At 39.8% G+C, this 72,089-nt stretch overlaps 2 protein-coding genes across 4 annotated transcripts; one reads left to right on the plus strand and one right to left on the minus strand.

Moving 5' to 3' along the window:
- Positions 1–19,311: 19,311 nt before the first annotated feature.
- ATP23 (ATP23 metallopeptidase and ATP synthase assembly factor homolog) lies at positions 19,312–29,563 on the minus strand. 2 transcript variants are annotated; one of them, XM_074827373.1, is made up of 6 exons: positions 29,333–29,563; positions 28,606–28,651; positions 28,417–28,498; positions 27,991–28,128; positions 20,847–20,930; positions 19,312–19,861 (listed from the first exon to the last, which is right to left on the minus strand). In XM_074827373.1, the coding sequence occupies exons 1-6, from the start codon at positions 29,502–29,504 to the stop codon at positions 19,658–19,660; spliced, it is 726 nt and encodes a 241-aa protein (XP_074683474.1). In that variant the 5' UTR covers positions 29,505–29,563; the 3' UTR covers positions 19,312–19,657. The 2 variants fall into 2 exon arrangements, with proteins under 2 accessions (XP_074683474.1, XP_074683473.1); XM_074827372.1 differs by having other exon boundaries at positions 28,606–28,680; positions 29,333–29,411.
- Positions 29,564–29,645: 82 nt separating this feature from the next.
- RPAP3 (RNA polymerase II associated protein 3) lies at positions 29,646–49,559 on the plus strand. Of its 2 annotated transcripts, none has more exons than XM_074827370.1 (17): positions 29,646–29,859; positions 32,251–32,409; positions 33,001–33,141; positions 33,621–33,743; positions 35,869–35,996; positions 36,611–36,732; positions 37,092–37,162; positions 38,089–38,217; positions 39,448–39,575; positions 41,206–41,327; positions 41,729–41,799; positions 41,948–42,064; positions 44,126–44,337; positions 45,538–45,733; positions 46,378–46,475; positions 47,904–48,004; positions 49,094–49,559. In XM_074827370.1, exons 1-17 carry the CDS (start codon positions 29,683–29,685, stop codon positions 49,186–49,188), a joined length of 2,190 nt encoding a protein of 729 aa, XP_074683471.1. In that variant the 5' UTR covers positions 29,646–29,682; the 3' UTR covers positions 49,189–49,559. The 2 variants fall into 2 exon arrangements, with proteins under 2 accessions (XP_074683471.1, XP_074683472.1); XM_074827371.1 differs by lacking the exon at positions 29,646–29,859 and adding an exon at positions 29,991–30,090.
- Positions 49,560–72,089: the final 22,530 nt, after the last annotated feature.

The following is a 72,089-nucleotide window of genomic DNA, read 5'->3' on the forward strand; positions in this document are numbered from 1 at the left end:
CTATTTTTAATTTTTTTTTATTAGGGAAAATATTTGAAGGTAGTAGTAGGAACACAGTTTGCAAATGATATTTTAGAAGAGTTTTTCACAGCAAGAGTGAAAGATATTAAAGACATTAATTATCCTCAGATTAAGATATGGATTTATAGAGGATATAAAAATCAATTTGGTGAGAAAATGTGAAGTATGACTGTTGGATATGTATCTTAAATTACTTTTTATGCTATCTTATGTATTACTCTAACATATGAGAACTGTGGTTATTTTCTAATATGAAATCCATATGATGTTATTCCTAGTTAAAGTGAATTCTTTGGCTTCACTAAAGTCTTGGAGAATTTTTGTTTCTAACTTGAATAAGGTCATCTCTTCACCTCTGACTTTTCTAACTAAGGTACATCTGATCTACATTTATTGCAAGTAGTACATTTTCAATTAGCGTATATGTTAATATGTCAATAACGAATTGAATATAAGACAGTAGTATTGTTCTCTTTCCCTAACCTCCTCTATGACATTAAAAAAAATTTAGTTCATCATTCTACACTTAATGAACCACGAGTAACTTTTTTCTGTCTTACCATGCTCTACTGACATCCTTGAGTTTTGTATATTACTTCTTGGACCCAAGAGGGGATAAGATGACAATAAATCTTGACATACCATCACAACAATGAATCTTGAGATTCACTAGTTACCCAATGTTTGCATGAAGTACAAATATTAGCACATATCTAATAGTAACAGTAAAAGTTTTTGAAAATGGTAAGCATGTCTTTATCATTTCCTTTTTATCCCTAAAGAGACTTCATCTTGAAGCATTTTGCAGCCATGGCATTGTTCAAATCTCACAGTGAAGTTGTTTTCGCAAAGGTTCCACATCTCATATAAATGACTGAGCCTAAGAGCTCCAAAATGCTTGTCTTGCTGCAGAAAAGGATCAGCTTGCTCTTTGATTATGTTGCAAGTTACAACATACATACATAAGTGTATTTATACACACATATATACAGATATATTCATTTGTCTATAAACAAATTTCTCTTGTAAAATAAATAAAAACACTTCCTTTCTCCAAGTCCACATAACTAATTATCACACAATAACTGAGAAGTGTTGTTAAATGAATTATTCATGCCAAGAGTGGGTTTTAAAATATCTTGTGATGTATTTTCCTCATAACAAGTTTTTATAAACTGGAATTTACAGATTCTTTAACTGAATATTAGGAATGTTTTGCCATATTACATCAATTATATAAAATCTGTCTATTCCTTCAAAAATTTTCCAAATGAAGTAATATGCCCATAACCACTCTCCAAGAAATCATAGACAAAGGTAAAAATCATGCTTTTTTCTTTCACTAATTAAACTTCAGGTTTAGGAAAGAGGACACACTTTTAAAGGTATAACTTTTTACTAATAATGAACACTTTCACAGCATGTTTCATCTACAGTTTGAAAGGTAGTTAAGCATCATTATGCTCTCCCTTTGCTGGGGAAATAGAAGCGCAGAGCAGATGTCACCACCTTCCCCCCAGCTGCAAATCTGGGCCACGGTAGCAGCACAGCTGGAGCCCACATCCTCACCCCTTGGTTACTAAAGCATTCTACCTCCCAAGAATCAATTTTTGAAGGGTGAAATATATACTGTGCCTATCAGTAGATGAGAAGATTGTTTTTATTGATCTTTCTTGAGACACAATTTTGCCTTAAGAAAAAAAAAGAGGAAACAATTACAATCAGTGAGTGCCCAGTGGATCATCTTCGAGTAGCACAAGGTAAGGAAGATCTCAGAAACACTTCCTAATTTACCTAATAAATTCAGTGAAGTAGCACTTACAATCCACTTTTATTAAGGGTAATAAAACATATGTACATTTTGTGTCAGAAATGCACTAAGTACAGGTTAAAACAACACAAGCTATGCTGTTATGTGCCCTATACGTATGTGAGTTTGGGATTAAGTAACATGGTTTATATCTAAATTACTCATACTCCATCTTAATGTGTCTTAAACCCCTGTACATGGCAGGTAATACTGCATTATTAACAATCTTCTTCATTTGTGCTTTTTATCTCAATAGTAAATTACTAGCAAATCTTTCAGATAGTCTGAAAAAGATACTCTCAAAAGAAGATATTTAATATGCATGAACAAATAAAAATTGCAAGTGTTTGGCCTTGAGAATATTTCTTTTATGCATAACTTTCTTGACACTCTGAAGAAAGAGAAATTGGTGAGAGTATTTAACTCATCAGTGACAAGATATTTACTGGTTCAGTTATTAAATGAACAAAGCATGATCAGAAGATACTACTGACAAGGACTGAAGTCCTAGCCACTCTGTATATCCACATGACACTAAGCATTCATTTAATTAAGACACCATGTGCGTAAACAGTGAAGGTGGAAGGTCTGTAAAGCAAGAAAATAACTAATGCAAAGCACACAGTGGCTGAAGCCTGGTTTCCAAACAATTTCTCATGTCCTTTACAATACACAACAACAGATCTACATCTCCCCATATTTTCCATTAACATTTCACTCTCTTCTCCCTTCATCACAATACTCTCAGCTTCTTCATCTTCTACCATCAGCAATGCTACAGCACCCTCAGGCCTTCAGTGTAATACTTCCACTGTTCTGTCACCCATCCAAAATTTATTCTCAGCCACTTCTGTTGTTCTCAGTTCTCTCTCTCTCCTGCAATTTTTGGGAACATGGGAAATGGATAGGATGAATGGATGGTCACATTAGCAGCATGGACCTGCAAGCCATATTTCCTTAGTGAATCAGGCTCGATGGTGCTGCCCACTCAATATTTTAGAAGCATCCACTACCACAGAACAGAGGTTGCCAGCTGTACCTCAGAGTCCACTCACAGATCCAGTTCCTCCAGCAGCCTCCTTAACACACCCAGCTCCCAGTTCAATCACACCAGACAATGCACCCCCTGAAAATTCAGGGTTCAAAGTTCAGTGTGTGCATCTTGCAGACCTGATGGCACAAACCTCCTTTTGTCCATATAGACCCATAAGTATCTTTCAAATAAGTGTATCACAATAAAATCTGATGTTACCTGCAATATCCCATTATTCAACACTTTGTCAAAGAAAAGGCTGAAGTAGAAAAGGGGACTAAGTTGCACCATATTGTTCTGGCATGAATTTGACCACTTCCTCTCTGATTTGTTACACAAGTTAAAGTATGGATATGCTGGGACATCCTGAGTGCTGTGAGGGGGCTCTGCAGCTAATCAACACATGCCTAACAAATCTAGTTAAGGACAGTTTTAGCAGATCCACAATGTGTGAGCAGACGGGCTCTGTAACACCTACACAGTGGTCAACACATTCTCAATGCAAGTGCATACCCAAGGGCAGTCGATTGGACTAACCAAGCATGCAAAATATAGATGACCTGAACATAGACAGCTGTCATTTGTCCTGCTACTGTTTTGAGTGGACTGATAGGCACCCAGAAACCCCAGATAAAATGACTAAAGCTGGTAGGAGAGCAAGAGGTGAGACATAAAAGCAATCAGCTACTGCCAAAAGCCGTAACATTAGCAGGTGTGTATTCCCTCATCTGCTCCTGAGGCAACCTGGATAGAATCATTGTAAAGTTACAGGCAGGACACACTGTGAAGCTGCAGCACAGTAATTACTGTACAATACAAAATCTTGTATTAAATCATTGTGTCAAGCTACTGTGGATCTCACTACAGAGTAAAAAAGTAGTTAAAAGTTAAAGTAGGTACTAGAAATGTCATCAATTCTGGTCTGTGGCAAAATTACTACATAGCATCTAGCTAAAGCTCTTCATGGCTCTCTAAGAGAAGAATTTGGCCTATTATGTCTCACACAAATATTTGTCTTACACTGTCCATGCTTATTGTTTCACCTTTTCAGATTGATTTTATTATTTTATGTAATGTTTGTTCATAGACAGATCTTAGTAACAATGACCTGGCCCAGTATGGCCATAAAATATTTCTCAGGATTTGTTTTGTTAGGTTAAACATTAAGATCATTATGATGCTTCCTATTTTCTTTATCAGAAGCAGAACTGGGATGGCAGACCCCATAACACACTGGTATACACGACTTAGATATCTATGTGCATATCAATATATTCTCCAAATAGATTACACATACTGAAAAGTATGTGTACACACAAAATACAGTAAAATACTAAAAGATATAGTATCTATTTTTTAAAGCATGCGAATTGCATATTTGTCTCAATAGGTTACAAACAGATGGAGTGTTGTGTTCAGCACATTTCTTCAGAGTTTCTAAATCTGCCTGATGGGAATTCCATTACCTGCACCAGATGTACAGGTGACCTCTTTGACTTCCACTTGCCAGGCTCTGAATATATGAGGCAGTGCTGGCATGTTTTTAAAATAAAGTATATGCAAATATGGACATATTTGACATGTTGCTGTAGCACCTATTTAAAATGTATGCTATCTGGTTTAACCCTTGCACACATAATTATAAAGTGTTTCAAAATGTCTATTCAATAAAATGTTTTTATGTCTTTCACATGATTAATCTACTTTACTCTTTTTTCCTTAATCAGAAGCAATTAAGATTTCTTTTCGTCTATAATTAGGAGTCTTTTTTGTTTCATTTCACTCTGAAAAGTCACTACTGTACCCCTAAGGCTGAATCTTCCAGGCACTGAATGTCTACTTCCCACCCTAGGTACAAATGTTCAAGATCTTGAAAGCCTTCCATATTAGGAGCCTTATTACACAAGATATAGGATACATTTCTTGTTTTCATATAAACATAGCACGTAAAATATTCCTTCTTTTGTTTTTGTCTCATTTATTTCAAAATACCAAAGTGAACGCATTCATTATATAGCTTTTCAAGGATATACTAGGGCCCATACTGAAAAATGACCAGTAGTTGTGTTGGTCTATAATAATTTTCTGGCTGAGAGTGACCACACAGTTGAGACAACCACCCTATTACACAAAAGACAAAATGCTTGTTTCCTAGGAATATGAATAACCTGCATAAAACAATAGGCCCAATTTTAAGAAAACATATGTCTGAATCCAGGTGATTTCCTTGGGTTTCAGGTGCTTACATGAGTATGGCTTTAAATGAGGACATATATGCCCCCAGTGAGGTTATGGTTGATCAATACAGTACAGGTTAATGAAAATGTAGTGTGACCCAGCAAATGGACCAGCACATGGAAAAAGGCTCTTGTCCCTCTACTTGAAGCTGGTCTGTAGAAGGGCTTCTGAAAGTTTAACAAGCTACAGGAATAAGGGGACAAAGTCTCTTTAGTTCCTTGATTTCAGCCTATGATCATTTTCTATTTCCAGTAAACAATGTTGTTATGCTCAAAATTTTGTCTACAAGAAAAAGGAAAACATATCTTATATGTAAAGCCAAGAATTTTCTCAAAACCATAACAGTGTAATCCAAGAAACATTATTGGGCTTAAATCTAATTATTGCAGAAACAGAAAGACTACTTTTATATTGGGAAAATATAATAATATAATAATTTATATTATTCATACTGTGGTTTAATAAATATTAATACAAAAATTATATTATTATCATTAATAATAATAAATAGTCAACATTTTAATATACTTGGTTTCTACCCCTTTTCCTAGTGTTATACACACCTTCTGCAGGTCCTGAGGTCAGTGGTTTCAGCCTGGTGGCAGTGGTGGGTGTTGTGATGGGTGTCAGTACCTGGAGTCCTTCACTAGGAGGAATATGATATTCACATTGGTGGTGTTTTCTTCGTAGCTCTATGACATACCAGGGTACATTTTTATACGTTTGCTAACACATTTTTATGCTTTGTTCTTTCTCCACCAATCTGAAGCTCCACATTACAGCCAAATTTACTATATACAGTGTCTTTTACCTATGTTAGATACTATTTATTTGTTCTCCTTGTTACCCCTAAAAGCAGTTTTGTCCAGCTCCAGGCCTTCCTTTCTTTAGCTGACCACAGGTGAGTTGCTTATAGCTGAGGGATCTCCAGTGCCAGCCTGTGCCCATCTCTTACCATCCCATGTCTGCCCTCCTCTGTGCCACACCCTGTGTCTCCATTTCTCGATGTCATTGCTATCTTACCAGGCTGGTATTTCTGTATACTACGTCTTTATGGCAGTCATAAACACCTCATTCTACATAGAACAACTGCTTATTATTTTTACCTCAGTAAAACTATGATCATACTCTGCAAAGATAAAGTAGAACAAATTAGCAACAACCACCCAGTCGTTAGGAAAATTGCTGTTAAAGCTAACCCAAGTAAAACAAAAACAGTTCAGACATGGCAAGCCTGACACAGCTCTGTCCTCGGCCTTGCAAACTCAGTTCAAAGCCTGTGGCCAGATACTAGCAATGTCAATACTGTACTGCAGGTCTACAAGGTCACAGAATTAAGTGCATGTTTTGTTACTATAACTATATCTCTTGAAAAATACCAGATCTTTCCATTTTGCATCATGGCAATTGCCTCAGATCTCTCTGCATTGTATCAAATTCCCTTGTTGAATTATCACCTGGCAAACTTTCATGCTCTGGATTTTAACAGAGCTTTCTGATTAGTGTGCAAAACCCATCCTGACCTAACACACCCCGTTGCTGCCTAGAGTCCTCTTCTATCTCCAATATGCAGTCTGTGAGAGACCTGCCTCCCTGCTGCCGCATCAACTGGGACTAGAAATTTACACAGTAAAGTGAAGACAGATACTCCAAGCAACCTTAGGAAAGAATTAAAAGGGAACTGATGTGGGGCAGAAATAGGACAGAAAAAGGGATTAAGCAGGTTTTAGGAATGGGATAGCAGAAAGAACAGGAGGTGGCAAAGAGTCTGAGCTCTCAGGAGAGGAAGAGACATGATCAGCAAGAAAGCAGCTCAGTGTCTGTTACATACAAGGGCAAGAACTCATAAATGTAGAATTAGCAACATGTTCACCAACTTCACAAACCACATTACTGTGAGAAATATAGGGTTAATTTAAACACAACGTGCCTAATAATCTTCATGAAATTGCTATATGAAATGTCAGATTTATAATCTAAACTAACTGCAACAAGCTCTATAGATCCACCTAAGACCTGAAACATAATAGATTTCCTCTGGCTAGCACTAACCCTCTCTTTATATAACTCAGCACCGGTGAATTTAAAAAATGTATTTACTTTCAATCTTAAAACTGTCGGGCAGTAATAATTCTAATCTAAATTTACAAGGATCAAGTAACTACTTATGGAAAGTGTTCTATAAGTATTGCAGAAACCGTTCATCGTTTACAACGGTCCAACAAATGCAACAAGAGGCTATGCTTGCAGACTGTAAAATCTTAAGATTGCTACTATGAATTTGAATTACTGGTACCAATTCAATCTTTAGCCTAGCATCATCTAGAAAAGCGATTGCAACATTTTTATTATAAAGTCTAAATATAGCAAAAGTTTTGCAGTTTGATACCTAAAAGCGAAAACTATAATTCTTTAATTTACTTTGAAATTATTTTTATTTTCCATCAAAAAACAGATGCAATTTGCAAGGATTTATCTGCCTTTGAAAGTAGCTTTCAGCAACAGCAATAATCCCTTCTTAGATGGAGAACACTGAAGCTACCTGTAAACCAAATTGCATTTTCCACACATGACAAGGCAACTCAGTATAATGGAACCCAGGTGTTAGACTAATTTCTAATTTAACCATAAATGAAGAAAAGAGAAATATTAATCCTCAATGCAAGTTGTTGAGGTATTACAGAATCTATCATAATGAAGAAATGACCCCACTTTGCACAAAGGTTAACTGTACAAATGGTATTGCATCGACCAAAATGTTAATGAGTTTGTGTGGCAGCAGGTAAGCAAAAGCTGGCAGAAGGAAGCTATTGTGATAGGCAGATGATTACAATGGAAGTCATGTCTTTGGTAATGACTAGGATTCACATCACATATCTTTTCAGTCACTGTACAATTTCGCTAGCTCTGTTTATGGTAATCTATGGGATTATTTGACAGCAAGGTGACACTTTGACTTTGGAACAAATTTCTTTCATAGACAGAACAATTACTGATATTGTGACATTCAATTAGATACATCACTGCTGTAGAATTTTTATTTTAGAAAATATATAAACATAAAGTATATTTTTCATTAGTACATTAAGTTCTTTAGTTCTCAATTTGGGTTTCATCATGCTAAATGCTTTTATTTTACTAATGTGTAGGAGTTGGGAGAAATTTGATAGCTGTGAGTTTTTAACCATTCAGCTGCAGGATTAATAAAAAAAAAAGAAAAAGTATGTATTTCAAATATGTAATTGTCTTAAAGAGAAGGAATATAGATTATCAGGCAAAGTTCATCTGTGTTATAAACTCTACTGCGTAACAACAGGTATGTAAAATGCTTTTCAAAAGGGAATTCCCTGACAGAAGTTACACATGTTATATCATATTCCAGGCCAAATCCACAGCTAATCTATTTACTCAATCTCACAAAACAGTTACAAATAGGAAAATATTTGGGTGAAGAATCAAGTCTATATCACCCATTCTTCCCTTTGTGGAAGGAATGCGAAATAACAGGGAAAGGACAAGACTGGCAGCAAACATGGTATAACTCCTGAAGTTCCACCATATCCTTGGTCTTACTGTGAGCATTTCATTGCAAGACCAGAGACTGCAGCACCCCATCATTACTTTCATGTAAGTAAAAAGTGTTCTACACTCACAAGTGATAAAAGATGTACTTTGGCAAACAGACAGCAGCTTTTTAAAAAAATGTTCCTGTTTGAAATTCTTCAAGAAATGCTTTGTGCAAAACTTTGGCTTCTGGGATGCTCATCAACGTTTTCTCCATGTGTTTCATGTGCACGTTTCAGTGCCTGAACTTGTGTGACCGGACACCTAAAGCACATTTTGTTTCTTCAGTTCTTTCAGTGGCTGACCTATTTTTCCACAACCATCTGACCTAAAATCTCTCTTGCTTCATAAAGTTATGTCTTCACAATTATAGCATTGTAAATATTAATTTTATGGAAAAAAAAAAAAAGAAAGGAGACTATGAGAAGGGGTATGAATATATCAGAAGCAAAAACCTGTTTAGAAGACAAAAGAATTTCTACAAATACATTGCCTATTAACATGGCTCTTGTCCTACTTGTGATATTTTTCCCACATTGATATAGGTTTTACAATCTAAAGTTTATGTATCCACTTTCTTTGTAACTCTGAATCTGTGTGAAATGTTCATTATTTTAAGATATAGGATCTAAGTATTAATCAAAAAACAGCATTAAGGAACAATATCCACTCTTACTCTGCATGATGTCTGCATCACTGTCTTCCACTGGACTTAGGTGTAAACTTTTATACTGAAATTGGATTAGAAAAGTTGGCTTAGGTAACTTATTTATAGTCATGATGTGGAAAAAACCAATTTGCTATCAGCATCCTATTATTTCCACTTCTGCTCAGAAATTTGTGACTTGAATGAAAAAAACCTAAGGCTTTAATGGGATGAGGATGCTGTTAAGATTTGTTAGAGCAGTCACGTTTTCTCTCTCCAAGGAGACAAGTTGCAATCGTAATGATCTTACATTTGTAGAGTGGTTTTCATGCCAAAGGACCTCCAAATGCTTTAAAAACTTGACAAATTACGTACAGGAATCTTACCATTCACCACGGAATTTCAGCAGCCTCTGTTGTGAAAGGTTTTTAATAACACACAGTAAAGTCTAGTTCACTTTAGGACAAGATATGACTACTACAAGGCAGGAAGAGTCTCAGCAGGCAGACAATAACACTTCAAATGGAAATGCAAAGAGACCACTGAAGTTAACATACTACTTAGGAAGTGTGGCACATCGATTTAACGACCTTTCTTTTGTGTTTTGAGAGGACCATACATCCAATAACTCATTAAGCAAGTCCAAGTGCACTTGATGCACTTAAAGTACAGTTCTTCAACGTGCTGAATACTGTGGTTCTCAAGGCAACAAATGGTAAGTCTGTAAAAATAACACAATTAAATGTAAGTAAGTCCTTAAGTGCTTTACTGATCAGAACTTCCAGAGATGTATAAAAGAGTCTGCCTCCCTGAGAGTCTGACATCCGGATCTTGAAAGCGAGATTCCTGAAGGAGAGAAACAGAGGGGCTGGTATTTTTCACTGGCACAGTTTGTAAGGACAGAAGTAGGTAGTTCGCCTCAAAACCCTTTCTCTCACCCATTCCTTGAGAATTTGCTTTATGAGGCTACAGCTGAAAAGGACAAGGGTTCTGTTCAAAAAAAAGAAATTACTAAAAAATATCAGAAGAAATATAGGCAAAACTTAGGTCTCTGAAAAGCTTCTACACAGTTGTTAACCTAACTGTAGAGATGCCTATTTCTATAGACACCTGCAGTGAAGATCATATAAGAGGGAGGTCTACCATAAGCACTAGTTTAAAAGGTATCTCAGGTGGAAGTAAATGTGCCTGAGGACTGATAGCTGCTGCAGCCACAGCTGCTGAAAGCATGTGGTGATGGAGAGAGCAGGTAAGAGTCTGATGAGACTCTCAGGAGGTAAGGAGCATGTCCGAGGGTCTCAAAGAAGCAAGAGGGAGGGTTATCACAGGGAAGAGTGATTTTGAATAGGAAAGTCTGTTATCCTCGTGTTTACCCAGAGGTCTCAGCCACCCTCAGACAACCTCAGACCATCTGTCCTCAGACACCCTGCCTCTGGGACCACATCTGTGGCCTTTTATGTCAGCATTTGGATTAGACTTCAGTTCCTTATGTTAAAAATGTCATGAAAGGTAACAGTTACGTGTCTCAAAAAGCATCTACAAAGGCCAGCATGGCAAGACAAAAGCATACTAAACTCATAATATTGACTTGCTACTTCCTAAAGTCAAATCTAAAAGAAACTTTAAAGGAAGTGTTGACATTTACTTTTTTTCCCAGATTAAGACATGCTCTTTAAGACTGTAGCACTGCACATGCAGTAGATGCCTTACCTCATGGTGATATCTGCAGTGTGCAAGTTACAGACCCAGCCTCTCTGGGAGGTTGTTAGTGGGTTACCAGAAAATGTCTTCAGATAAGCCCATTTTCTACCCAAAATAGGAAATCAAAAAGGACTGTGAACAGTATGATTTCTAAAAAAACTACTTTCATCAAGGACTCAGCTCCCAGGATTCATTGACTGAACACAGTAAGGCTTCTTGAGCCCCTGAGTCTGAAATACAGAGCATTTCTTCCTTTCTAAGCAAAAGTCTGAGCTGATTTGAACACAGATTTCCCACCTCTCAGGAAATGTCCTGTCAGACTATTGGTACTGTAAAAGAGAAGGAAGGAAACACCCTTGGTATCTTTTTTTGCATGGAGTAAGTAAAACTGTATGGGAACTAGAAAGAGTTGAAAGAATAGCCAGTACCCTTCAGTTAGTGTCTGGCAGACAAATTTACTCTCTTGGAAACATCCAAAAAGTGGAAGCAGAGAGCTGTTACGTTAGAGCTGGACTTTTACCTCTGTTCTTACCCAGCAGTCAGAAAAATGAATCGAGATGGAAAAGTGTACCTGTGACTTTCTTTTCTTCTACTCCTGGTCCTACAGGTAATTAGTCTCCTACTCTTTGTAGCAGCAGATGTGAAACATGAGGGTAATATATATTCTGTGATACCCAGGAATGCTTCTCATGTCCCATGAATTCAGCCCTGCCAGGAGTTCAGCTCGGTATCAGCACGAGGTCTGACTGGTCATCTCCATTCCCTGCCACAGTTCCTGTACTAAAGAAACAGACTCCAGCAGTGTGGCAAGCCAACAGACTAAAGCCTGGCAGGCCATTAGCTGGCACCAACAACAGTTCACTGTGGATGCATGAAGCATGAGGGCAGCTGAGGAACGGAGAGGACACTTGCAGGAGCTGGGGTGTGGGAGGAGTGAGGGAGATGCAGTCAAGACACATGCACATGTCTAGGTTTATTCATTGGCATTTGACCAGAGGTGAGAAGGAAGCTCTGTAAAAATAGCACCAGGGGGTAAGGGGATTCACCTCCTCATTTACAGTCTGCTCCTGGGAGCACACAGTTTGCTCCTACCAGATCAGACTGAAGCAATCAGAGTAAAATCCACTGTTGTGGGATTAGGAGGAGGAAATTGAAAGAGGACACTGAGATGAAATACCTCTCATTCTCACAGGTGTAACATTACAGATCGGTTCCCCAGATATAATTTCATTTCCTTTCTCCCTTTTGTACATTGGAGATGAACAGTGGGAGGAGAAGGAGGTAACTAGTAACAAAACGAAAGAAGGGCATCCTACAGCTCCTAAAACCTCTCTACAACTACTTGAAAGGAGGTTGTAGCTAGATGGGTGTCTGTCTTTTTCCCAAGTAAAAAGTGATAGGAAGATAGGAAATAGGCTCAAGTTGCACCAGGGAAGGTTTAGATTGGGTATTAGGAAAAATTTATTCACTGAAAGGGTTGTCAAGCACTGGACCAGGCTGCCCAAGGAAATGGCTGAGTCACCATCCCTGAAGGTGTTATTTAAAAGAAGTATAGATGTGGCATTTAGGGACATGGTTTAGTGGTGGACTTGGCAGTGTTAGGCTTACAGTTGGACTTGATGATCTTAAGAGTCTTTTCCAACATAAATGATGCTATCATTCTATGACCCCTTATTCATACACACACACACAAGAAATTTGAGGAAGGAAGGATGAGTGTAATATGTTCATTGAGAAGAAACTCTCTCAAACAAGGAGGAAACAGCAGGATGAAAATGGAAATGAAGGAAGACCATTTAACTGTGAAACATTTTGGGGAGAGGCAGTCTGCTCCACTTTGCACTGGGAAGGAGAGACAGGAACTAACCGAAGTTACTGGGTACCAAAGGTTTCCTGCTACCTCTGCAGCCCAGCTTGTCGCCCAGTCCTGCCATGTTTACAGCCTTTTCCCCAGCTGATGCCTGTGAGTGGGGAGCATGGGTATAAATCCAGCAAGTGCTTCAATACTTTTTACTTAGCATTCAGTAGAGCAAGAGCTGAAACGAAGATCTCTCTTCGTATATTGGTTCCTTACCCACCAGCATGTAGAGTCCTTTGCTCATGCCCTTCTTCTCCTCCTTTTTCTTCTTTCCATCTTCTTTTCAAGAAAAGTGAGAGTAATGGTTTCATTCTCTCCCAAGCTCTGAATGAATTTCTCATGTCCAGTTAAAGAACTACAACAAAAAAATGCTACTGAATAAAGAGATTATGTAAATCTTTGTTTTCTAGTTTTCTTTTTGATCAGGCGTACTGGCAAGCTAGAGGAGGAATGTTTGTTAGTGAATTTGGGTGGAGTTCTAGCAAGAGGTAAGACTTCCTGCACATGCCCTGAAAACTTCTGAACTTTTCATTATATCAGAACTGGATTTTTCTGCTTACTGATGTGGGGGGTTTTTTTCACTTATAATTGCTACTGTTCTCTAAAACTGAAAAACTACAATCAACACATGAAGGCTCCTGTTGTAACTGGTACACATCCATGCAACTGAGAGCTAGAGAGCTACAAACTTTAAAAATACTTCTGCTGAGGAACTATTCAGTGAGGCATATCATGGCTAGGGCTTCTTCCCTAGGGAAAAAAGAAGTAACCTAAAAAGTCTTTCTTAATTTACTCTCCTTTGTAAAATGATCTCTCTTTACTATTTGGACAATGATGCTTTTTTTCCCCCTTTTTTTTGGTTTTGCCAAAACTTTGAAATCTTTCAGGTATTAAGAGACATAATAAAAATGTAGTGGAAATTCAGGCATGAGGAATAAGGAATTGAGCTAATGCAATTTGCATGATTCTAATTACTGTTGATGGCTCGTTGTAGCTTGACGTTTTGGTCTGCCACGTACACCCCAGCATTTATCTAACTGTCCTTGCAAACACAGTCACACTTCAAAGCAGCACAGATGGCAAAAGTATTTCCATATATGGTTTGAGGTGATCTTATAAAGGAAGCAAATATTCTGCAGAAACAGAATAATACAACTGAAATATGTTAAATTTTTAACTTATTTTAACATCAGTTATGCAAATTTGATTAAAACAGAGATTTAAACCAAAACTGAACTACACACAGAGCAGCAGCTGTGTGTGGTCTGCAGGGGACTTTCCACAGCAGCAGGCTGTTCCACGGTCCTTCGGCTCCCTCTGCTGCTTAATTGATTCCCGTGTTTTTCATATTTGCAATGACCTTTTACTCATTTTCTTTAACCTCTGTTTTGATGAGAAAAAATGATGCAGATTAAAATTGCACCTAAAGCAATGAAATGATTGCTTGAATTGATAAAGAGTGTGTGCAAAGTTTCATGTAATTATTGTCCTTCCTTTTCTCAGGGAATGTCAAGAAGCCCATCAGACTTTTCTGATTTCTTTCTGGTGACTTGTAGTACATATATTCTGCCATTACAATTTGACTTCGTATAACTGAAATGTATCTGTTGCTTAAGCTGACATTTCCTAGTTATGTACTTTCATTTCATGCTGATTTTTTTAAAATAATTATGTTTTTATATAGCTCAGTGTACTCTTTATTACCAAGGTCTCTTGCACATATCTCTGGAATACCTTCTTTCCTATATTTTGGTAGTGTTCATCTATCAAAAATGCTAAAGAAAGGAAGAAGCAGCTTGTATACTTGCATATGCTTCTCTTTATTGTTGTGTTTTCCGTTTCTAAGTAGACCTGACAAAGCTTATCCCAGATAGCTGACAACTGTATATATTCAAACAACATGTTGATCAAAATGCAATATACATGCAAACCACACAAATGCACACACATATTCATTAATGTAGAACTTTGGTTAATAAGGTATAATGAAGGTAAGGAATTATCTGCCAGAATATGTGAGAAGTAGTATAAAAAGCTCAGCATCAAACATCATACTGACTAAAATGGGAATTTGAGAAGCAGTAAAGGTTAAGGGAATATTAACACATAAGATTATGCTGTTCCAAGGCATCTCTGATCCTCAGGGGATTTAAAAAAACCCAGAAGGTCTACCTAGATTACATCAAAGATGGAAAGCTCAGAATTCAACGTGTAATTTTCTCCACAGGTATGCAGGGTATTATATCCATTTTTTTTCTGTTCAGATATTCAGCCATGCGATTATGTCAGTCACTGATGGAATTACCCCAAGAAAATAAGATTATGAAATCTCCATTTGAAATTCTGCTAAACTTTTGAAAGCACAGGTTTGGGGAATCTTGGCTAAGACGTTACTTCCTCCAAGAAAACTAGGATGACTTTCTGAGGGATCTGCATTAATGCTTAGCCCCGGAAGAAATGGTACCTGTGGGTATGAATTATGCTACCCCTGGGAATAAATGCAACCCACCCATAGCCCAACATGAACTAAACAACTCAGACAAGTCAGGCTTGATCAGATCTCTCAGGCACTGCTTGGATGTGTTGCTTTGTCCTTTGTGAGGACAGTGCTTACGTTTGAATCTTTCCAAAGTGTTTGCTGCTGTTCGGGAAATGGTGACACACTGCTGGCTCAGCTCAGGGGACAGGGGAAGGGGCTGTCTTTGCTATTGCCTTCTTCATGCAGCTTGTTCTTGAGTGACACCTTAGGAGCAAGCCCATTGGGCTGGAGACTAATTACATGACTGAATTCTTCTCAGGAGGAAATTACAGAATGACTGTCAGATCCAAAAGGTTGTAGGCATGTGAAATTTTAAATAGGTGGATTGCAGGATCCCAAAGTTGCAATCAAAAAAGAGCCCCCTCAGAGGCTGCCTAATTCTGGAGGTACTTGGGAGGACCTTCCCCTTCCAGACTTAGTGCCTGTCAGGCACTTGAAATTAGTGCATGTCCTGACCTTCCCATACCTGAGCAGTTCAGTGCCTCACTCCTGCTCAAGTCTCACCAGGGAGTCTGCTGCCATACCACAGCCAAAATTGCAGAGACAACCAGAACATGAACAGCAATTCAGGGCATAAAGGACTCAAATCATAAAAGCTTTCCCATTGCTGACAAACATTAAACCTACAGTAAAAAGGCCAACATCCCCGCGGGGATCTGCCACAGCCTGGAAAGAGAAAGCATTCGAGGTCATGGCAATGCTCCATCCCTGCAACAAGGGCCATCACTTCACATGAAGTTCTCAGGTAATTCAGATGGCTGCTCCTTCCAGGTCTGCCTTTCTCACTGGTCACTATGGGCTCAGGAAGCATAACTCCTACTAACACCTCAGTGTGCAGGGTAGCTCGTACTGCACAGGCATAACTGCCAGATTCAGATCTCATTTCCGAGGACCACACTCACCCAGCCTTGCTGCTGTCACAGCTCAGCTCAGCACTGGACTTGTCACACAGGACTCTGTTCAGGAGCTGCAAACATAAAGCTGTGCACTAGTGCCTGAACAGCACAAAATAGTGTCCAGGTTCTCAACAGAAATACCAGTCATCCCTATCAAATTAAACAAGGAAAATTTCCTTTCTGATCCCAAATTTGGTGATTAACCTTGAGCATGTGAGTAAAACACATCAAGGTGGTATTATATAAGATTTCAAATCCATCAGCTTGTCATAACTCAACCTTATTCAACTTATCACTGCGGCCTCCCCAGTGCTGCAGGGGAGGGCAGTGAAGAACTGGAAACCGAAGTTATAGATCTTTGGGGGTAGAGAGGATAAAAGGGGCAGAACTGCCCTTTCCTTTACAAACTTTGCCAATGACCAAGAAAAATCCTGAAATACAGGATTACTACAACAGAAATAAAATGCAGATAAACGTGAACACACAACAATCTAATTTCACTTCATCATTTTTGGATGCCTAAAGGACTTAACATTTCTCATTCTGGGAACAACCTTTCCTTAAACTTTACATCCTCAGTATAAACAATGCATATTCCTCATTTTCTATCTTATTTACTCTTCAGATGTTTATATACCATCTTCTAATCTCCTATTTAAATTAACTATGACCTTTTTATAACTGTTCAACATTGTATCATGACTTAAATTCCCTCTCCCAATATATTTATGGAGTCATCACTTCCATTCTCATCCAGTTTTTCTTGCTTTCTTTCCAAACCTTGTTGAGAAAGAGAACTGAAGATAGCAAAACACACAGAGCCAAGGAAAGCAAGAGCAGAACAAGGAAATTGTGGTCCTGTGATCGGGACATTGTTTTGGGAGTTGGGTCAGTGAGAACCTGAGCTGCAGGACCTGGGCGTCCAGGTCTCCCAGGACTGCTTTTGCATTTTACAGTAAACAGAGAACCAATAAAATTCCTGTACATATGCAGCTATTCTTCCAAGCGATTAAGCCTGAACTCTGGGTTCAAACTGCAAATTTGCCTGGTGACCTTACACGCTGTCTAGGCCCATCCAGGTAGCAGGTGGCATTCTACTGCTATTTCCAGATAGCTTTAACTCAACAGGTAGCAGAGCAGAGAGGTTTTTTGCCTGACTGAATTCAATGTGAACAAAACATGTTGATTGGCAGATTCTTGTGTTTAGGATGCAAGTTCCAGGTACTTGATCTATCGTTGCACATACAGCAGTAAATTAACATGCCTGGAATGGCTTTCTGACACTTGAGGTAAGCGAACAGAACAATTTATATTGATATTTTCAAACTTGTCACATCTCCGGAGTGTATGTATGCAAACTATCTAGCTGAGATGTTCCCAAGTCCATGCTGATTCTTTAACCATGTCATACGTGCATAAGCGTAAGGCCAGACACAAGTGGTGTGCCCCAGATATTGGTATCAGGGCCAATGCTGGTTAACCTCTTCATTAACAGCGTGAAAGATAGGAGTAGCGCAACTTCTGAAAGTTTACAGAGATTACAATGCTGAGGGGAGTGGTTGATAAACCAGAGGTTTGTGCTGCCATTCAGAGAGACCCTGACAGGGCAGAAAAGGCTCTGACAGGGCTGGCAGACATCAACTTATATGCAAGCAACACAGCTTTGCAGCAAACAAGGCCAACAGCCTCCTGAGCTGCATTAGGAAGTGTTGCTAGCAGGTTGAGGGAGATGATTTTCCACTCTGCTCAGCACTGGTGAGACATCTGGAGTGATGGGTTCACTCCTGGGCTTCCCAGTACAAGAGAGACATGGACACAGCAGAGTGAGTCCAGCAAACTGCCATGAGGATTATAAGTGGATTGGAACATCTGCCCTACATAGGGAGACCAAGAGCTGGGACTCTTCAGCCCAGAAAAGAGAAAGTTCAGGGATATTTTATCAATGTGCATAAATACCTCAAGGGGCAGTCTTCTCATTGGTGCCCAAGGAAAGGACAAAATTGGCACAAAGTGAAATACAGGAAACCCCATTTACACATGAGGGAAAATCCCAATCAAATCTGCAAGGGTGATCAAACACTGGGACAGGTTACCCTGAGAGGGGGTAGAGTCTCCATCCTTGGAGATACTCAAAACCCATCTAGACATCCTCTTCAGCAACATGCTCTAGTTGACGCTGCTCTGTGCCATGTGACTGAAACAGCAGTGTCTCCAGAGGTCCCTTCCAACCTCAGCAATTCTATGCTGCTGCAGTTGTGAACAACTTTACACAGGAAAACTGACACTACCAACCATACTCAGACCTTGACATCCTATGAAGTTGAAAGCCTGTCTAAAGTGTTTTGCAGTATGAAACAGTAACAATCAGCACCATTTCATCTTCTGTGGAATCGAATTTCCCACTTGAGTGGGAAATACAGTAACTGTTAGAGCAGTTATGCCTACAAGCCTTTGACTGGGAAACCACATTTCCAGTAAGTCAGTGAACCATAGCTGTGGTTGAATCACACCTTTAATTTCAAGTAGAAAAGGTGGTTCTCTTGCATCCATGACTATAATACCTTATATTTGGAAATAACAGAGGAGTGAGAAAGTTTCTCTCAGACATAGGGATGTAGGATAAAGCTAGCAGCCTCCTGCGTTCCTAAGATATCCACCTAACAGGAAGAAGACCATAAGCTACACCAACATTTTGAGCAAAGCTCAACCTAGTGGACAGACTCTCACCAACGCTTATCCACCCTGTAGGTTTGAGCCGGTAAGCAGATTTGTCAGTCAAATCCCCAAAAAGCCAAAGGGTTTTATGTACCTGTAAAGTTAACATTAGATGAGCTGGAATTCCAAGAATTTCAGGAGGTGCTCAAAAGCAAATGTGGATTTTTAATTAAATTCTGGGTTTAGCCATAGTTATTAAATCTAGACCCAAGAGCTGTAGTTCAGGCACCCATCTTTTAAAATAGATTGAAGAAAGCTTATGATTGTGTATCAAGGATGGTGGAAATGTAAAGATTTTATGAAAAGATTTATTCAGTAACAACAAAACTTTTAGAAACCAAGTCCTAGTCCAACTGAGCAGAATTAAATGTGCATTGAAATGTGCAGATCATTACTTGACAAGTCATTTGGTGTACTAAATTATCCTGCTGGAACAACAGCTGAGGAAACACGGTTTTTAGTCTTGTTCATTTACTTTGTTTAATTCTATGGAATTTGGCTCCTGGAAAAAGTTTACAAAATTAATTGATACATTTGATAGAATTGCCCTTTCCACCAGCACTGTGTGCATAGACTGTGACTCCAGATGTTACCAAACAATCAGATATTAACATAATTTCTTACAGTTTTTTCTCTTTACAGATTAGCATTATAGCGATCTCTGTTCTGAAAGTCTCTATAAGCCCGTTTTGCATCTGTTTTACTGTGCGGGATTCTTCCAAAAGGTTCCAGATCATTGAAGCAGGCATCAAAAACTTCATCCACAGCTTTCTCTGCCGTTTCTTTGCTAACTTTTCTAACAGCCAGAATGGAACGAATTGCTCTGTCTCGTACACAAGTCTAAAGTGGAAATAAGATAAAGAAAAATTTGTCATTATTAGTATAAATCATTTTTTTCCAGATTTTGTCAAGTATGAACTCCTACTAGATATGCAATAATTCTGTATCACAGAAGAGTCAAACAATGCCTGTAATAGGCACTAAAGTCCATTTTTGTTTCATCCTGTGTTAACTATGTGTTTTAGTTTTCTATGTGCAAATAAACCATCAGATAAGTAAAAGACATTCCTTAGAACAGGAATTAAAATGCAGTTTGGCATCTGCTGTAGGTATCAAGTATTTGTACAACTTGACTTGGACACAAGAGAAAATATGTCAGAAAGAAACAGACATAAATAAGTTTGTACTTTTCCAACTGAAATGCTATAAAACATTAAAGAATGCTATAAAATGTTAAAGAATGACCCCTCTACTGGCCTTCATTTTGATACCTCTCTTTATGGCAACTTTTGCTTACACAGTTTGTCTATTAAAAGATAAAAAAAGATGTAAACATCCCCAACTACAAGTTAAATGCCACTCTAACATGAGCAACTACTTGGGACTCAACCTGTAGTCTTCATTACTATTAACAAAAATTAATTCCTGTAAGGCTTAACACACATGGTTATTTAGAACCCCTGCCATTCCCCTCCCTCTAGTTTTCAAAGACTTTTTAGAGTTTTACCCGATTACAACGGGTGAGGTATTCCCACTATACTTCCTGCAAACCCTGTTTTTTGTTTGGTTCTTATTAACCATACATTGTCAGTGGTAATGCTCTACAATATGACTAAGTATTCAGGAATTTCACACCAACAAAAATAACAAGGTGGAAAAAAAACTTTATCATGGAGCATTAAAGATTAATTAAGAGAAAGCAGCAAGTCCACGATATCTACTTATTTCTCTGATGTTTTCAGCTATGAAAGTGTAGAAGGCTGAGATCACGTAGGTAAGGATGGCTCACAACAAATCAGTAGACTTTAACATCTACAGTCTTTACCTGATGGTGTCCTTTTAATCCAAATTTAAACCTGGCTATTTCATTCATCAGTGTACAGTCTCCACTGAGATTAGCAGCTCGAATCTGTTGAGAAAAAAAAGCCACAGAATCAGAGAAACACATGTAAATGTAAAATCATAAAAACTGTAACAATTTTTTGTCTTCAATATCTTTCTGGTGCGTGTTGGTAGAGACTATTCCCAGGGCTGCTTCTACTTATTAAGTACATATTACCCTTTATATTCACCCTCTCAGCATCAATGAACTGCAAAGTATTACTATAGAACTTGTAAATTTCTCCAGGGACCAAGTCTCACATATTCCCAAAGCTTAAATGAATGAGCAGAAGTTCATATATATATATATATATATATATGAACATATATATATGAACTGCTAAAAGAACATGGAAAGTAACATTCTCCCCAATCTATATCAGAAGCTAATACAAGAGTCCAGAAGAAAGGCAGATACCTTTCAAAGACTACAGCTACCCAGAAGAGCAGTAACTCACCTGCTTTAGGAAAAGCCACATTTAAATGAGTATGTGTGTTTTAGCTTGTTAACTGTCTTGTCCCATGCATTGTAATTTCTTTTGTCTGCCAACTGTTCCACACCCTACCCCCTCAGTTAGGAAATAAAACTAAAACTGTATTTCCTATAATTAAGTACCAGAGTGAGAATAAACACATGGAAAATATGAAATGCAAGAATTAAAAAGCTGACAATATTGTAAACACCATATAACAAAATATCAAAAGACCCAAACCAAACAAATAATCTTCACAAGAGCAAGAACAAGCACAATCTTGTTTTATGTACATTCTCTAATTTTATGTTTGAGGCTCACATGCTTTATTCTGCACTGCGTAAATGCTTAGACAAAATAAAAGGTAGATGATACTTAATAATTCCGAATTAGTGTATTCAGTTTACGAGGCAAGATATTTGTAGTGGGACACCTGCTGGGATGGCTTATGTGAGATGAGACACGGGGCTGCCCCCATGCTGGACAGAGCCAATTTCGGCTGGCTCTAAATTGGACCGCTGCTGGTCAAAGCCGAGCTCATCAGCGGTGCCGGTGGTACCTCTGCGATGACACATTCGAGAAAGTATAAAAAACACTACATGGCAGCTGTGAGAAAGAGGAGTTAGAAAATGTGAGAGAAACAGTCCCAGATCAGTGAAGAAGGAGGGGGAGGGTGAGCTCCAGGCACCAGAGCACCCTGCCACCTGTGGAGAAGACCATGGTGACACAGGTTGTCTCTCTGCAGCCCATGAAGGAACAAAGTGGAGCACATATCCACACTGCAGTGGAAGAAGGACCCCACACCAGAGCAGAAGGACATGCCCTGAAGGAAGCTTCAGCCCATGGAGAGCCCACGGAGGAGCAGGTTCTCTGGCAGGAACTGTGGCCTCTGGGGGACCAACACTGCAGCAGTCCGTTCCTGGACTGTATGCTGTGGAAAGGACCCAAGCAGGAGCAGGTCTTGAAGTACAGCAGCCCATGGGAAAGACCCACGATGGTGCAGTTTATGAAGGACTGTATCCTGTGAGAAACCTTTAAACTAGATTTGAAGGGGGAAGGGGACAAAACTGGAACTCCCAGACATAAACCCCAGGGTAGATTACCAGAGTTTATGGGCTGTTGTGCCAGGGATGATCCTCACCCTGCCATCTCAGTGGAGGCAAGAGATGGACACATGCAGCACAACAAAGATGCAAGGGCTACTGATGGATCAGTAACCGTGGTAACACCTGTGAAAGCTCAGGCTGGACTTAGGACCTCTAAATGCAAAAAGGTGCTGGGAACATCAGCCCAGCTGAAGTGCATCTATACCAATGCACACAGCATGGGTAACAAACAGGAGGAGCTTGAAGCCATGATGCAGCAGGAAAATTATGATGTAGTGGCTATTACAGAAACATGGTGGGATGTCTGCCATGGCTGGAGTGCACCAAGTGATGGCTACAAGCGCTTTAGGAGGGACAGACAAGGAAGGAGAGGTGGTGGGGTGGCGCTGTATGTCAGGGACTGTTATGATTGCTTTGAGTACAAGTGTAGTGAAGACAGGGTGGAGTGTCTTTGCATTAGAATCAGGGGGAAGGCCAACAGGGCAGATGTCATAGTGGGAGTCTATCATAGGCTGCCCAACCAGGACAGAAAGGTGGATGAAATATTCTATAGGCACTTAGGAGAAATCTCATGATCGCTTGCCCTTGTTCTTGTGGGAGACTTTAACTTTCCAGACATCTGCTGGAAATACAACACAGCAGAGTGGGACCCATCCCGGAGATTCCTGGAATGTGTGGCAGATAACTTCCTGATGCAGCTGGTGAGTGAACCGACCAGAGAAGGTGCTCTGCTGGATCTCCTCTTTGTGAACAGAGAAGGACTGGTGGATGATGTGGCAGTCGGAGGCCGACTAGGGCACAATGATCATGAAATAATAGAGTCCTCTATTCTTAATAGAGGCCAGGAGAGGGGGCAGCAGAACTGACATCCTGGACTTCCAAAGGGCTGACTTTGTCTTGTTTAGGCACCTGCTTGACAGAATCCCTTGGGAGACGGTCCTGAAGGGTATAGGGGTCTAGAAAGGCTGGACACTCTTTAAGAAGGGAGTTTTAATGGCACAGGAGCAGGCTGTCCCCAGGTGATGTAAGAGAAGCCAGTGGCAGAGAAGACCACCCTGGCTAAACAGGGAGCTTTGGCTGCAACTCAGGGAGAAAAGGAGAGTTTACGGCCTTTGGAAGAAGGGGCTAGCGACTCACAATGATTACAAAGATGCTGTGAGGCTATGCAGGGTGGTAATCAGGAGGTCTAAGCCCATCTAGAAATTAATCTGGCTTCAGCAGTCAAGGGTAACAACAAATGTTTCTGTAAGTACATCAACAGCAAAAGAAAGACCAGGGAGAGCCTCCATCCCCTGCTAGACGCAGCAGGAAACATGGTAACAAGTGATGAGGAAAAGGCTGAGGTGCTTAATGCCTTCTTTGCCTCAGTCTTTAATAACAAGACTAGTTACTGAGGGAATCCAGCCTCCTCAGCCAGAAGACAGAGGCTGAGAGATCGACACCCCCACAATCCAGGAGGAGACAGTGACCTACTGCATCACATAGACATACACAAGTCTATGGGACTGGATGGGATACACCTGAGGGTGCTGAAGGAGCTGGCTGGGGTGCTCACCAAGCCACTTTCCATCATTTACCAGCAGTCCTGGCTGACAGGGGAGGTCCTGACAGACTGGAAATTGGCCAGTGTGACGCCCATATATAAGAAGGGTCGGAAGGATGACCCGGGAAATTACAGGCTTGTCAGCTTGACTTCAGTGCCCAGGAAGCTGATGGAGCAGCTCATCCTGAGTACCATCATACAACACATGCGGGACAACCAGATGATCAGGCCCAGTCAGCATGGGTTTATGAAAGGCACGTCCTGCTTGACAAACCTGATCTCCTTCTACGACAGGGCGACCCGCTTACTGGATGAGGGAAAGGCTGTGGATGTTGTTTACCTTGACTTCAGTAAGGCCTTTGACACCATTTCCCACAGCATTCTCCTGGCGAAACTGGCTGCTCACGGCTTGGATGGGCACACGCTTTGCTGGGTAAAAAACTGGCTGGATGGCCGGGCCCAAAGAGTTGTGGTGAATGGAGTTAAATCCAGTTGGCGGCCAGACATGAGTGGTGTCCCCCAGGGCTTGGTTTTGGGGCCACTCCTGTTTAACATCTTTATTGATGATCTGGATGAGGGGATCGAGTGCACCCTCAGTAAGTTTGCAGATGACACCAAGTTGGGTGGGAATGTTGATCTGCTCAAGGATAGGGAGGGTCTGCAGAGAGATCTGGACAGGCTGGAGCGATGGGCTCAGGCTAACTGCATGAGCTTCAATAAGGCCAAATGCCGGGTGCTGCACTTCAGCCACAAGAACCCCCAGCAGCGCTACAGGCTTGGGGAGGAGTGGCTGGAGAGCTGCCAGTCAGAGAGGGACCTGCGGGTGTTGACTGACAGCTGGCTGAACATGAGCCAGCAGTGTGCCCAGGTGGCCAAGAAGGCCAATGGCATCCTGGCCTGTATCTGAAATAGTGTGGCCAGCAGGGACAGGGAAGGGATCTTGCCCCTGTACTCGGCACTGGTGAGGCCGCACCTCGATTACTGTGTTCAGTTTTGGGCCCCTCACTACAAAAAGGACATTGAATTACTCGTGCGTGTCCAAAGAAGGGCAACAAAGCTGGTGAAGGGTCTGGAGGACACTTCTGACAAGTAGCGGCTGAGGGAATAGGGGCTGTTTAGTCTGGAGAAGAGGAGGCTGAGGGGAGACCTCATCGCCCTCTACAACTACCTGAAAGGAAGCTGCAGAGAGATGGGGATGAGCCTCTTTAATGAACTAAAAAGAGATAGGACAAGAGGTAATGGCCTCAAGTGGTGCCAGGGAAGGTTCAGACTAGATATTAGGAAGCATTTCTTTACAGAACGGGTTGTTAGGCATTGGAATGGGCTGCCCAGGGCAGTGGTGGTCCCCTGGAGGTGTTTAAGAATCAGGTTGACATAGCACTTAGGGATATGGCATAGTTGAAAACAGTCAGTCTTAGTTAATGGTTGGACTGGATGATCCTCAAGGTCTTTCCCAACCTTGATGATTCTGTGATGCTGTGGGAGGGACCCCATGCTGGAGCAGGGTAACAGCATCAGGAAGAAGGATCATCAGAAGCAGCAGCGGAGAAGAATTGTTATGAACTGACCACAGCCCCCATTCCCCTGTGACACTTGGAGGGGAAGAAGATAGAAGAGTCAGGAATGAAGCAGTGAAGTTTAACCTGGAAAGAAGGGGAGGCAGGTGGAAGGTATTTCTGGTTTAATTTCTCAGTATCCTACTTTGTCATTAATTGGCAATAAATTAAATTAATCTTCCCCAAGTTGACTGTATTTTACCCATGACGGTAACTGGTGAGTGACATCCAATGTCCTTATCTTTATCCACGAGCTTTTGAATCTTGTTTTTCTCCCCTGTCCTACTGAGGAAGGGGAGTTGGAGAATGGCTTGATGAGTGCCTGGCATCCAGTCAAAGTCAGCCCCCCACAATTATACAGAATGGCTTTACTGATACCACATAAAGTTACTTCATAAAGTTTTATCTATAAAGAGATAAAGATAATCATAGAATTGTTTGGATTGGAAGGGACCTTAAAGATCATCTAGTTCCAACCCCCCCTGCCATGGGCAGGGACACCTTCCACTACATCAGGTTGCTCAAAGCCCTGTCCAACCTGGCCTTGAACACTGCCAGGGAGGGGGTATCCACAACCTCTCTGGGCAACTTGTTCCAGTGTCTCACCACCCTCACAATAAAGAATTTCTTCCTTATATCTAATCTAAATCTACCTTCTTTCAGTTTAAAACTGTTACCCCTCACCCTATCACTGCACTCCCTGATAAAGAGTCCCTCCACATCTTTCATGTAGGCCCCCTTTAAGTACTGGAAAGCTGCTATAAGGTCTCCCTGGAGCCTTCTCTTCTCCAGGCTGAACAACCCCAACTCTCTCAGCCTGTCCTCATAAGGGAGGTGCTCCAGCCCACTGATCATCTTCATGGCCCTCCTCCGAACCCACTCAAGGAAGTCCACGTCCTTCTTATGTTGGGGGCCCCAGAGCTGGACACAGTACTCCAGGTGGGGTCTCACAAGAGTGGAGTAGAGGGAGAGAATCACCTCCCTTGACCTGCTGGCCAGTTTTTTTGATGCAGTCCAGGATATGTTTGGCTTTCTGGGCTGCAAACAGACATTGCTGGCTCATACTCAATTTTCCACCCACTAATATCCCCAAGCCCTTCTCCACAGGGCTGCTCTCAATCCAGTCATCTCTCAGCCTGTATTTGTGCTTGGGATTGCCCCAACCCATGTACAGGACCTTGCACTTGGCCTTGTTGAACTTCATGAGGTTTGCACAGTCCCACCTCTCAAGCCTGTCAAGGTCCCTGTGGATGGCATCCCTTCCCTCCAGTGTGTAGACCACACCACACAGCTTGGTGTCGTTGGCAAACTTGCTGAGGGTGCACTCAATCCCACTGTCTGTGTCTCCAACAGAGAAGTTAAACAGCACTGGTCCCAACATCAGCCCCTGAGGAATGCCGCTCATCAGTGCTGCACTTGAAGAGCAGAGACTGTGACTCTCTTCCACAGCAAATATGAACTCAATTAATGAATTAAAATTAATTTTTATGAAATCTGATTTGTTCTGTACCAAACTCACCCTTTTGTTTCTCTCACATACTGTTTATAGGTGAAACCTGTGCACATCTTAAGTCCGGAATCAAATATGTTCTTATTTAAAAAATCCAAACAAACAAACAAACAAAACCCAAAACAAAGCCACTATAACATTTTTGCATCACTTTATATATTTTTTAAAAAGTTAAAAAGCCACCCAATTCACACAGTCACAAGAATGTACTTTTATAATATTAATCATATGGGTGAGTTTTTTGTGTCATCAAATCATATGGATTACATCAGAAATCAACTAAAAGCATGTGAATACACACAAGTCGTGTACACAAGATGAATCCTTACTACCCTGCGCTCAGTTTAATTTCACCTCCTAATGCAGCAATTTTTAAGGCCTTTCAAGCAGCAAATTCCTACGTCCTTTGAAATAGTCATGGAGTCATAACTAAAATGTACTATTAAGCAACGCAATAATAAATCAAAAAATATGTTACAGGAAAAGGCAAGTTTGCTGTTAGCCAAAAAAATCTGAACAAAAATAAGGTTACCATACTACTGTGACAACTAACCAACATATCAAGATTTTCAAGGGAGAAGAACCCTATAAACATTTGATTAATGTGTGAATGCATTTTCATCTCTAACTACTCTCATTTGTTTATAACCACTTCTTGTTATAGAAACATTCACAGTGATCATATTCTACTTAATATGACACTGACTTAGGAAAATTTGTGAAAACTAAATATTTCTTTTCTGAGTGAAACTGTTTCGGTTGAGCTGACAGAAAAGACAAAACGTATTAACAAGATTAAACTAAATGAAGTCTGTGTAACAGCATGCCTATTTAAACATGAAGCATCCCTAATAACTAGCAGTAATTAATAATGACAACATCAGAAGCATTTTAACTTACCTCTGAACATGCTAAGTGTTTGACATTTTTAAACCAGTCAACATGTGCACGGCAGTGATCAAACGCATGAATCAATTCATGTGTGACCACCCGGTTCATATGGGATTGTTGTCGAATGTTGTTCTGACACAGAACAATCTGTAGAAGAAAAGATACAGACAGTGTTTTCGCCAAGTTTCAACATCTCCCTTACTTGCTAGAGACCCAGCACACATCACCTACAGCGTTTAGACTCTTCAGATCAGAGTCTTTCAACATTAACAACCTGATCATTCTGCACTGTATGAGCTTCAATACCATGGAACATCTTTCATTTATCTTGTTTTCATGACTAACTTGGGTATCAGCATTAGTCGATTTAATCCTAGTAACAAAGCACTAAAAGAAATTGTAGTCCTTTGAAAGAGGACAATGTCCAGTGCCTACCTGAGATGTGGCAGAATCAAAACCTCCACTGACACAGCCATCACAGTTTTCACAAGAAAAGTGCCGGTCATTGAAGACAGTGCTGCAAGGCCCAAACACACAAAGTTACAGGGAAGAATTTGAAAAAGACCAGTAACTCCATATAACAGTGATGTTACCACACAGAACAAGATGAATTAGTTTACATACCAACCAGATTGCTTCATAGCCTCAAGAAGAAGTTGAGCATATGGATCTAGAAAAACATTGCTGCAATCAATTTCTCTAGACAAAAATTTTGAAAGTCATCTATAATCAAAATATAAAGACAGTCAAGGAAAAAAAAAAGAAACACTACACATGTAAATTCATACTTTGCAGTGTTTAACCCTAATGCAATGCATCTGTTTGCATTGCATCTGTTACAGCTCAGGCTATGTAAAGTGATACAGAAACATGATATATACAAAGCTATTCAGGAATCAAGTTGTTTCTGACATTACCTTATTAGTAGTAAACATACACAGAGTGGCCTATAGTGACCATTGTTTTCAGTAACATTCACAGCCAACATTACATAGTGAAAAGGGCACAAATGAACCAGAAATCGATGAACCCTCTCAAGTTTTCAAGAGAAAAAAAGTAGAGAAGGATCTCCTGACAGGGAAAAAAGCACGCAGTCACTGTTGAAATTGTATTTTCTTTGTCTTAACCAAAGTCAGCGTGTTCATCCAAGCAGCAGCTCCACCCCACCCACCGCTCGGGCCCCGTCCACCGCCCCAGGGGGAACAGCGGCAGCGGCAGGAGAGCAGCTCCCGCCCCGAGACCCTGCGGCCCAAGGTGGCCACCGCCGGCTGGGCAGGCCGTTCCCACCCGAGGCGCCCTTTGCTGCGCCAGGGCCGGGCCTGGGCCCGCCGGGGGCCGGGGAAGCGCTTACTGGTGTCCAGGGTCATCCTCAGCATCAGCTGGCACCTGTTGTGGAAGGTGAAGAGGCTGCGGACCAGGAAGCTCTGCTGCTTCTTGTTCCGGTCCGGGAAGAGCCGGTAGCCCAAGTCATCCTCCTCCTCCTCCCTCCCCCCCGGCGGCGAGGCAGCCTCCCCCTGCTCCATAGCCGATGCCCACCCCGCACCGGCCAACCGGCCACCGTCCCCGGCGGAGGGGCAAAGGGGAAGAGGCGCGACGGCGCCAATCGCCGGGCCAGCCCCCGCCACGTGAGGCGGAGAGGGCGTGGCCAGTCAGCGCGGAAGGCCGCGGACCGTGAGGCGAAGCGCGGCGGGGTGCGGGCGCATGCGCTGTCTGTTCCCGCCGCTCCCTCAGCCCCGGCCCCTGCCGCCGCCGCGGTGCTGCCGGGCCGTGGGGCCCGTCCCACTGCGGGGCTGTGGGGCCGCGCTGCATTCTGGGAGAAGGCTCGGCCGCGCGGGGAGGGCGTCCGGCAGCGGCAGAAAGAGGCGGGACCCGGTGCAGGTGGGGCTGCGGCGGGACGGGACGGGACGGGACGGGACGGGACGGGACGGGACGGGACGGGTGGGATGTGCGGGGCCCGGCCCGGCCCGGCCCGGCCCGGCCCGGTCCGGCCCGACCCGACCCGACCTGCCGCCGCCGCTTCCCCGTGGCCTCCAGGCGGCCTGGCCGCGCAGGGTGGGGAGGCGAGTGGCTGCCCATCCTAAAGGAGTCAGGGCCTCGTTTGTAACTCCGGTGCGGCGGGGACACGGGCGTTGAAACTTAAACGGGCCGGCTTTGCCTCGGTGGGGGGTCTCTCCGGCGTGAGCCGCGGCCTCGGGGCCGGCGCGGCGCTCGCTGCCGGGCGGGCCCGCGGTGCTGCTGGGTGCTCGCCTGCTTTGCTGGCACTCGGCCAGGCCCCTGGGCAATGCGGCTGCTCCCCTGGGGAGTCGCTGGGGCAAGGCAGCCCTCGGGTGTTGGGCAGGGCAAAGGAAGGCCCTGGTGTTGAGGCTCAAATAAAACTGCCTTAAAGGGTTTGAATGCAGTACTGCAAAGGAGTCTGCTGTCAACGCGTGGATTAAGGTCGTTGCGAAGCTGTGTGTGGCCAGCAGTGTTAGGCTGGTGGCTAACAGGAGCAGGCATACATTATATGCTTGTGCAAGACGCTTTAAAAAGGCAGAAAGCAAACAGCTAGATTTAGTATTAGATTTTCACTTGTATAAGAGTATTATTTACTTACTGATAGCAAAAAAGAAAAGTTGAAGAGATTGCAGTGTAGTTTATTGTATCTTTTGAAGAATTGTTCTAGGTGCCATTGGCCAGGGTGTACTGGGCTGTATGGAATATTTGGTGTGCCCATGCCCAGGTTTCATAAAATCAACTGACTGAATATTGCAGAGACGGTTTGGTATGGGACAACAGTTGTAAGTGGAAAAAAAATGTAATAAACACCTAAATTGGAAGTATGATGAAAAATATGATTGTTTGGCTTTACTTAAAGCTTTTTTTTACTTTGTTTCAAATTGACCAACTATTTAGAAGACTTTTAGAAAAATATGTTGCTAAGGTTAAGCATGTTACCACTTGCGTACAGGAGGTAACTCGGGAGAAGCACAACTGGTCCATCAGGGTATCTTACACAGCTGCTTACTCCTGAGGATGAGAAAACCCTTCTGCTTTGGTAGCATTACTTCACTAGTAATCATGCAGTGTGTTTTTCCATCTTTATGAGATTCTTGTCCATAATTATGGACAGCACGTTGTATTGCAGAAGTCATTAGCTTTGTTTGTCCCATAAATCTTTATGTTTCTATGCTTTTAGGTCATTGTCTTAATGGATGTTAAAAATAAATAAAAAAATCTAGTCCTTTTTCTCTCTTAAAAAATTTTGTGTGTAGTATCTCTAAATAGCTTATTTATCCTTATGTGAGGGTTGTAACTGATCATGAAGCTCTTTCAGTCAGGAGGTTATAGTTCTTGAGCATTCATAGCTTTCTTTATCTAAGTTTGTATTTGGTTCATCATAAATTACTTAATCATTATTGTTCAAAATATGTTTGCTTCATTCTTTAAACATTTTGTGCACAAATGTGGGGTTTTTTTCTGAACTGTAGCCAAGAATTTTTTTAAGGTTACTTTTTACTTCTGACTTGATATTTCTGTGATAATAAAATGCCTTTCACTTAAGACACTAAAATTGAGAGCAAAATTTATGAAGGCTATTCAGTATTAATAATTATTAATTCTTTTTTATTATTCTTTATTAATAATTATTAAACAGTATTTTAGGGACTTGGGAGGGCTACAGGTGTGTACAAAGAGCACATTCAAAGAATATTCTGGACTTGTAATTCAGTAGACTTCGTAATAAAACACCTCATGGGTTTACTCGTTCCTGTCTTAAAAATTGTACATATTTAAGCATACTTACTTGTAGGAGCCAAAAGTGCTTCTGGGAGTTGGTTTGTTAGATGTATTGTTTCTGTTCAGATACAAGGCAGCATGTATATCTTAATTGGTTTTGTTTAGTTAAAACTTAAATGTTAATGTGTTAAATTTTTCTTCATTCTGTTGTCTGGGAAACACTGCAGAAGTTGCTTTAGACTATGATCACCTTGTTACCACTTTCATGGTTTTCATTGGCTTGTTGGGCCCTTTACCTTTCACTTAGTTAGGAAAGGGTGACTTACTGTTTGTTCTGGTATACTTTGTTTTATCTAAATAACATGACTTCTTGTAATTTTTTCAAAGACATTTAAATTGTGTTTCTTAGCCTCTTACTATTTAACATTCCTACTATGCTACTAGGCAGCCTGTCTTGCATGTAAGTTAGACTTCTTCATTTTGAAGTAGCTAGCTTCCTTCAGTACATACTTTCAAGTTCTCTTTAGAAAGTTTTTCCTTGAAATTTGGCAGATTACAATGAGCGCACCAAATAAAGCTCTGGAACTACAGCTGCAAATGAAGCAAAATGCTGAAGAGCTGCAGGATTTTATGAGAGAATTGGAGAGCTGGGAAAAAGATATTAAAGAAGTGGATTCTGAACTAAGGAAACAGAGTGGTGTCCCAGAAGAGGTAAAAATCACAAGTCCAGTGTCAATATTAATTCAGCGATCCATAATGCAATAGTTTATAGTAATTACTTTTAGCTTCAGCAAAAGTGCACGTGTTGACTTAAAATATCTGGATAGAAGGTACGAGATAACCCAGCTGACTCGTTCCTCATCTGAAGCAGACCAAAGATTCCTCTGTAAACTGTTCCAGCAACAGCTGTGGGGCAGAGGCCTCTGGAGGTGATGGGCCAGTAAATTTTTAATCACTTCCAGGTAAAGCTAGGAGAATATTTCTGTTTGCAACATCAGTATCACTTATTTATTAGTGACTTTTAATGTATTGGTGGGATACTTCAGTGATACTCTGCAGCGAGTTGTCTTCTAAAACTTAGCAATTATTACATGTATGACATAAAGTTGTTATTATTGAAAGATTTATACTTGCTGTCCGTAGTGGTTTTGTAGAGTTCCTGAGAACAGCTTGCTGGATGGATTTCTAAAATAAAACTAGCCAGTGATACAGATACCATATCTAAATATAGGTGCTATAGATTCTTCAATACAAGTGACTTTCACACATCTGTTTTATAATATATTACTTATTTCAATTTAGAATTTGCCACCAATTCGAAACAAGACTTTTAAGAAAAAGAAGAAAAGCAAAAGTAAAGTCCCTTCAAAGATAACCACTGAGGAAAACAAGAAAAACAAGATCAAGTCTTACGATTATGAAGCATGGGGAAAACTTGATGTGGTGAGTCAGAATATTTGCTTGTTAACTGAGTCTTGTCCCCGGTTGATTCTGTCTTAAATAAGATTTTCTTACAGTGCTGAGAGTTCAGTCCACAGGTCAGTATCTTGCTGTGCTGAGTACTGTATGAACATAGAAAGTAGCTTTCTTCCAAAAAGGTAGTGTTTAAAATTTGGCATATTGAGAAATACTAGTTTTCTATTGACTCTGCTCTCATTCAGCAGATTGAATTTGACTTTAAGGGGGGAAAAAATGGTTTAATGATAGATCTGTTAAAGTCATAACTTAATAGAATATAAGACTAAACACAGCTGGCACTATTAGAGAATAGATCTTTTACTTTTGAAGTGTGGAATACTCCTCGGAAAAGAGGACTTAAGCAGAGATTTTTCAGAATGCACTGCTAGTTCTGCTAAAGTTTTGCTTGATTTATTTTGTATTGTTAAATTATAATGAAGATAATCTTTTTTATCTGATTTCAGGATAAAATACTTGAAGAACTTGATAAAGAAGATAGTACTCATGATTCTGTATCTCCAGAATCAGACTCTGAGGAAGATGGAATCCGTATAGATGCAGAAAAAGCTCTTGCGGAGAAGGAAAAGGTTATAGCGTTGTAACTGTTTGTTATACTCAGTATTGGAGCCAGTTCTGTTTAATATCTTTATCAGTGATCTGGATGAGCAAATGGAGTGCACCCTCAGTAAGTTTGCAGACGACACCAAGTTGGGCAGGAGTGTTGATCTGCTTGAGGGTAGGAGGATTCTTACAGAGGGATCTGGACAGGCTGGAGCAGTGGGCTGAGGCCAGTTTTGTGAGGTTCAACAAGGCCAAGTGCCGGGTCCTGCACTTGAGACACAACAGCCCCATGCAATGCTACAGGCTTGAGGAAGAGTGACTGAAAGCAGCCCAGTGGAAAAGGACCTGGGGTTGTTGGTTGACAGCCGGCTGAATATGAGCTAGCAGTGTGCCCAGGGTGGCCAGAAAGGCCAGCAGCATCCTGGCTTGTATTAGAAATAGCGTGGCCAGCAGGACTAGGGAAGTGATCTTACCTCTGTACTTGGCACTGGCGAGGCTGCACCAAATTTGAGTACTGTGTTCAGTTTTGGGCCCCTCACTTCAAGAAAGACATTGAGGTGCTAGAGTGTGTCCAAAGAAGGGCAACAAAGCTGGTGAAGGGTCTAGAGCACAAGTCTTGTGAGGAACAGCTGAGGGAACTGGGGTTATTTAGCCTGGAGAAAAGGAGGCTCAGGGGAGACCTTATTGAGGAGGTTGTAGTGAGGTGGGTGTCAGTCTCTTCTCCCAAGTAATACGCAATAGGATGAGAGGAAATGGCCTCAAGTTGTGCCAGGGAGGTTTAGATTGGATATTAGGAAAAATTTCTTCACCAAAAGGGTTGTCAAGCATTGGAACAGGCTGCCTAGGGAAGTGGTGGAGTCACCATCCCTGGGAGGTATTTAGAAGATGTGTAGATGTGAGATGTGGTGCTTAGGGACATGGTTTAGTGGTGGACTTGGCAGTGTTAGGTTAACAGTTGGACTTGATCTTAAAGGTCTTTTGCACATAAATGATTCCGTGATTTGCAAAGTAGCAAGTTAGATATAGGAACTTCTGTAGTTTCTTTTAAAAGGTTGTGGACTGAAACTACACTTCTGGTGGAAGAATTGCCTGTTAGGAATGTTCTGTGTTTGTTTTCCTACCCATTATTCCAACATGCAAAATTCTCACTGCGTTTCTCTTTCTTCCCATCACCAGTTGCAGCAAACCTTGTCAGACTCTGCTTAATGTGCATTTATGATGATTAACGTATTAGTGGTTTTTTGGTTTGAGAAGTTGGATTGCTGTATAGAATTGCCATGGGGATCAAACTGGTGTTTACCTCAACGCAAGGTCTGAATGCCCCAGACTAAATCACTCATAATTTAAGATTAGTTCCTTTGCAAGGCCACTACATCTGGGAATGATGGGCGAACTTGTATGTCTTCCCTGCCTTGCAAGTTCAGTTTTACCTTATTTTGCAAGTAGAATACAGCAAGACCTATCTCATCCTTCGTTGTCATGTGAGATAGGCAAAGCTGGTTGTGTGACAGCTTCTGTAGTTCTGAGGAATTTCTTTGTTTACAAGCAATCACCTAACACCATCTGTCAGTCCATACTTTTCTGTAGTAGAGTTTCTTAGGGTTTTTTTGTCTGCATGGGTGACATCTGCTGCCTTTCCCTGCTGCAGTAGAAATTCCCTGAGGTATAATCTGCAGTCTACACTGAGGAATTGAAATGTCTTTGACCATTATTATCTTGGCTGCAGTGAAGCAGGTAAGGGCACACAAGATAAAAGTTTTGTCCCAAAGAAGGCAGAAATGAGTATATTTACCTTGGAAAGCAAAGATGCCCAATCTAGTTGCTAAAAAACCCCCCAAAATAATTCGGTAATTCTCTATGGCAATTTACGCAGCTGTGTATGTGCTTGTTCCTGGAAATGACCTACAGATATTGAAAATGAGTATATAATAAAACTCTCTTATTGCATAAATCATGAGAAATATTTAATATAAGATACTTAGAATAAAAAAATAAATAATAGAATAAATGTTTTGCAGTAAAGCAGTACTTTAGAGATGTTAAAAATGTTTGAGCATTCTAAAATACAAGCTTTGAATTTTTTCCCCAAAAATTAATAATGTGTCTATCAATGTACAGTAATTTGCTAATAAGACTTTCTTCTATTCACAGGGTAATAACTACTTTAAACAAGGGAACTTTGATGAAGCTATAAAATGCTACACTAGAGGGATGCATTCTGATCCGTACAATCCAGTATTGCCCACAAACAGAGCATCAGCTTTTTATAGAATGAAAAAGTAAGGCTTGTATTGTTAAATCCTTAATCTTTTCTTTTGAATGCTACCTTCAGATTTTTTGTCTGGTTTTAAGTCTTGATTATATTATTTACCATGCTGTAATACAACCTGTGTAAGACTGCTGTTGTAACCTGCTTTGCAGTTTCAAAGTAAAATAGGAATTGCTAAGATAAGGAATCTGGTAGTCTCTCTCATCTTTTTTTCCTCTGCTTTCATGTTGGAAGTTCACGGTCTTCTGTGTTACAGTGTAAGACTTTTAAAAAAAAAAAAAAAAAAAAAAAAAAAAAAAAGAAAAGTTCAGTCTCTACTTTGCCTTTCAGATTCAGTGAGCTCTATTTCTAAAGCTTTAATTGTTTGGGGGAAAGAAAGGGTATAGGAGATCTCGTTGGTTATTCTTTCTATTGCAGTAGAGATTGTTGACCTCTGTTTTCCTTTCCTGTTTTTATGTATTCTGAATTGAGAGATATTTAAATACTTGTTCTGTGCCCCTTCTGAAGCATGTAAAATTTCCCCTTTAGAGAGAGCCGGTTAAGCTTCAGAGTAAGCTAACTTGATGATTTTTTGGGTTTTGTTACCTAGATGTTTCCAGACTAACTCATTCATATTTTTGATAGGTTTTCTGTTGCAGAATCTGACTGCAATTTAGCACTTGCTTTAGATAAAAATTACATAAAGGCTTATGCCAGAAGAGGGGCTGCTCGCTTTGCTTTGAAAAATCTTCAAGGTGCTAAAGAAGGTGGGTCTTTTTAAAATTTTTTCCTTAAAATACATACAAACTGTTCATTTATCTGCTTGATTAAAGTTGGTGTGATTTGCTTATTTGGTGTAGGAATTTAATTTTCTTTTCCTGTAAACAAAGAAATAGAATGCCATATTCTTCTGTCAAGGTAAAATTCAAGCAGCCAGTCTTAATGATGATTAGAAGTTCTAGAATAATTCAGCTTTAAATGTTTTAGAATAATGTGTTCTTTGTAGTATCTCTAGCCTTTCAGGTAACTACAAAAAAGGGTTATCTCAAAAGAACGCTCTTATTTTATACTCTGGTTGCTAGTCTGTAATTCCTACCTGAAACATTGTTTTCTGATCTTCTAATAGATTATGAAAAAGTTTTAGAGCTGGATGCAAACAACTTTGAAGCAAAAAATGAGCTGAAGAAAATTGATCAGGTAAGAAGACTAATAGGCCCTAACATAAATTAATACGCCCTGTTCAGTTTATATCTGTATCAACTTATAACAAGAATTGAATTCAACAAAGTCTCATGTGCTTTTACTGGTATTTGTAGTTCACTGTGGTCAAAATCTGTAATTGAGTTTCTTCTGGATTAGCCAACACGTATGCAAACACCAGTGTAATGGTAGATTAGCAGACTAAGACTGGATGTGTGAACTAACATTAATTTTTTTTTTTTAATCTTCCTTCATATGTTTTTTCTACCTCCCGTGTTAATGTTTTTTTTCAGTCGTGCTTAATATTTTGGTGCAAGATAGCTCTACATATAAGAAAATCTATGTGTAAAGCTGACCTGTTAGACTGCTTGTAGTCCCACTGATTGCTGTGGTCTGCTAAACCACAAAGTGGGTTTAAGCCTAGCAGAACATAATACTCTACTGCAAGTATGAACCCTTTCATGACAGGGAGGGAATGTTAGTAAATATAAGCTCACCTGTCATTACTGTGTGAATATGCTTATACCTCTTCAACTGTACTTTTGAAAGTGCTTGAAAAATTTATTTTCAGAATGAAGAACCAAAGACTCCAGTAATTGAAGATATTAATGATCTCTAAATTGGAATATATACAGACAGGTTCCATGGGTTATTTTACATTGTTTCATTTACATTGCTTCAGAAATTACATACTTTTTATTTACCAAGTAAGATTCTGACTCACAGATCCTCATAGAAATACATTGTCAAGAACAGTTTAGAATGATCTCTTCAGTTTACATTCAGCTTAGAACATGGGCACTTCTGTTAAAATGCTTGACAGATTTTTGCATCTTAAAAGTTTTAGAATTTATCGTAATTTATGTTCTGAAAATGCGTAAATGGAGGAATTACTTATTGTGGAAAAAAATACATCTTTGCAGGCTCTGTCATCAAGAAGTTCTGAACAAAAAGAGTTTGAAGATGTGGTCAGGCCAGAATTAACAGATGAAGAGAAGCAGCGCATTGAATACCAGCAGCAAAAGCAGAAGGCTATTACAGAGAAAGATCTGGTAAGTCACAGATTCCGGTGGAACAGGAGAGATAGCAAAGAAAAGTGTTGTGCTCTTAGCTATGCAAATGTTTAAATTAAACTTGATATTGTGTTGAACTTCATAAATACAGTATCATTGATATATCCTTAATTGTTACCCATTTTGGGCTCTGTAGGGAGGGGAGGGGGAGAGTGAAGTTCTGTCTGGACTTTTCTGGAGGAATAATTATACAAGGTAGCTTTTACAGCCCAAATTGTATATGATAGATTTCAAATACGTAGTAAGATAAGTAGAACTTGAACTTTAGAGATCCTATTTCTCCAGTACTGTATACATCTTGATCCCTGCTTGTTCAGGTGGAGTTGTGGGCTATTTCTTGTATTTCAAACCTCTGATTATGTGGTGAAAAGTAGGTATGAAATGGACTTCAGGGAGTGCAGGCAACAATGACAATAAAAATGTATTTCTGGATACATGGTCTCGGCTCGCAGTTGGCTTATTGATTTCTCCCTCTCCCCACTGTTGCAATAAGGAAATAACATTATCGACTAAAATATAATTTCTTTCTGTTCTCTTACCTACCTATTTAACTTCTGGATTTAATCAATATTCAGATTTCCTATACTGGTTGTAAGAGGTAATTAGTAGGAAAAGAATGAAAGCAGAGATTAAGTAGGTAAAAGGAACAAAAGTTTGAAGAGACCACAGAAAAGAAATCTCAGTCTAGTGCAATGCTTTGTCGGTAGCAGAGTTGACTCACTGTGGGCCTGCTCCTGGCAACATGGATCCTGTCAAGTCTGAACTCTGGCCTTCGCTTTTCTGCCAGTGAGTAGAGTAGTGGCAGTGAAGATAATACATGGCTTTATATTAGTATTGAGAAGCAAAAGGTAGTTTTAGTCTCTTGGAAACAAAAATAATTAATGTAATTTTGTTGTATGGAGCATTAATGAGAAAATAACAGGAGGTACAGGGTGGCTTATCCTGCACATCAAGAGTAAAGATAAATGACAAGTTATAGACTTAAAAGTAGCAAAAATTTTTTCATACTGGAAAAAATGTAAGATTTTTTTTTGTGTCTGCCTCCAAGCTTAGATATGAAGAAATATGCCATAAATATCTGCCCTGATGTGGGAGTCCTTTGTGATCCATCTTCTTGGCATTGTGATCCTGTCTAACTCAAAATGATAAGATAAACTTATTGCACAAGATCTTTCTCAACGCTATTCTTTTCTAACCTAAATATTACAGGGTAATGGTTATTTCAAAGAAGGGAAGTATGAGACTGCAATAGAATGTTATACCCGTGGTATAGCAGCAGATGGCACCAATGCACTTCTGCCAGCTAACAGAGCCATGGCCTATCTAAAGATCGAAAAGTAAGTAGGATTGCATGTGCTAGACTGTTTCTTTGTTGTGAACTAGATAGAAGAACGATCCAGTAGACTTTCAGTCAGGTTAAGTTACTGCCACTCCTAATCCTCTTTAGAATTCAGTCTAGAATAAATCATATTGAAAACAGTAAGAGAAAAAGAACAGCTCAATATGTGTGATCTTACAATGCATTTCATATGAAATAAGTTCTGAGAGAATAAAATAGCATCAGCATGAAATTATAGTTTCTAAAGTTTGATTTTCATTTTTATGTGTGTAAAAATTCTAGATATTCACTTTTCTCAAAAGACCTGCCCAAAGCCTTATGTCTTTTTTGACTATAAAAACCAGTCAGCTATTAAATGTTGCACTGTAAAAAGAAGTGGATTATAACTTCTCACTTCACAGGGAATGGGTAGGAACTTTTTCTGGAAATTGTCATCTTTTAAAATATTTTTCTTTAAGTCCACAAATGGAGACGTGTATGTGTATTTTTAATTAAGCTTTGTTCAAATAATCCAGTACGAAATGCATGCTTTCTAGCAAATGAGAGAAATTCCATATGACCATTTTTGAACTCTGAATTTTTTTGACTCCCTGATGGTATGGTAGTTTAAACCTTTTAAACTGGTAGCATGAGAATTAGACAGCTGAGCATTATGTTGGTCATCTCTCCTAACATGACGTGGCTGGGTATCTGTAGAGACAATACATTGATCTCAAATTATGAGATTATAAAATAGGTTGCACAGGTAGTATTTCTGACCCAGCATTTGTAATTTAGTACTGAAGCCATAGAAGACATCATAATGCAAATAGTGTTCTCAGAGAGTCGGAGGAAGTGGTATTTTAATTGAATGACCAAGCAAGAAAATTGATTTTGTACAATAAATCAGTGTAACGTGGGGTTTTACATTTCAAAGATGATCCAAACATAAAATGCAACAGGATCTTACTGGTATTATAAACCTCTAGAACTGATAATAACTGGGGAAAAAAAAAAGTTTCCCTAAATTTAATGATACATTGAAAGAGGGGAAGAGGAATGAATGAAAATACTTTAATATGCACATAGTGGAATCGTGACCTAACATAACTGGCATGAGGAAATTTGATCTTACAGTGAAGCAAATTACTTTAATGCAAGGATATACTGACTTCTCATTCTGAAATAGTTAAGGACAAGTCATAGAAATTCAGATGGAATTTATTCTCCTATATGCTTGCTTCTCCTTACTTGTACTTTTATTGTATGTTTGTAATGGTATTTCTGGTTTTCGGAAGTGCAAAGCTATGATGCTGACTTTTTAAGGCTATTTAATGTTTAAAGTGGACTCTGCTCTGACAGGCTTTAAGTATTTATTTTCACAGAGCAAGTGAATTTCTTTGTGATGATAAAAAGACAGCAGTGTGTCATGAGATACCAAAAGAGTTGACTGAAATTTCAAGGTGCTGAGAAATCATATTTTATATGTTTACTTTTATTTTACATTTTAGCTCAGTGGTGTGTATATATATGTATATAAGTAATTAAAGATCTATCTTCATATATTAATTGCTTTGGGTAGCTCTGTCTCTTCAGTTGAAACTGCCTCTTGAAACTGATTATTAATTTTGTACTAATCTTTTGCTGAGATATGAAGAGGCAGAAAATGACTGTACACAAGCTCTGCTCTTAGATGCCTCCTATTCTAAAGCCTTTGCCAGAAGAGGAGCTGCCAGAGTTGCTCTTGGAAAGCTAAAAGAAGCTATGGAAGGTATGACTTTGAATTAGCCTAAGTATGATACTAAGTAATAAATACATCCTGATTTTTTTATCTTCTAATAGCAATTAAATCAACTGCTGACTAATTGAGATTATCAGTGCAAAAGTTAAGAATGGTGGGGTTTTGTTGTGTTTCGTTGAATACATATAAAACCTTTTGTGTTGGATCAGAAGACAGTTTTATGTGATATTACAACTACTGTTGCTTATGAGAAGTAGTAAGAAATAGTTTGAAAAAATGTGCTTAAAAACTAGGTCATTATATAAACATTAGGGTGACTTGCCTGCCTTTAATTAGTTTAGAGCTGTGAAAGGAAAATAGAAGATCTTAAAATTTTTCAGGAGTATTTGTAACTTGATGTCTACAGTTTTCATATGTTGTTTTTCACTCAGACTTTGAAGCTGTTCTGAAGCTGGAACCTGGAAATAAACAAGCAGTAAATGAACTCACTAAAATAAGGAATGTATGTATACTTGTGCTTTTTGTAAATTTTATTGTAAGCTTCTAGTAATAAAATGTTTTCATTCTTTATTATGTAATTTTTAATACATCTTATAATTATTCCTCAAACTTTTGATCTTTTGGACAAATTACCATTTTTTTTTTTTCAGGAATTAGCTGAGAAAGAACAGTGGACTCGTCAAGAATATCCTGCAGTATTGATAAAAGAAACAGAAATAAAAAATATAGTGAAACTGATTGATAATCCATTATACCTGAAATCAACAGTAAGTTGTTTTGTGAGTTGTTTTCTATAATGACGGGAAGAGTAGAGCTTAGAGTTAAAATCCACTTCCTTATTTATGTAGGCTGACTCCTGATAAATACATCTTGCCTGTTGAAAGCCCAAAATCTACAGATTTACTCTTTTGATATTTTTCAAGAACATAACTTTCAATAATGTAATTGCTTCCATGTGTGTGTAACAGTAGCAGTGGTGTAAGCGTTCAGCCTACAGTACCACGCTTGGGAAACATGGTGTATGCCTGCATCTATAATATGAAATGGGGAGGCAACCCTCTCCTGGGTCCCTAGCTAACATTGCAGTTGAGAGTAAGGGGGAGGCGGGTAAGTCTGTGTTTGATTGCAGACTTGAGAAAGCTGAGAAAGCTCTGGGTAAACTCCCTTTCTTTTCATCTGCTGTTTACAGTTTCTGTAGCAGTTGTAGTGGTAACAAGACACGTTGCCTACCAGTGTCGTATGCTGGTGTCACCTAGGGCTACAACAAGAGCCTTGACCCTGCATTTTCATAGACATAAACTAGAATAGCTGGGTATTGGTTTTCAAGAAACGGTATTTTTGGACTATGAATTATCAGTGGTTATAGATTTAATGAGTTACATATGACAAAATATGATGATACAGATTAATACCAGCTTTATGTATTAGCCTTCCCCTTTTAGTACACAGAATCTTTATACATTCAGCAGTGAGTTGTGTAAATACAAAGCATGCTCACACTTGGAGTACTGTAGTGTTCTGCTCTTCATGATTTCAAAATGTTTACCTCCATTAAATATATAATTCAGCTGGATAGGTTTTGTAGAAAATGCGTGATTATTTTGATCTTGGCTGGGGGGGGGGAAGAGGGGGGATGATGGGAGGGTGGAGACAGAGTATTATATGCTCTTTATAACCAGATACAATATTTCTAGAAAGGTAAATAATCTTGATGTGAAGTAGCTGAAATACTATAGACAATTATATTAAGTTTTCAGTTTGGCTGCTAAATTAAGGGGGGGAGACACTAGGCTGTTTTTTCCTTGTTATTCTGTTAAGGCAGAACAAGTATAGGTGAAGCATCTGTGCTTTTAGTACTGCCCAAGGATTGGAAGAGAACACTGTAATTTTGTTTCATATCCACCAGGCAGCCTCACAATCTTAGATCAATGATGAGATGGTATATTGACACGGCAAACCGTGTATTGTCTGTCAATACACCAACAAGACAAGGGTTTTTTGGCATGATTTAAGGCAGTTTGCAAACTGCTGCAAAGAGATGATGGGATTTTGTTAGAGTTGGACAGAAATCTGCTATTTCTAGAAGTCTGAATTGTTCAGTATGTTCAATTGTGTATATTTGCATCTGTATTTCTGGAGCAGTATACACTATGTTCATGTTCAGGACATGAAATTCCAAAGTAAAAGGTGATGAATTTTTTTTCTTCCCCCCACTCCCCCAGTGTTTCCTTGCAAGACCTGTGAGTGCTAGGTAATGGCCAAAAATAATAGTAATCATTTAGGGATTAAACAAGCTGAAGCATTTTAGTTAGCGTGTCCTCTAGTGGTGAAATTAATTGCCTTATGATGTATGTAACTTGGTCAACCAGCAGGGCTGAGTTACAGATATTTATCATCAAAATTTTAAGTTGAGGGTCAAGGTCTGTGTTGCTGGATGGATGCTTGTTTAGCTAAATTACAAAGCTTGACCAGGTCATTGGTCAAAATATATGGTAGTGCTTGCCCATTCAACCTTAGTAGGTGGAAAAAAGAAGCTTTTTTTTTTTTTTATTACTGGGAAAACAGAATGCAGATTCTGAGATCCTCTAAAGTAAGGATACACTGGTTTATGAGGTAAAGCAATAAAATGATCATAGAAGGCTTCCTGTAGAATGTCATGAAGTTTCCTTTTTTGCCATTTATCTTATTGAAAGTATCTTCCATGTGCATCACTACAGATGAAACCAGTTTTCATGAGATTTAAAATTAAACACAGCTGTTTATTTGAGGCCTGTATATACACTGATGTTGAGGCTACACACATGATATGAGTTATGTGTTCTGTTTAGAAGCCTCTGCGAAGAATACCCATTGAGGAAATTGATGATGACACACCAAATAGTGATTTGCCCAGCACTACTGCTTTAATAAGTAACTGGAGGAATTCAGTGAGTGTTGAAACAACAGACAATCTAGATCAGGATGATCAGTTGACTACAACAGACATTCCAAAAGCAAAGCATTTGAAAATAGAAGAAATCAGTGATACATCACCATTACAGTAAGTATAAAAATTCTGCTCCTCTTCTTAAAAGGTAAATGCAGTTGAAATGTAATCTTCATTTTCAGATTTCTACATTGGATGAGGTATCAAATATACTTAGGAGAATCTGAATTAAAAAGAAAATACTGAAAGATACTGCAGTTCTTACATGTGTGCCTCTTTGATCATATAGTGGCTAAGTGTGGTCTATTTAGTGTCAGATGAAAAACTAGTCTTGTCCTTATATTTCAAATATAAATAAATTAATATTTTCCTGTATGCCATACTCTTGCTTGTGCACTTCATCTTTCCTAGCTGTGATTTTTATTTGTAATGTTTTAGAGTAGATGCTGAGCAGACTTTAAACATCCTTTGCCACACCAGTTGTGAGAGAAAAGAAGCAGATGAGAGTGTCACCACTCTTTCCTCTGCTGAGCAGGCAGCCGATAAGTTTAGGTTTGCTCAGAGTTCCCAAGTTCTGCTGTGTTAGCTAGACAAACTCAAGTCTGGCTGGCTGAAACTAGGCTGAAGTATAGAAGCCACTATCCTAACTTTATTCCTGTTAAGTGTTGGAACTGTACTTGTCTGCTTAGGAGAGCTCTGAATGCATTGGCATCATCTCATTCTGTTAATACTAAATACTTTTTATGGAATTCTGATTGAAGAATTTTTATGAGAAACACACACACACCCTCACACACCCTTACCTACCTTTTCCAGCTCAGATGGATTTACCGTGAAGTGTTGAAGAAAAAAGTATATTTCTTAGCCATTTTATAACTTCTGAAAAATAAATGGACTTAAATGACAAATTGTAGGACAAAAAATAGCTCCACTGTAATCAGTATTGAAAACGGTTTGTTCATTTGACATTGTTAGTGTTTGGCATTGTGAAATTGCAGAAAATGTAATTATCTTTTTTTGCAGCTGTGTGTGGTAGAAATCTGTACCATAAAATACAGTTATTTCCAGAAACAAAGTAGAGAAAGGCTGAGTATATTTGTAAGTATTTGCAGGTGTGGGCTTTTTAGAAAAGATGAATCAAGTATAAAGCTTCCCTAATTTGAAGGGTTTTTCAGATACCCGCTTAAACTAAAATACATTATTTTTTAAAAATTTTTTATACTATTTTAATGAATTGAAAGATCTCCAGCTAGGTCTCAGTGTAGGATTTCCCTAAAGGTTTTCTTCATTATGTGTTTCATAATCTCTCCGCAGGCTTCCTGCTAGTGTGAAAGGAATTTCGTCAGTGTTGCATCCATCTTTCCCTGTGAACAAACAGAGGGAAAAAGAAATCAAAAGGTCATTTAGGTCTGCTTCTCCAGTCCCTGTCATTCCGGCAAACTCTTTCCAGCTTGAGTCTGACTTCAGGAAGTTGAAAGACTGCCCAGAAAATATGTACTTATACCTGAAGGTATGAAATGTAGTATTGATTGGAAGTCCTTGGACAGTTTCTTCAGCTGACATCAGAGAAACTTGGGAAAGGGTGGCTATCTTTAGAGTGTCTTAACAGTGTACAATAGTCCCTTTCTTTAATTGTCTTCACATAATACTGAGTAGTTTGATCCATATTTGAGTATTTCTCCTCTTGTGCCTGATTTTTCACTTACCTTGCTTTGAGTACAATCTCTGCATAATCTGTCTCTTCTTTCAGACATAGGCCCTGGCTCTGTAAAGACTTAAATACATTGGTAACCATGTTAAATTCTAATTTTTCAAATGAATGCTTTAGGGTAATTAGAGACATAGCAATATTCTCATCTTTTTAAACTGAACAAATGCTTGAAACATATCAATCTACTTAATGTGTACTTCTGCTTATATATATTTTTTAAAAATTTGCTTAGAATTCTCTTAAAAGAAGTTAGCAGTCATCATCACAAACAAACCAAAAAACCCAAATTAGTGTTCAACATCAAATAGTGCAAGTGATTGTTTTTCTGGTTTTGCTTTCATGCACTTCAGTGTTATTCAAGACATCCTAAAAACTCATTTCTAGTTGTCAGGACTCATCTGTATTTTTTGCCTAAAAATAACACTTTTTTAATTTTTCCAAAGCAAATAGAGCCTTCGCTTTATTCAAAACTGTTCCAGAAATCCTTAGATCCAGACTTGTTTAACCAGATACTGAAAATTCTACATGATTTCTATATTGAGTAAGTTTAATTCCTCCTTTGTTGTACATTGCTTATTGCTATTCTGGGGTTTTTTGCCTTTTTTTTTTTCCTCCCTAGCCCCACCCTTGGGCTTACAAAATTATTTCCCGCGTGCAGCATTACATAAGCATGATGCAATAATTGGAATGATTCAGTTTCTCCTTCTTAAGAAATCAAACATATCTTGAAAAATCAGATTTAAAAAAGAGGCAAAGATTCAGGATTTACTGTACGTTGTTGAATTCAGTTCTGCTAAATAGCATCGGAAACTGAATATAAGACTATATGAAATAATTTTTGTTCATATTAGGTTGTTTGTTGTTATATATGTATGTTGTTTGTTGTTATGTATGTATGTTTGTTGTTATATATGTATGTTGTTATATATAATTGCACAATATTAGCTTTCTATATTAACTTTGTAAAGTTGAGAAATAGAGGGTTTAATTTTTGTGCAACACTTACTGTGATGCGTTTCAACTTCTATTTTTAATTATCTGCTAGCATTTTACAGTAGCCTATAGTAAATATGTATTGGAGCTAGAAGTTCTGTAAGACAGGACCTGACAATTATTTTTGAAATTTATGCTACCGTTTGACTCTTAAACTTCATTTTGTCTGTCAGAGGCAGTGTGTGGCTTCTCTGAATTACTCTGAGAGCACACACTCAGAATGTTTTTAAGGTGTTGTTTTATGGAGAAAAGCAAACAAAAAATCAATATTAGCCTTTCCCTTGATTTCTTTAAAGGTAAATATCCATCATGTGGGTAAAACATGACATCTTAAAAGATATGGTCCTACATTTGGTGATAGGACATATAAGGGCTAGAAAGTTGAAATTGTTTCCAATAAGGTGAAAGACATTTCTTCTGGAGGTAGACAGGACAAGTTATGAAAAAAAATACTGCTTTTTAGTATTTGTAACAAAGACAGTGCCTATTTACTGTTGACAAAAAAAAATGTAAAATGAACACAATCTATGAATGTTCTGTATACTTAAAAATTATGACAACTGTAATGTGGTGCTTTTTGCTGAGCTTCCTATGGCCACAGGTGCTACTTCCCCTCACACACCCTAACAGGTATAAAGATGGTGATGTTATGGCAAGGTATAAGCATTAAATCATATAAGAGCCTTTCTGTACATGAACAGCTGTCAGTTTGCATCAGTCTAGGTTTTTATATTTCTTCACTCTTGCTCTGTATCAGAATGATACTTGCATAAAGATTTCTGGATGTTGACTTCTTGCTTTGTGGGTGGAACAATGAACAGGGAAGATGAGAAAGGCAGCGAATGTGAGAGAGACAGACAAGGGAATTCCATTGGTCCTTTAATTTCTTGTTCCTGAAGTCTTTAATATTGCTTGCAGCTACTGAATCTTTCTAATCAACAGTAGTTATTTTTATATTTCTAATAATCTTCTTCAGGAAAGAAGAGCCGTCGCTCATCCTTGAAATCCTCCAGAGGCTATCTGAATTAAAAAGATTTGATATGGCAGTAATGTTTATGTCAGGCTCAGAGAAAAAAAGTAAGTAATTCAGTAGTGTCCTTTTAAACTTCATTTGTGATACTGTAGAATCTAGCAAGAAAGATGTAAAATTTACTGCTATTCTTGTTGTTTATTCCATGTAATAATCAGTTTAGTTGTCTAGCTCTTTTGATTGTTTTAGAAGTTAATATGAATGTCATGTAATTTTTCTTAATCTTTTGATTCCTTATTAAGGCTTGAAAACTACAGCTAAATCCTCTTGTTTTTATCAGTAATACCACTGCATTTTAGTCTGATAAAGTAAGCTTCTCTAGCATTTTGGTTTGTAGCTGGTAATGTTACCAATTTATGAAGTTGTATGAAATCTTGTATCTGAGATGCAAGGTATCTAGATTACACAGTTTTCACAATTTATGACCATTTTTTGGCAATCCTGACTTTACTGTTGGCAAAAAGAATGCAGATGTCTCTAAACCACTCAGCCTCGTCATCTGTCCTGTTCTTGAGGCATCACTTAAATTAGTTTGCAATTCAGGTTGACACTGGCTTGAATTCATGGTTTATAAAAGTGGGGTTTGTCTCAAATATTTTCTTTATTTAGCACACTAGACAGACTATGGAGCAGGGAAACACTTAGAAGCAAAACATTCCTCTGGGACCAAATAATGTCAAATTTACTATCTACAGCTGAGTGTCGCTCACATATCACAATTTTCAAAATATAATGGTTATTAATCTCCTTAAAATTACTTGTTTGTCTTAAGAGGAATTTCCTTGCACTTCATTATGAATTGCATTCACGCCTTTAACCTGCTGTAAGCTTTATCTGCCATCTGGCATTAACTTATATTCTGCATTTAATGGTATAGTGCCAAGATAGTAAACAAAATGAAAGCTATCTCTTTATGTTGTCAGGATTATATACCTGTTTAAGGAAATGTTAGGCAGCTCGTGGGCATCAAAACAAAGCAAAAGGTTCCCTTTGCTACTTTTTTCATCCTCTCAGTAGTTCTAAAAACGTACTCGTATTTCAGCTATATAAAATTAGTCTCACTGAGGAAAGAACTAGACTAATTTAAGGGTGTGAATAACAAAACTAACAGTTTTTGCTGGGATTTTCTCTTACAGTTGCACAGGTATTGTTCAATCATGTGAAACACATGGGATTGAAAGATACTTCTGTTGAAGAATTGGAGAAGAAATATGGCATTTTAGTGAAATGACTGATGTGTAAACTTCTGCTTCTGCACTTCTTTCATGTGGAAATCAGTGAAGAAGACTGGGATTTGTTGCTTTTGTATAAGTAATGAAACTCTTAAACTTGGTTTAGCCAAATGGCAAGTGCCTGAAGAGATAATTATCTAGGTCTGCAGGTACGTTTGCTTTCCAGCACCTGAAACTATACAGATCTACATTATCTTCAATGGAATCTGTTTGCTTAAGAAAACAATTGGGCAGTTTGGTATTCAGGGTCGGGACTGTAGATAGAGATCTTTATTAAAAAGGAAAAAAAAAAAGTATTTATAAACATGTCTTTGGTAAGATGTGCATGTCTCTTATTTTAGAAAATAAACTGAATATTGAAGATACTAAATTTTTAAGGAACTTTTTTTTAACTAAGGTGCCTAACTCATTCTTCTCTAAGGATACACCATATCAGAAAATGTAATGTGCAAAGCAAACCTGAGGTGTGATGACCAAAAGTATTCCAGAGCTCTTTTACTTGAGTTTACCCAAAAGCTGAGTTTTAGTATTGACAGCTGAGGTATTTCTGTGAACCTCAACTGTAATTGCAGAACAGAAGGAAGCCAAATACTGTTGAATTAAACTAGAAGTGTAGGAAAAAACACTTTTTGTTGTCTTCGGAGAGTACTTTTAAAATATTCTAATGAAACTTATCTTTTGGGTCAATTTTTCCTAAAGAGATAAAGCCCTTGAGAAGCCTCAGGAAGCTAAGCAGAATACCTTTCCAGTATGCAGAAGACAAAGGCAGGAAATCACCTGAAATTCTTAGATGTGATGAGAAATGGCATTAGGCATAATAAACTATTTGTACTGTTCATGTGACCACAAGAAGGAAATAACAGCACTTTTCAAGTATACTGTAAGGTTTAACTGTAGTAGCCCAAGTAGTGGCATCTAAAAATTTGCCTCTATCTCTAGGCTTGACTGCTGTTGCTTGCATCCTCCTGATACTAATGTTCTGCCAGCTTGCTTTCGTCCTGATTCAGCCCTTGTGCTTTAGTGATGTTTCTCTTGACTATGGAAGCCTTCTGACATTAATGATTTTGTTTTGGTAGTTGTGCAAGTTTAATCATTCAGAGGAGTGATTAAACTGCTGTAGCATTCAAAAAGACTTCAAACTTCCAAGATGGATTAATAGGAAAAAGTATGAATTTTATCTGTGATGTAGTCAGTATTAGAAAACTAATTTTAAATCATTTGCAGGTGTGTAATGTCCTAGTTCAGATATAATCCAGTTATTAAAAAAAAATGTAAGAGCTGCATCCTTGGGCTGGGTAGCAACTGACGTGAATGGAGCGCTAGATCCCTAAGGTAGCTTCTAGTTAGCCCTGGAACTCAGCACTAGGGGAATAGCCGGTGTTACTGGTGAAATGGAAGAGCCGCCATATAACTCTGCTTGCAGCTTACCTACCATAGGAACTTATTACTAGGTGTGTCCCAAGTTACTTGATAACTGGCCATTTCTTCCCCTTGTTGTAAAGTACTTCTGATAACGTATGGGGGATACTGCTGTAACTAATAGAAGTGAGGGGAGAGTAGTTATCAAAGTAATTTTATACGCCTTTGTAGATACAGTGTACCTTCTTATGGACCGTTATGAGTTGTTCAGTGTAGAGCTGAGGTGTATGCCTCACTAGGTTATACTACAGAGCATTTGGTACCTTCTCAGAATCTGCTTCTTGAAGACTGTTGGATGAAAACAGATGATTGTAATATGGATCCTTGACAGTTAAAAGCAAAATGATAGCAGAAAGATTTGAAACCTAGGCCAGAAATCACCTACAACTCCACTTCATCCAGTCTCCTATGCTTTTAATGACAATAAGCTGCTATATTTGGTTTCTGGTCCCACTCCTGCTTTACAGACATTTCTGTTCAGGATTTGTAGGTGTAGGAAGGCTGATTGAAAGGAAGCTGTTCAAGCGTGTACAATTTGGTAGGGTGGATAGGTGGACCTGATTCATGTTGCTACTGAACTTAGGCCACCAAGATTTATCTTGCAAGTGATACTGTACTGTAGCCTTTTGCAATATCTGATGGGGACTTGCCAAGTCCCTGAGGTGCCTTTTCAGTGTGCAGAAAACAACGCAAGATGGAGACCAGAATGCAGGCATTCCGAGAAGTGCTAGCTTCACTTGCTCCAGGAGATGGCAGTGTTTTTCCCTTCTAAATTGTTACAGATTGCCAAATCTCAGAATTGAAGTGTTTAATGAAATGTGGAGAAGATTCATAGATCTGAAGTAAGTCAAGAATTCTTTTTAGGGAAAGAGGAGGATTTTTGGTTGGGGGGTATTTTTTTTTTTTTTTTTTTAATTCAACACCTTCTCAATGGTTATGTCCTTATTGTGTCAGGAAAAGAAAGTCTTGAGGTAAATAGTGTGAGACAACTGACAAAACAGTGTGGAATACTTTATAGTCCTTTGGTATGTTATGGCATTCAAGGTGTCAAAAATCTGAGGTCATGTTTGCTGCAGTGACTGATTCAGATTTGAGTTTTCATTCCTTTGCTAACCAGTATTAAATGTTGTATTTTTCTAGACAGCTTTTTAACTTGTCAAGATCATTTTTTAGTTTGAGTGTTGTCCTCCAATAGATCTGGGAGACACTCAGATATTGTCTTTATCAGATATTGATTTCATCATTGTTAGAATATTGATGGAACTGATCCTAGGACATACTTCTGCAGAACATCCTTACAGCTTTCTGTTTTGATAGTAGACTGTGATTTTATTTTTTGCCTTTGTGATAACTCTAGCTTACTCTGCGTTCGTACAGTAATAGTTTCATCTGAGCGGTGTTTGTCTTATAAAAATGTCCTGTGATAGACAGATGTTAGGATAAAGTTACTTCATCTACTGCTTTTTCATTATACTACTGTGGAAGAAAGGATAACTTGTTCTTGGTCAGCTTGTGTCAGTTATTGTGGAAATCATAAATGAGGACAGTTTAAGTACTTGTTCCAAAATATTTTTTAGAATTAAAAATTAATGGTCTAGTCTAGTCTCTGGTCAAGGAGTTTTTGCTTCTTCTCTTCTTCCCTCTCTTTCTGTTTAAAAATAGGCGTTTTAGCTTGCCAATTGTCAAATGTAACTACTAGGACTACTGCTGGTTTTGAGGCTATTTTTTAACATCTTATTAATAGAAGATTAACATACTAATTTTTAACGTATCTTATAGAGACATCTTTTGGGCTCAGAGAACCTGTGAACATCAAACTTCAGGAAACTTGCATTCCAACCCCTTCTTTTCTTTTACTAGGCAGAGATATTTCTTTGTCAGTGATGTGAATACAGTTGCTTGTAGTTGCCATCACTAGGGAATACTGAAGTGAAAACAGCCATCGAACAGTTCATTTCTAATATCATCAGCTATCAGTAGTTTTACTTCCATCTTGCATAGCTGATACTTGTTTTTTTCTTTTAATGCCAGTGCACTTACAGAGCAATCTCTTCTTACTCTTGTCAACTGCTGTTTATTATGTTTTTTGGTTCTGATATGGTCCTTGTGTTCTCTTGTTGCTCCTACTTAATTATTAAATAATCTATCCTCGTTTTCATTACTTAGGCTTTTCTCTTCTGAGATTGGAGAGCCCTTTGTTGTTCAGGTTGGTCCCTTTTTACGTTTGTTATCCTTCCTTTTCATTGGCATCATTTGAGCTTGTTATCTTGATATCATTTATTTGGGAACTGCCAGGTCTCCTGTACCCTTTTCTGCCCTTAGATTTTCTTCCCATGAAACCTTACTGAGCAGTGTTAGAACAGAGGAAGAAGCAGAGAGAAGACCAAGTGCATGAAGCTTTCAGAGTTGCGTTTAGGTGCTGTGATGTCTAGGGAGCTTGAGATTACTGTCGATATTAGAAACTAAGAATTTGGGGCATTAAATATACACGTTTTTTTCCCTCCTCCATCTATATCCCATCTGATGTCAACTGTAAGCCAAGGAGGCCATGCCAGTTTTCTGCCACTAGGGTTTTTTTTAATTTGTCTAAATTAGTGCTTTTCTAGGAATAGCAAGAAGAGCTTTAATAAAAGCATAGGGCTGCACATGTGTTGACTCTCACTTCTCCCAAGGTAAGATTTGCCCTGTAGCTTTTCTTTTGTAGTAGCTGACAATCAGACTATATTTTTCTTTCTCAGATCTTAGAGCCAATGGTGTTCTGAACTGCATTGTATCACTGCTGCCTTTGCATGGATGCTTTAGTAACTTCCTTAAGGTACATTTCTAAGGGCTGTGTTATTCAGAGGACAAAATGACCCTGCAAAATCTTTTGTTATTGATTATGCTTGAGGGAGCAGGAAACTAACCTGACTTCTTAGGAACACATCCTAAGTTTGAATCTAGTCTTCATTTAATATTAGCAGGTGCAAGTCTGCCAAAGGACCTGGAATGGCATTAGTGATTAATCTGACCTTATCTGCTTTACTGGTTAGACTTAGGGAAAATACAACTTTTGGAATAAAAGGTAAAATTGTATTTTTCAGTGTTGTCACATCTCTTAAAGTATGCAGTTCAGCCTGATTTGCAGCAGTGAAGTTGTGTGGGTTTTATGCATCTGTCTGTACCTTTTTCTTTGTAGTATTTCACATGAACTGCTTGTATCAGATCTATCTCATTGCATCTGTCACCATGTGCCAATTCCCTCTCTCTGAATTTCAGTCTTCCTTTTCACTGTGCCCTTTTTGTTTTCCGTCAGGTTCAAGACATTGTATTCTCCACTGCCTTCCTTCTGTCATTAGTTGCAAGCTCAGCCTCTAAGTGTTATTTGAAGGCTCCTTTTAGTTTTCTAAAAATTTCTGCTCAAGGCTCTTTGTTTCTGAAAGCTCCTTCCAACAGCTCTGCTTCTTCAGACTCCCATTTTGTAGGAATGTTGCACTGTAATGTCTGGCTTTATAAACGGAAGCAAGCACAGCATTAGAAACCAAGGAAATTACTCCCCCCTCCCCCCCTTGCTTCCTGTTCAAGTGGTTGCTGAGTTCAGTTGTGGTTGGATACACTGGAATCTTCTGCTTTCTCAACAGTAGCAGAAGGTAGTATTTGCTTTCCAAAAGACATCATCTTCAAACTTTAGTTGTTCTAGTCTGCCAACAGTTGTTGCATTAATAAAGTTTAAGGTGGCAGGGTAAAAAATAAATTTGATTCCTTATTCCTTCATACAGTTAAGTCTACCTGGGTTTTAAAGCAAGAAATGGACCATTAGGCACAAGTACTGATTACATTAACCAACAACTGGATATACGACAGTCTTCCTTGTCTGATGAGATAGGACAGATTCATGTTCTGTGTAAACTATTAAAGTCCTGTTTTGTGACTACATACTTGGACATGTCTGCCACAATGAGCTGAGCAGCAGATCAGAGTCTAAGTGAGGAAACCCACAAAAACCTTCAAATAAAAAACAAACAGAAAAACCCAGATTTTTTTACTTTTGTATGTATCACAGGAATGGCTGCTTGTATTTCAGGTTGCAAGGTCATGTACTTAGGAGCAGCTTCATCCGTAAAGAATCAGGACTCGGTTTAAATGGTTGATTTGCCTGGCTGTCGTTGTGATGGGAGAATAGTATGTGACTCCTTAAGTCCAAATCTGGGTCTTTCTGGCTACACCAGGCTGAGTACTCAGTTTGACAAGTGGTGCTTGAACCTTGTTTATCATGAATTGTATCACTCCTGGAAAAAACAGGAACACTTTGCTGACTTCAAAAAAGTGTACTCTGGAGTCTTTGAGAAGTGGAAATGCTGCCAACTTTTTTCAAAAAAAGCCTGAAGATCAGGTTGTTGAAATAAGTAATGAGCTACTGCTGTACACCAAAGCTTGTGTGTAACACCATGTAGCACATGAGCCTTGAGGACTCCAATTCTGTTCTTGGTGTTAAGATTTCTTTGCATTTTGTGATTGGATTCTGGTGGTTGTGAAAATTAGCAAGGCTGTTACAGGGTTACATCTTACAACAGAGGGGTAAAAACTTTTTAAGGAATATTTTCCATACAATCTGTAACAAAGAAAGGACATGAAATAAATACTTAAGAATTTGCCAGACCTTTGCCATTTTATTCTGCTTCATATTTAATTCTTCTGTGGACAAGCTTATGTGATTGATTGGTAAAGCTGGCCTCTCTCATCCAAAAATCTGCAAGCATTAATTGAGCTTAAGGAGAACATCTTTGTTTAAATTTTTATCATCCCTAGACTTTAAAATTAAAGCAAGAGAGAGAAGTGGATTCACTCCTTGCACTGGTTTGCAACTGTCAAGTTTTGGCTTGATCTGACCTTGAGAGAGCCCTTGTCCTGTGTCCCACCCCCACTCAAAATACTGCTGCAAGTGGCTCAGTGCTGCCTAAAAATGGGTACAGACCACAGCAAGTGGGATCTTAGATGTCTGGAGCCTTTTTAAGGAGCTGAGGAGCAACCTCTACTTCATTTCTGTCTTAAACTTCTAAGAGGACATCTGGGTAAAACAAATGCTTTGCAGCTTGATTAACTGTTTGCCTGCTTTGTTCAAACTGTAACTGTGTGTCCCTGGGCTTCTGCTTTCTGGTTGTCTTCATGGCTTTGACAGAGCCCTGGGTGAGGCAGATGCCCTGTGGGACTTGTACCGATGGCTTGTGGCCACTGGCTTATGGTGGCACAGAGAAAGTCCTTCCTCCAGGGGTTTGCAATCTAAATAGATAACATGTAGCATAGTCTTCCCACTGCTAGAGCTGGGGGACTGAATGCCTGGAGAGGCTGTGGAGAGACTTCCCTTTTTGCAGTAAAACCCTTTCTGTGGGTCTGCATGGACTCAGTGATTATTCCTGGAGTGGAAAGGACTTGGCTTCCAGCTGAGAGGGGCAAGAGATGGTACTTCTCTCTGGGCTGTGGTGGAGATAAGGCCATCAGCTGACACGCCACATCATCTGGGATGCAGAAGGGGATGTGTTTTACCAGTGTGAATGCCAGCTCCTTCCCAGTGTAATGCAAAAACTGACTGACTGGGGGGTGAAGAATAGGAGTTTATTTCACAGGACTCAAAATCAGTGTTTTTTTCTAGGACTTTCAATATTTCAATCTCAATTTCAATATTCAGTGTTTTCAACATTTCTCTCTACTTCAGTAAAATCTAAACATTAATGAATATTTAACATGAGATTTGGAGAAGTTAGGAACATGAAGAAACCCTACTACCCATTTTTGATCCCTAGGTCTGTTTTAGTAACTTCCGCTAGCTTTCCTCTCTCAGAATTACATTTTGTCCTTGTCTTTGTCCTTTCATGCTTTTGCCTGTCACATACCGAGTTTATCTGAAGCCAGCTGTACTAAGGACAGATTCCTGTGGTCAGTGTTCCCAACATCAGATTTTGTCAGAATAGCTCTGCTGGTTCAGAAGCAAAGAAGAAATTTGGCTTGGTCAGGATACCCACATGCTGCATATAAAACACCCTGAGTCTTTGGCTGTATTCCTACCTGGTCTGTGCTGATAGAAACAGGAAGCCCCTGTGCCACACTGCTAGAGCTCCAGCATCAAGTCATTTCTTAAGGCTTCTTTCTCCAACTACAGTAATGCCAATGCAAAATAACATTATAGGGATCAGTTGCTCTGTTCAGAGGCTGACTAGGACTCTTGTTTGTTCCTGTTCAGCTACCTGGGGTAACAGTACAGGGCTCTTCATCTTAAGACTCTCAGACATTAGCGGTTGATAAAAGGAAGTTTGTTTCTCACTCCCAGTTGCCTAATGCATAAAACAGAGCTTGTTCTAAACTTCATTCCTTTCTTCCCCTGCTGATTCCCTCTAGGCTGATACTTGCCATCCTTCAGCCTGCCTGTTCTCTCTGTCATTGCCAGTTCCTGGCTGAATATAGCCCATGCATTTGTCAGAGCAAGAGGGATGTTTAGAATGGATTGAATTTAATCAGAACAATAGACTAAAGCAGCATTTTCAGGTAACTCAATGTATTCGACCTCCCTGTGTACAGGATTTCCCCACATACAGTACTGCACACTGACAAATTTAAAAACTTAAGATGGCTATTTCCAAACTGATGAACATCTGTTAGGAGGTTACCAAAGACACAAGGGACAACTAGATGCCCATGTGCCTCTGAATCTCAGGAAAAAAGAGCTGTATTATACAGCCTATGGGAGCAGTCCTAGATCCAGCTGTATTACAGACTGCAAGGACACTTAGACTAATCAGTGCTTGGGAAAAGAAGGGAAACCAAGCGATAAAGTGAGTGGCAACACCAATCCCCTCCGTCGTTATCTTCCATGATTATAATGAATCACTTTGTTTTGAGAATTGTCCCACTTTTTTGCATAGCCCCATGCCTCAGGCAAGTTCCTTCCTAGAAACTAGTTGGTGTCCTGTAAATTCAAGATTTGGAAATTTTTTTTGTTTTCAACTTTATTGGTAATATATGACTGTGCTGCATTAACGTTCTACTTACGCTTTTGCTCCTCTGTTAGGTTCATGAAGGAGCAAAGCAGGTTTGATTAGTTTCAGTCATGTGGAAAATTGAAAAGACACCATCACAGAAGGTCTCTCTTTCAACAGAAATTGGCTGTGTCACGCTGCTAACTATAAAACCTTTGTCAGAGCTAATTTGTAAGTGTTGATAGTTTGGGGGGGGTTTTATTATTATTGAAAGCATTCTGTGTTTGCCACCCCAGTGTCTCAGGCCAAAAATTATTAGAGGAGCTTCCATATGTCATCTATGACTTGAGACATTTAGGGAGAGCTTGATTTCCTGAAGATAGACTGGTATGTGACTTTGTGGGTTTTTTCTAGATAAATACTCTTTGCCCTGGAGAAATTCATATTTCCAATAAATACTCTCCCATAACTACTCTCTTCTTTTCTAGCCTGTACCTTCTTCCATCTCCTGTATGCTGCCTTTCTGTGCTGGAGCTCTGCCAAGAATCTCCAGTTCAGCCAAGATAGCTCCTGTTACAGAATATCAAGGTGGGCCCCATCTGTGCTTGGAGGATACTTTCCTGAAAGGCTTGCCAACTCTCCTGAGCTCCTTTCAGAGCTGCCCTATGGAATCCCACCTACCAAGTCCTTGAACAAGCAGCAGTCTGCTCCACCAGAGTTCAGGGTCTGTGCTGGGCTGCACTGCTTTCTCACTCCTCATGGGATCTTGGACCCCACTATTTCATGGTCACTACAGCCATGGCTGCCACCGACTATCACATCCCCAGCTGGTGCTTCCTTGTCAGTGAGTAGCAGATGCTGGAGAGCATCGCCCTGGTTGGCCCACCCAGTATCAAGAAGTTATCCCTGACACCTCCAGAAATCTTGTGTCCTGCTGTGTCTCACTGGAGTGCTCATCCCTCCGGATTTTTTTCCCAGGCTGTGCACATATGTGCACCTGCATGCTAGGTGGGGGATGCCTCCTTCACCCTCTTCCTGATGTCTCTTGTTCTCCTCACCCTATCTTTCTACACTTATCTTTCTTAACACATGCGGGACAACCAGATGATCAGGCCCAGTCAGCATGGGTTTATGAAAGGCAGGTCCTGCCTGAGAAACCTGATCTCTTCCTACGACAGGGTGACCCGCTTATTGGATGAGGGAAAGGCTGTGGATGTTGTCTACCTTGACTTTAGTAAGGCCTTTGACACTGTTTCCCACAGCTTTCTCCTGGTGAAACTGGCTGCTCGAGGCTTGGATGGGCACACGCTTTGCTGGGTGAAAAACTGGCTGGATGGCCGGGCCCAAAGAGTTGTGGTGAACGGAGTTAAATCCAGTTGGCGGCCAGACATGAGTGGTGTCCCCCAGGGCTTGGTTTTGGAGCCACTCCTCTTTAACATCTTTATTGATGATCTAGACGAGGGGATCGAGTGCACCCTCAGTAAGTTTGCAGATGACACCAAGTTGGGTGGGAGTGTTGATCTGCTCGAGGGTAGGGAGGCTCTGCAGAGAGACCTGGACAGGCTGGAGCGATGGGCTCAGGCCAACTGCATGAGTTTCAATAAGGCCAAATGCCGGGTGCTGCACTTGGGCCACAAGAACCCCCAGCAGCGCTACAGGCTTGGGGAAGAGTGGCTGGAGAGCTGCCAGTCAGAGAGGGACCTGGGGGTGTTGATTGACAGCCGGCTGAACATGAGCCAGCAGTGTGCCCAGGTGGCCCAGAAGGCCAGTGGTATCCTGGCTTGTATCTGAAATAGCATGGCCAGCAGGGACAGGGAAGGGATCTTGGCCCTGTACTCGGCACTGGTGAGGCCGCACCTCGATTACTGTGTTCGGTTTTGGGCCCCTCACTGCAAAAAGGACATTGAATTACTCGAGCGTGTCAAGAGAAGGGCAGCGAAGCTGGTAAAGGGTCTGGAGCACATGTCATACGAGGAGCAGCTGAGGGAACTGGGGTTTTTTAGTCTGGAGAAGAGGAGGCTGAGGGGAGAATTCATCGCCCTCTACAACTACCTGAAAGGAGGTTGCAGAGAGCTGGGGATGAGCCTCTTTAACCAAGTAACAAGCGATAGGACAAGAGGGAATGGCCTCAAGTTGCGCCAGGGAAGGTTTAGACTGGGTATTAGGAAACATTTCTTTCCAGAACGGGTTGTTAGGCATTGGAATGGGCTGCCCAGGGAGGTGGTGGAGTCCCCATCCCTGGAGGTGTTTAAGAGTAGAGTCGACATAGCGCTGAGGGATATGGTGTAGTTGGGAACTGTTAATGTTGGGTTGATGGTTGGACTAGATGATCTTCAAGGTCTTTTCCAACCTAGGCAATTCTGTGATTTAAGCATGTCAGATTTGACACCAGGCTTGGCTTTAAAAAAAATATAAAATTAGATTCCTTTTACAGACCTCAAGTGTTTGCTTAGCTGCAAGACCAAATTTAAGTCTTTCTCCAGGTTAAGTTCCTCACCGAGGTCTATAGCTGCTGGCACTCAGGTAAACATGATCAAAACTTTCCCAAAGTGAGAACTGTGGGGGCCATCAAGCTGAAGTGAAGCTTCTGTCATGTCACAGTACCTGTACACCACTCTTGTGCTGGGACTGCTGCCTAAGAAACCAGTTATCAGCATGTGAAGTTGCAATGCAATGGTGGAGCTGGAGTCTCTGCCACACACAGGATGTGGAGCATCAGAGGCTTTCAGAGACAATTAGGAAGACGGTTGCCCGAGTGTAAAGATGAGATTCTCTTCATTGGCAGGAGAAGGTAACAATACTTTCTCCTGATGGGGAAGACAGCTGTAAGTCTGTAGCAGAGTCAAGGCAGAGGGAGGAGCGCTGAACCTCTCAGTGAGGCAGGAGATTCTTGTAGAAGCCAGATGAAAACTGAGAATTAGGAGGGAAAAATCTTAAAGCAACTTGGGGCTCATGTTATAAAGAAGAGTGCTACTCATTGAAGATTGTATTTGATGAAATTTGCATGAAATATCCGTTTCTCTTCCTAATTACAGAGCTGGCATAATGATTCAAGAATATCCACAGACTACTTATGAAGTGAATTTTGTGAAGGGAAAACTATGAACTATATTTGATTTAATTTATTTGACAAGCTTTGGGACAAAGAAATGCTGGCAGGGAAAGAGAGCACAAGGCCTTTATCTTCACTGAATTATTTCTGCCAGCAAAGAAAACCTTTGGCTCCTCAATTATTTCAGTCCCAGCCTGATGTTTGTTTCCTATCATACAGTCCTGAATCATCTGACTTGTCATACAGGATCATGGTTGCTTTTTCCTCTTCAGCGTAATGCTAAAAATGAGAATCTTTATTCCCCTCCTTTCCCAACAGACTACTGATGAGGTGTGTTTTGACAGGAAATTTTGGAACTGCACAGAATTGCCATAAATCCAGTATTGGGGTAAAATGATCACCCCTGATAGCTAGGGCACAAACTGGAAATAGGTCTTCCAGGCTAAAGTGTCTTGGGACATCGCTGTTGCAATTAAACAGTAGCACAAGACAGTTAGGCATGCAGGGAGAGTTTGAATGCCAGCATAAACACATAGATAGAAAGAGACAGTAGTGGCCAACCTTTGGATCATGGGCAGCTTTTCTTCCCTGAAATGACTCACTGGCACTATTTGGAGTCAAAGGAAATAAGTTAGAAGAGAGCCACAGCTTTCTGCTCTGACAGGAAGAGCAAAATTCGTCACAACTCCTTGCTCTTTCTGCCCTGATTTATCCCTGAAGTGTTGAGATGCCACAATAGCTGATGGAGATTTCTTCTGATCACTGATTCATTCTCTTAGACAATGTAAAGTGTGTGTATTGATTAATGGATAAGTAGGATGCATAGGCTGTGCTGAGCCTACTGATCATACTTGTATACAGTCATGGAAAAAAACACTCCTTCTTAGAAAAGTACGAGTAGAATTGCAAAGTCAAGCACTCAAAAGGCTCAAAATGTCAGTTATAACCAGAGTGATACTTAGCCTTTATTCAGCCCATTTGTGTATTTTTCATATCATAGTATAATCTTTAATTACATGCTACACCCAATTTCTTACCTACTAGCAGCAAGGCTTGAAATATCTTTATCCTCCTGTAGTCAGTGGATTGTTTGGAAGACTATAGTTTTTCTCCAGGAAGATTTTTTGTGCCTGGATTAGCCATCAAGAGGGCAACCTGTCACTTCTGCAGCACACTTCATGCTTTTAAGCTTTTCATAATGCAGTTGTGCAAAAAAATCTAACAATAAGTTGCAGCCACAAAGAGGAAAGTGAGACTAGTGGCCCTTGTTCAGCTGGTTGTTAAAAATTTCATGATAGTATCAATGACACCCACACACAGATACTATATTCTCCCTATTGAAGTACTCTTCTATTTCCTGGCTGTTTAGCACCAGAGAAGCACCTGTCTGACAACAGACATACCCCCGTGTGTGCTGGTTTAGCTGGACTACATGCCACATAGTATTTGCTTTATGTTAGGCTGGGAATGAAAAATCACTGTAAAACCTACAGCATCAGTAAATTTTTTATGAATTTTTTGAGTGCTTTGCTCTTCTAGACCTACACTGTTTTTCTTCCAGTTCATATTTGTTGTTCTTACTCCTCTAATTTTCCTTCCTACTTTTCTTTTATTCATAAGTGCTAATTAACTGTGCCTACAAGCTGTAACACTTTCCTAATGAACAGGCCATGGGCTTTGTGGAAGTACCTCAAAAGACATGGAAAGAACTGCTTCCAGCTGAGCCAAACTCAGCACATCTCCTTGTGTCAATCAGACAGGGAGAGAGTGGCTCCATTTAACAGCCTTTTGGAGAATTGCCGGTGCTGTGCAATTAAAAAAAAAGCCTGCAAGCAGCAAGAGCACTGGTGCTCAGCCACGGCAGCAACAAGGGGACGAGTGCCTTGCTGTGAGCTACACAGGTGAGAGTGTGCCGGGAGGAGAGGCACTTCCCAGGAGCCGCCTGAAGTTGTGCCGGCTCCTACGCACGACGTTGTCCTCCAACCTTGCCTGAAAATACATCACATTCAAGAAAAGCAGAAAAATGTCTGACAACAGAGTGAAAGGAAAATGTTGCAGGGAAGAACCAGCTCAGCAGGAGTACATGGACTTAGTGTAATTGGAGATGCATGGGAGGATCTTCAGATGAAGGAGGCTTTAAATGAAGAGAAAGCATTAGTCCTTTCTGGGAAAGGTAAAATGGGAGAAATATGTTGGTTTACTGCCTCCACACTAACAGCAAATGAGATGGGTCTGTATTTCCATCCCTTCTTTTGCAGGCAGAGTCAAAACCAAAATAGCTCTTCAGACCTTTTGCATTCTGCAACATAATAGCCAAAAAATGGCACTGGGAAGAAATCATCCAATTCACACTGTTTCCTTATTTTTTATGTGTTTTTGATGAAAGGTCCTATGTTGGACTGTCTTTAGAGTGTTAGCATGAATACAAGTAATGGGAAAGAGAGAATAGGAAGGGTCTTCCATTTGGAGAAATTAAAATCTTTGAATATAATACCAAATGAAATTGTTGTTATGAATCTGTGTAATAGAAAAAAAGAAAGGATGTTTGATTTGCAGATGTTCCTGCTTATCATTCGTGGCAAATGAAGCAAATGCAGTTTTATTGCATGAAGGAACAATCTTCAACTAGCTTGAACTATTATGCACTCCATTTAGCCCAGAGGCTAAATGAGACATGCAGCAAGAATGAATATTATGTAAAATAGGCGGAGGTTGAGGGAAAGCTGCAAGAATGAAACCACATGGGGCTGAAAAATGCCTTTCCTGAATTTCTCCATTTCTTCCACTTTGCCCACAGAACAGGACCTGGAAGAAACCCAGAAACAGCATCTCTCAGGCTGAGCTTGCTCCTCTGTACGGAGAGCAGCAGCTGTGCCATGCAGCAGCAGCAAGGAGGGAAGGGGAGAGCTGGGGGGGTATAAAGGAGCACCAGGAGCCCCACTTTGGCTGTCAGACCACTGTCTGACTTTTTGTACTTCTGCACTTGTTGAAATCACATCAATTCTTCTGTGGAAAGGCGAGTTTGCTAAACACAAAGAATGAAGGAAAAACACTGCTTTCAGGCATAGAGCTGTATGTCACACATTCCCCTCACCAGCTGAGAGTATCCAATAGCATATGCAACACACATATTTCCCTTCTGTGGTTTCAAAATTGCTTTTTCTCAGTTAAATCCACCTTGTGAAAACATGACAAATGTGAATCTTTCATGATTCTTCAGTGCTTCTTTGATCTTTACACTACAATCTTGTTCATGACATGAAGAAAACAAGGTTAGAGCAACACTGATTTTTCCTCATAATGCTCTTTTATTTGTGAACATAAATGGAAGAAAACAAAAGCATAAATAACTTTATAGAATAGCTTCCACCAAAGAGATCTTTATAGCAAAGAAAAAAAGAAAGATGAGGTAAAGAGTGTGTGGTCACACCAAAAAGTACACTGTGACTTTCTGTTTGATTGGTAGGCTGTGCTGCAAAAGCCAACATTAAACCTGATACAGAAGAGAAACACACAGGGAGGACTATCTAGTCAGAACAACCTGACCGCCAGCCTCATGATTACAATTATAGGCTGTATTTTTTTTCTAAGTCACCTTTAAGAACAAGAAATATACAAAAAGTATTATTAAAAAAAAAAAAAAAAGGAAAAAGAAGAGCCCACAGAAAATACTGACGTAACAAAAACATCAACAAAAATAATAAAAATAAATCAGGCTAAGTACAGTGCAGTGTGCCCAAAAGCCCAGGCTTTGAAAGTAAATTAGGCTAAAAACAAAGTCTGTTTATTTCCTTTTCAAACTGTTCTACACTCAGCCTTCTTGACTTGTGCATCTTGCATTTGTGAGCACAACTATTGCTATTTGATGTTCTTATTTAAGAGGACTTTTTATCCTAAGGCATTAAAATTCCAATATTCCTGCTGGAGTCTCTCAAGTCATTTAATAATTCTGTGGTTTAATTATTGAAATGATTGCAGTCTGCATTCGGTATGTGCATCAGCATGTTGGTGATTTGAAGGGTGTGATATATGTGTATTCTCAGTGGTAAACATAAACAGTCATCAGTCATGTTGGCTCCTCCACATAAACCAATGATGGGGGGAGAGGTTTTTTGAAGGTCTAACAACTCAAAGAGGATTTGATACCCAAATTACTGTATCAGATCCTCTTCTCTTCCCCCCTACAGGGTAAAATTTCTTCAGCACATCAATTTCTGCTACTGAATTTTCTTAATTCAATCATCTTAAGTTCCTCACAGTGGGTACATGCAGACCACCAAAACCTGGACAGGATTAGAGTTGCACAATACTTACCTGATGCTGAAACCAGTTTGGGATGTTTCATTTTCTCCCCCGCCAATAGGGCCTTATACTTTAGTTTAACCATACCTCAAGGGAAAACTTGATGCCCCTACACACTCCCTAAGATCACAGTGGGTGAGCATCGAAATGGGAAATCCTGGTTCAAGTTCCTTTCTCTATCCTTATAGCACAAGCCAGTGCCATAGAACATCCTGGGACAGTGGGTCCTAAATCCCTCTGAAAATTCCACTTTGCATGACCTAATTAGAGGTCATGTTTTACAGTAAAATTCCTAGTTTATATTAAAATAGGAATTGAAATGTCCCAAAAATCCTCCATTTGGTAATTTACCATTTGGTAGAAGGAATTTCTCTTACTCACATTTTTACATGCAAACAGCAGCACCTTCAATAGACAATATTGTTGGAGTCACCTTTCTCCTCCTGCCACCTGAAGATCACTGCACAGTCTGGTGAGGTACAGCAGAAAGTGTAAACTTGGACAGATGAAAAATCTGAATTCAGTTTTATACCATCCCATGTATGTTTGTCCTGACTATTGGTTTATTTACTATATCAAACAGAAGATGTCCTACCCTGACATCTTTTTAGAATGAAAAGGAGCCCCTTTAAAAGTGTTTTAAAGGCACTGAGAGTTAGCAGAAATGTAATGATTGTAAATCCCAGGGACAGGAATCTCAACCAAGTGAAGTGTTATGTTATTTTCAAGGAAGTGGAGCTTAAGATGTCTTTTTCTATAATTTTTAATAACTGTTTGAGAAGTTTCTCTTTTCTTGCTGCCCAGACAGGACACAGAGTGGTGTATAAACATATAATAGACAACACAGAAAATACTGTCTGCATGGGGAAATTGTGCATTACAGTTAAGATTTACAAGAAGATGGGACTAGGAGTCACCTCAAGAACTTGTAGAGCATGGATCATTGTCTATTTTGAAAAGATGTGGAAAAACATGTAGAATACAAAGAGACAAAACTTGATCTCCAGCTGCTGAGAACAAGTATCATAACTAGTTCATAACTACATAAATACTGGATTGATTGCTACAGCAGCGGTCTCCAGCATGAGGGCCACATATCATGTGTAAAGTCCTGTGCTAAAACTGAGGCTGTTGATGGAAAACAAAACATGGTGTTATCTGCAGAACATCCCCTTGCCCAATATTAGCTGTATCTGCAGCAGTTGGTCTTGGTGTGTATACTGGCTTTCTGGCTTGGGTGTGTATCACATTTGCTTTCCCTCCCATCTCACTCCTTCTTTCTCCTGTGGAAATAAAACAGATTCAGGGGAAAAGGAACATACAGCAGCTTCCAGGCAGATCTCCAATCTAGTTGGTCAAATCCAAAACTATCATGTTGTGGTGGTCCTCTGTTGGACAGCCTGTTAAAATAAATAATTTCCTTAGGGAGATCACTGAGGTCTCCACTTGTGTTGTAGCACAAAGTCCACATTCCCAGGGTAGATTCCCACATCTATTTCTGATAACAGAGAAGGAAGAGGGTTGATGGAAAACTGACAGTGTGCTGGGAACAAGAGTATGTGTTGCCCAATGTGTTTTAGGCACAGTAGGAATCCATGCACGGACATAAATTATCAGAGAAAGAAAATGCCTCGGCATCAAAGCCATGTTCAATGTGTGGGAGAGCCTCAATGCCAGCTCAAATATAGCACAGCAAGCAGATGTCTTTACTACAGTAGGCCTACTTAGACCCCCCTGGATTCACAGCAACAGCATAGAATTACAGTCTCTTTCATTCAAAAATTATAGCACAATTCTATGTTGCCACTCACCTTTTATATAAGCATGGGAGGCTACAACACTCACCCACAGTGAGGGATCTGCAGTAAAGACAGAAAAGAACAGGAGAAATTAAAGGAGGAAGTATAGCAATTTCCAGTCTTCCTCTTGAAGGCAGGCTTCCTTAAGTGGAAGGATGAAAAATTCCTTGTAGCCGAACTCAGGAGGTGTAGACTGGATGGGGAGGCTACAAGATGGGTAAATAACTGGATGGACCTTCAGGTTTCAAAGTAGTGATAAATTACTTAAAGTCTACCATGTGGCTGGTAATGACTGGTGTCCCTCAGTGGCTGATACTGGGGCCAATTCTATTCAGTGTCTTCGCCTGGACAATGCGGTGGAATGCACAGTCAACAAGATAGTGAATGGCATGAAATGGGGGTAACAGCTGACACACCAAAGGGCAAAGCTGTTATTTGAAGAGACCTCAACATGATGGAAGAATGGACTGGCAGGAACTTCATGAAATTCAGCAATGACAAATGTAATGCCCCTGGAATGGAATAAGCCTATGCAACAGCACAGACTCTTCATTGACTGACTAGAAAGCACTTTGCAGAAGAGGACATGTGAATTGTTGTCCTGATGGATGACAAGTTGATCCTTGAGTCAGCACTGTGCCCTTGTGGTGAAGAATGCCAGCCTCTTAAGCTATTAGCAAGAATGCAGCCAGCAAGTTGAGAGAATGATTCTTCATCTCTATTTAGCAGTTATGAGGTTGCATCTGTCCTACTGGGTTCATTAGTGGGCTGTAAAATACAACAAGCATCAACAAACTGGAGCAAGTTTAACAGAAGGCCCGCAGGCTGGTTGGGGCTGGAGCACTTGACCTGTGAGGAGAGGCTGTGGGACCTGGTCTGGTTCAGCCTGGAGGAGAGGTGGCTTCAGGGGCACCTGATTGCTGCCTTAAGCTGCCTAAAAGGTAGCTGTAGAAAAGGTAGAGACATACTTTTCTCATAGCTGCACAAAGAAGGTCTTCTTCCCTAATCAGGCAAGAGGCATAGACACAAGTTGTAACAAGAGAGATTTCAACTGCATATATTGAAAAACATGTTCACAATGAAGGTGGTTTAACAGTAAAACCAGTTGCCCAGAGAGGCTGTGAAAGCTCCATCCTCAAAAGCCGACCAGACACGGCCTTAAACAACCTGACCTAGCTTAAAAGCTGGCTTGGCTTTAAGACCTTCAGAGCTCCCTTACAACCTGATTTTTTTTTTTCTATGATTTTATGATTCATAGAACCCAAGAGAGAAAGTAGGCAACAGGAAGCCTGAATTCTTAATGTAATGCTCAAAACTTCCCCTGAGAGAGACAGTTTCTGGGAGTCGGAGAGCCCTGGTGTCTGTTTCCATACCTGAGGGCAGAAGGGTCCATGCCTGAACCTCACAAGTTTAATACCAGTCTTACATATTCAGAGATAATTCCTGTTCCCAGTCTTTGAGTGATAGTCACCTGCCCATAAAAATCTCACAGTTGTGGATGCTGTTTCTACAGATAGCTATTAGGAAAAGCTTTGGATGTGTATGGGAGTGACTGACGGTTATCCCCACCTTATCAGATATATAAGGATATGTTAAAATGCTTGCTCCCTTTTTACTGGAGAGATTTTCACAGCTCATTTCACAATGTTTGTTTCTTGAGGCTCTGAACTACAAACATCATGTCAAGCTTCTGGAAGGTATTGCTCCACACCTACTCTCTGGCTTTGAAACAGTCTCCCAGAGAGAGTCACAGAAAATTGGTAGGTAAAGGAATTAATAAACACATAGCAACAACAATTGCTATGAATATAAAACAAGGCAGCAGGAGAAGTAGCTACCATTTTTAATCACTCCTAGCACCCTTCCTTTCATAGACATTGTAGGAGAAGTTGTTTAGTGGTTGGCATCAGGTTCTGTTGAAAATATTATATAAAACCTCAGAGTGTGGCTACTGTGGATGCACTGGGGTTTTTTCACCTTGCCTCATTTCAGTGGAATATAGGATGAGCAAACTCAATGGAAAACTTAATTTCAAATAAAACCCATTGGTGATTTAATATGAGAAGATACTGTTAATGAACTCTGAAGAACAGGACACCAACACAAATTCTTTATTGGGATGTTGTCTTTAAGAACAACTCTCCTTCCTATTTTAAAGCTGAATTACTGGAAAACAATATTGACGTATGAAATATTCCTGTTTTATGATGATTCTGAAGGTATAGAATTAGATTTTTCAGACAGATTTATTTTTTTTAATGAGAATCAACATTGCAGACTAATGTCATAGCTATAACGAAATCTTAAATTAGCATTGATATTTTAATACAGGCATCTGATGTAGCTCTATTGCCCAGAAGAACAGGTCAACTCTCAATATTTGATTTCAAAAGCTAAGCAGAACTAAAAATACTGACTTAAACATAAAGTGTTAGGTATATCAACTAGGTACTGCCTTGAAGAAATAGACTGATGTGGGACAGCAGCAAAACAAAAGAAGCAATTTTTATCTTTTTATTAGACTGTTAGCAACAAATATATGGAATTCTAACAGAATGCCTGAAGTCAGGCCTCTCAGATAATTTCTTTTTGTAATGTAAATTAAAATCAATGATTAATGTAGCATTTCCTGAATGGATACTAAAACTACTTCATCTTTTTAATTAATCTCTTAGGCATACACTGCAGTTTGCATTAAAAAGAAAATCCGATACGAATTTACTGAGCCAAGAATACAGCCCTCTCCTAATTAAAATGCATGTTCTGTGCGCATCCATTGCCTGTATCACACTGTGAAGAGAGGAGAATGGTTCTGAGCTGCACTGGTAGCGAAAGAGTCCAGCCTCTTTCTCCCCTTGTCCACCATTACTTGTCCCACCTCTAAAAATCCATATACAGCTGTGGGTGAAATTCAGTCTGTCAACTGAATATGAAAAATAACCAGAGGACTTTCACGTATTGCTGCATCAATTGGTTTTCCATTCTCTATTTGCATGTCATAAACAATGTAAATTCAAGCTTAGTTTTACCATTTTTTTTTTTTTTAGAGTATAGGGGAAATTTGAAGACCCTTCTAACCAAGTCAATCACCAGGTGCAGCACAGCCCAAAAGTACTACCTTTATCCCTGAAGCAGTGAAAGTACAGCATTGTGGCCCAGGCAGCCAGAGACAGCTGCCAACTTTCTCTCAGCAAGGCTGAGTGTTGGCTCAAGTATCTCTGCCTTGTGCAGCATTCCGTATCCATGCCCATCATCACACCTGAGTGGAGCTGGGCTGTCATGGTTTCCTCCCAATGTTGCACCTCACTCCAGACACCTGAAGCCACCGAGGCTGCAGTTGTGTGGCTCAGGACCACTGTTTTTTCTCATCGCCCTGTGAGATATCCCATATACAACAAACTGGATTTCTCTTTCCTGTCCCTGTATCAGGACTAATAATTGTATTCAGACAGAGCAGATCACAGAAAGGCATCTGGATGTGATCTGCAGATGGCAGGAGAAGGAAAACTGCTTGCTCTTTGGCCATGGTTTCTAAATTCCAGTTCATCACTGAAAGGGGCAGTACCTAAGTTATAGCTGGATTTGAGCTTAACTTCCAGATATTAGGCTTTTGTTCTGGTAGAGAAATGAACTCTTCAGTACCTCTGATTTTCTTCTCCCAGAAATACTCATTGGTAATATTTAAGCTGCCTTGGCAAGTTTGATGGACTTGACAGACTTCTATAGTGTCTTCCAGTACAACATCTTTTCTACTGCAACCTTTTGATATTTAACATGTAGATTTCATTATCAGGGGACATAGAATCATAGAATCAGAGAGTCATAAAATCATTTAGCTTGGAAAGGACCTTTAATATCATTGAGTCTAACTGTAAAAAATAGATGAGAATATAAGATGAGAATTAAAGTAAGGTATAAAGTTTAAAGCATCTTTGATAACATTCAGTCTTTAAAGCCTCAGGATTAGTGTGAATCTTGTATTTGAAATACCTCTCTCTGTCCAGACAATATGCACATCAGTGTAATGCTTGGGCTGACAGAGATCATGGGCCTTTCATCTAAGCTGCATGTTGAGCTTGTCTCCCACACCAAGAACCATCACTATGTTTCTTCAGGTGGGGTTAACTCCCAGCACCCCCATCTGGCAGGTGCTCACACTAAGTTGCAGGACAGGACAGCAAGTCCTGTGTTAGCAAGAGACCAAGTAAACACCAGAACTGTGTAGTGCTGGCTCTGCATCCCCAACCATCATCTTCACTGGCAAGAACGACCAGCTGGCACGGACACAGCTTTCCGACTGAAATCTGACTGCACAGCGCCACGTGGATGTGGATATGTTGAGCTGGGCTGGTGCTGGCTAGGGTGTTTCTGAATAGATGCTCCTGGGTTTAGCAGATGGTCCAAGAAGGAGCAGCTGTGCTCAGTCAAGAGCTCAGTTTGGAGTGCTCTTGACAAGTGGAAGTGTAAGTTGCTACAGGTAATGCATTATCATTCTTTACTTGTTTGGCTTTTTTCTGTATCTTCCTCAGGAACACTGCAAAAGTCAAAGTTGTGTTTACATAGCTCTGTTCCTCCTTGGCAATCTCCTTATCCTTTTGGAAACTGAGGTGCCAAAATTGCATGCTGCAGACACATTTCCAGTAACCCTAACTTTGCCTATCCATAAAACACACTGTATAACAAGTGGCAGTTTTGCCTTCAGCCTCTCTTTTTGAAAATAGTACTGGAAAAGCACACACAGTCTGTATCAATTAAACAACATACAGGTGCCATGAAGCAACCCAGAAAAAGACAGCCTTTTGCTGGGATCTGTGCTAGCATCAGAAAAACTTATAGTCTATTTCTAATCAGTGCTTTTTGTGCAGTGCCTGGAAAAGGATGGATGGGACATACAGGGTTGATATGGAGCCTCATGAACCACGGAAAAGAGCAGGAAGAGTTTTCCCTTCTGAAACACTCTCCTCCATTTGAGGGTTTGCGTTCATCACCCTGAGCCTCTTTCAGACCAAGATGCCTATGGTAGTTTTCCCACAAGACATGCCAAAGGCAAACACATAATCTTTTAATGGCTGGAACAGCTTAACAAGTTGTAGAGAAGAAGTTCAAATCTTTCCTTTGTCATGGGAAGCAGGGATTGAAAGTCATATCTCATACTTCCCAGGTCAATGTCCCAGTTGTTGTCAAACTGTTCTCTCTTCCATTTATTTCATAAAGCTTCAATTATTCTGTTCAAAATGGGATGAAGTTAACAAAAGAGACTAGGAACCTCTTTCTCTGCCCTGACAAACCTGTCAGGTTGGTTTATGGTTTAGTGATCAGGTAAGATACAGAGACTGAATTTCCTCAGAGAAAAATGGGACTAGTCTAAAGATTTCATG

Source organism: Strix aluco, chromosome 5 (assembly GCF_031877795.1).
Source record: "Strix aluco isolate bStrAlu1 chromosome 5, bStrAlu1.hap1, whole genome shotgun sequence".
Lineage (NCBI taxonomy): Eukaryota > Metazoa > Chordata > Aves > Strigiformes > Strigidae > Strix > Strix aluco.

Coding starts and splice junctions, on each gene's coding strand:
- ATP23 (XM_074827373.1), bottom strand. CDS start 29,504: ATGGAGCAGGGGGAGGCTGCCTCGCCGCCGGGGGGGAGGGAGGAGGAG. Junction 28,652..29,332: donor GAGGATGACCCTGGACACCA/GTAAGCGCTTCC, acceptor ATGTTTTTCTAG/ATCCATATGCTCAACTTCTT. Junction 28,129..28,416: donor TTGATTCTGCCACATCTCAG/GTAGGCACTGGA, acceptor TTTCTTCTACAG/ATTGTTCTGTGTCAGAACAA.
- RPAP3 (XM_074827370.1), top strand. CDS start 29,683: ATGCGCTGTCTGTTCCCGCCGCTCCCTCAGCCCCGGCCCCTGCCGCCG. Junction 33,142..33,620: donor CATGGGGAAAACTTGATGTG/GTGAGTCAGAAT, acceptor ATCTGATTTCAG/GATAAAATACTTGAAGAACT. Junction 33,744..35,868: donor CTCTTGCGGAGAAGGAAAAG/GTTATAGCGTTG, acceptor TTCTATTCACAG/GGTAATAACTACTTTAAACA.